The sequence below is a fragment of the Aethalodelphis obliquidens genome, unplaced genomic scaffold, assembly GCF_003676395.1.
Source record: "Aethalodelphis obliquidens isolate GAN/ISIS:26980383/991018 unplaced genomic scaffold, ASM367639v1 scaffold31, whole genome shotgun sequence".
Lineage (NCBI taxonomy): Eukaryota > Metazoa > Chordata > Mammalia > Artiodactyla > Delphinidae > Aethalodelphis > Aethalodelphis obliquidens.
The window spans coordinates 8763818-8835086 of record NW_020837975.1 but is presented as its reverse complement, the minus strand read 5'-3'; the positions used below and the strand labels follow the sequence as shown (position 1 = coordinate 8835086).

Here is a 71269-nt window from a genome sequence, read left to right as displayed (position 1 = left end):
TTTTGATGAATGTTAGATATTGTTATTAGTGAATGGGGATTTTAAAATATATTTTTGAAAGCACAGCTCCGTTAATCATATTGACCCCTGGGGCTCCCCAGGCCAGAATCAACAGGTTTCTGGAACATCAGAAGAGGAACAGATACAAATTTGTACAACAAAGGCATTGCTGTCCTTCAGTTAACAAGTTTCCCTTTGTTGGTGGTGATGGGGGCCTCCTTGTAAGGCAATAATCTTGAAAGACAGGCTATGGGGAGAAAGAAATGATTTTATAAATGTTTTAAGCTCCCACTCCCTTAAGTGAGCTTGGAGGACTTGACCATTAAGGAGGTTACTGTAAGCCAGGCTACAGAGAACTCAGTATATGGCACAGAGCAGTATTTCTCTAACTTCCCGGGAGAGAACTAAACTCAGATTCCTGGGTCACACCCCAAATTACTTGATGAGACTGTCCAGGATGGGAGCCTCTGAAGGAACATTTTAAGCCAGTGCCCAGCTACTCTTGTCCGGGAAGTTTAGGAAATCCTGGCAGAGAGGGTATGCCCGCCCCTCAAGCCCTGGTGCATTGTGAGAAGGAGAAGGAGAGGGATGGGGGGGGCAGTAGGTTGCGAGACTGAGAACTGACCCTTCCCTAAGGTACATAGGGGGAGGGAAGGGAGAAATGGTCCTTTTAATGAGGTGACTGAATATTTATCTGTTAGATGCAGTTGAAATGGAAGCAGACCAAGATGCCTAATTGGCAAGTTGTCCCCTCCCTTCTCAGTTCCCACTCCCTGAGGTGTGGATTCATGAGACAGATTAAATCAGTCTCAGGAAATGGGAAAAAAAAATAATGTCTTCTTTGTACATCTGAGTGTCCTGTCATCAAAATGTCACACCATTGTTGTGATGAATTAGGAGATTAGGATTGACATATATACACTAACATGTATAAAATGGATAACTAATAAGAACCTGCTGTATAAAAAAGTAAATAAAATAAAATTCACAAAAAGAAAAAAGAGACACAGGCTGAAAAGCCTTGGGAAAAAACAACAGCAAAAAACAAAAAGAAAGGGGGCCAAGAAGGAAGGTTCTGATGGCCCTTTGGCTACCAGCAAAGCAGTCCCTGCAGAACAGTCAGGTCTCCCAGTGGGGCCTGAGAATGGGATAGAACTTTCCAAAAAGGAACTGATCCGCAGGAAGTGAGAAGAGTTCATTCAGAAGCATGGGAGGGGTATGGAGAAGTCTGGAAAGTCCAGTAAGTCAGATGCTCCCAAGGAGAAGGGCAAAAAAGTGCCCCGGATGTGGGCACTGGGTGGCACTGCTAACAGGGAAGTCCTGGACTATTGCACTCTCACCACCAGTGGAGCCCCTGAGGGGCCCCGCCCGAGGACATCAGCTTGATTCGAGGGACTGGGTCTGGGAGGCAGCTTCAGGATCTAGACTGCAGCAGCTCAGATGACGAAGGGGCTGCTCAAAACTCCACCAAACCTAGTGCTACCAAGGGGACTCTGGGTGGCATGTTTGGGATGCTGAAGGGCCTTGAGGGTTAGAAGAGCTTGAGTCGTGAAGACATGGAATCTCTGCTGGACAAGATGCATGACCATCTCATCGCTAAGAACATGGCAGCAGACATTGCAGTGCAACTCTGAATCTGTGGCCAACAAGCTGGAAGGTAAGGTGATGGGGGCATTCAGCACGGTGACTTCCACTGTAAAGCAAGCTCTCTAAGAGTCCCTGGTGCAGATTCTACAGCCACAGTGCCTTGTAGACATGCTCCAGGATATCATGGATGCCCAGCATCATCAGTGCCCTTATGTGGTCACTTTCTGTGGTGTCAACAGCATGGGGAAGTCTACTAATCTTGCCAAGATTTCCTTCTGGCTGTTTAAAAAAAAAAAAAAAAGTCACACCATTGTTATCAAGAATTCTTCATCCAGGAGTCTCTCCAGCTCTGAAACCTTATGGGTCTAGGGTCATTCAGGAGCTAAGCCTGGTTAGGGCCGCTTTGGGTCCAGGAAGCTGCCCTTTGCCTTCAGGGCAAGAACCAGAGAACACTCTTCTAGGCTGGCTGGGAAACGGTTTGGGGGCAAGAGGCTGGAGATTAAATCTTCCCAAAGGAACCACATAGCCACCAAATTAAAGGATAAGCCCACCCAGATGGTTTTGAGAGCATGCTTCCCTGGCCTTGGCATTCTGGGTTTCTCCAATGGTCACACTTCTCCTGGGCCAAGGGTTCATATCCCTGGGACTCTGCCCACTTTCTGTAAGGGATTTCCTTCTTTTTCTTTTTTCCTTTTTCTAGTCACTTCTCACACTGCCCTAGTATAGATGAAGAACCCTGAAATTCTAAACATCTAATGCTTTTGATTATTAATTGTGGAAATAATAATCATAATAAACTCAGATTTGAATCATCATTTATACTGTTTTTAAGTTTTAAAAAATTGTGGTAGAATACATATAAAATTTATCATTTTAACCATTTAAAGTATGCACCTCATTGGCATTTAGTACACTCACAATGTTTTGCAACCATTGCCACTATCTAGTTCCTGAACATTTCCTCACCTCAAAAGGAAACCCTGCACCCGTTGGTCACTCTCCGTTTATCCCTCCCCCCCAGCCACTGGCAACCATTAATCCGCTTTCTGTCTTTATGGATTTGCCTATTCTGGATATTTCATGGAAGTGGAATCGTACAATATGTGGCCTCTGGCTTCTTTCAGTTAGCAAAATGTTTTCAAGGTTTATCCATGTTGTCATGTATCAGTACTTCTTTCCTTTTAAAGATTAAATAGTATTCCATTGTATCGATGTACTACGTTTTGTTTATCCATTCATCAGCTGAAATCCTTTATACTTTTAAAGTGCTTTTTATATACACTGTGTCTGTCACCTGATCCTCACAGAAACTGTGGGAGGTAGTCAGGGCAGGTACTATTCATAATTATTATGATTCTCCCCATTTTACAGATGAAGAGATGAGGCTCATAAAGGTAGGATTACTTGTCCAAGGTCCCATAGCTGGTTAATAGCAGAACCAGAATCAGAAACCAGGTCTCTGAGTTTGAATGACCAAAACCTTTCTTGGGCAATTTGCCTTGTAATCACTAACAGTGTCCTTCCTCCAAGAAGATTATGAGTGGACACATGCTCACTATGGCAAGGCAGTTGAGGACCAGTGAGGGTTCAACCCTTGGACAGGCCTAATTTTGTCCAGTGGCAAAGTTGGTCACTGCCTACAAGGCCTGATCTTGCCAGGCTTCTGTTCAGACCTCCTTAAGGACTCTCCTTACATCTGTGCATGAAACATACTCACCTAGAAAGCTATACTCTCCCAGCACCAAACCTAGCAGTCAGGGCTTCATAAATGTTTGCCAACTGAGACATTTTAAGGGCCTAAGGGTTCTCTGATGCTTTGCTTTTTCTCCCCAGTAACTACTGTGTCACCAGTAGCAATCTCCCACTATCCAGAGCAACCCCTTGGGCCTTATTACTTGGAATGAATAACAAGCAACTAGGAACTCTAGCTCTTTAGTACAAATGAGCAGGATTTTGGGGAGTGGAATCCCACTCTGCAGCAGTGAGGGTGTTATTCCTGTAAAAATAACAAAACCAAATAAAGGAAGGTTTGAAAAACTGAACAACGCAACAAAAATGACCCATAATCTTACTGTTATTTTGAAGAATTACCTTCCATTAGATTTCCTTCCTTTCTACCTTCCTTCCTTCAATCCACCACAAATGTAATACAAAATATTGTAATATTTTAAACATTACCTAATATCTCGCACCCAGAGACAACCCTGTGAACATTTTGCGTATTTTCTTCCAGTCTTTTTCAATACCTTTTTTCATAATTGCGGTTATACAGAATGTTCCATTCTGTTAGTATATATGTATTTTCTGTTACAAGTTTTCTCTAATAAAAGCAATATATGTTTATTACAGAAATTTATGGAAAAAAATTTCAGAAACAGAAGGAAATAAAAATTACTTAGAATGTTCCTTCCACAGATGGAAATTTTAACATGCATTTTTTTACATAGCTGTAATCCTACTGAATACAGTTTTCTTTTCTTTTTTCCCACCTACCTTATTAGTATTTCCCCATGTTGCCTCATAGTCTTTATCATTAACTTTATTTTTATTTTATTTATTTATTTGTTAATGTTTACTTTTTATTTATTTATTTTATTTTTGGCTGCACCCCTTGGCATATGGGATCTTAGCTCCAGGGATCAAACCCCCACCCCCTGCATTGGAAGCGCGGAGTCTTAACAGCTGGACCGCCAGGGAAGTCCCTTATTTTTATTTTAATTTTTATTTATTTATTTTTTGCGGTACGCGGGCCTCTCACTGTTGTAGCCTCTCCCGTTGCGGAGCACAGCCTCCGGACGTGCAGGCTCAGTGGCCATGGCTCACGGGCCTAGCCGCTCCACGGCATGTGGGATCTTCCTGGACCGGGGCACGAACCCGTATACCCTGCATCAGCAGGCGGACTGTCAACCACTGCGCCACCAGGGAAGCCCTATTTTAACTTTTAATAGGTAACACATTTACATAGTACAATATTCAAAAAATTCGAAGGATACTATGGAAAGGTTTTTTCCCACCTGTTTCTCATTTGCCAATTTTTCCTTCCGCAGTACCCACTGTTACCTGTTCCTTGTGGACCCTCCTCCTGAAGCACCCTTCTATGCATATCTAAACAAATACATTATACTTAATTATATTCTTCCCTATCTTTTCATTTTTTACACAAAGAATAATGAACTATTCTCACCTTTTTAAACTCAAGAGTATATCTCAGAAGACTTCCTATTTATATTCAAACAGAGCTTCCTCATTCTTTTTTTTTTTTTTTTAACATTTTCATTGGAGTATAATTGCTCTACAATGGTGTATTAGCTTCTGCCCCATAACAAAGTGAATCAGTCACACGTATACATATATCCCCATATCTCTTCCCTCTTGCGTCTCCCTCCCTTTTTTTTTTTTTTTTTAACACCACACAGGATTCTGCTTTACGTAGTGTAGCATAATGTATTAAACTAGGCCCCATGGTGGAGAGGCAAGGTAGGGGTATGGGTATGGGTACAAACTACTATCTATAATATAAATAAGCTATTGTACAAGGATATATAGTAAAACACAGGGAATATAGCCAATATCTTATAATAACTATAGGTGGAATATAACCTTTAAAAATTGTGAGCCACTGTGTTGTACACTGGAAACTTATCACTGGAAACTTATATAATATTATACATCAACTATACCTCAATTTAAAAAAAAAAAAATTAGGGGACTTCCCTGGTGGCGCAGTGGTTAAGAATCCCCCTGTGCAGGGGACATGGGTTTGAGCCCTGGTCTGAGAAGATCCCACATGCCTCAGAACAGCTAAGCCCGTGCGCCACAGCTACTGAGCCTGTGCTCTAGAGCCTATGCTCCGCAACAAGAGAAGCCACTGCAATGAGAAGCCCGCGCACCGCAACTATAGAAAGCCCACAAGCAGCAACGAAGACCCAATGCAGCCATAAATAAATAAATTAATTTTTTAAAAAAATATTAGACCCCATCGATGAATATTCAAGTTATTTCCAATCTGTTGCAAACAATACTACAGTGACTAACATTGTACGTATATCATTTTTCATGTGTGAGCATCCATCTGTGGAATAAACTTCTAGAAGTGGAATTGCTGGGTCAAAAAGTGAATGCATTTATAATTGATAGATACGGCCAAATTGCATTCTGTTGGCTAGCAGCAGCAGCATATGATTTAACCCAGTGTCTAGCCTTAATTACTTTCTCCATCTTTTGTTAACCCTATAACAGAGTTAGAACCAGCCTCAGCCATAAACCAATTTCCGTTTTTGGCCACTCATATGTAATCTGTAATATATTGAAGGCCTACTGGATAACAGACATGTGCTGTGTGTTGAGAAACAAATATGCATAAGACAAGGTGCTGTCCTTGGAAGCTGGTCTTGGGAGCTAGTGGGGGCTGGGAGGGGAGCAAGGAGGAAGGGATATGTAAGAAGAGCCCACCAGGGCTCTGCCCACCAGGCCCTAAACTCCCGAGGAGGAGGAGCTGGGTCTGTTTTTGCTTTCCTTATCCCAGCACCCAGCAGAGCACAGGGTAGGTAGCTGGCATTCAGTATACACTGAGTAGATAAATGATTAAATAATTGAATGTCTGGTGTGGAGGAAAGGGGAAAAGGTTCTAGAGTGAGGCTATTGGTCAGGGCAGGCTTCACAGAGGAGAACAGCAGTTGAGGGCCTCTTTTTTGAGGATTAATTTCACCAAAGTGAAACTCTAGCCCAGAGAGGCTGTTTGTTGGCTTCCTGACTCATAAAGAACAGTTGGGCAAGGTCGGGGGTGACACTTAGGAATGATCTGGGGTCAGATTTGAGTGGGTGAAGTTTGGGGGTCCCTCTGATAAGCCCTGGACAATGGGTATCTTCAAAATAAGGCAAAGGGGCTCTTTTCATGCCTAGTGCAGTCATGGCTTATGGTCCCAAGAAGCACCTGAAGCGCGTAGCAGTTCCAAAGCATTGGATGCTGGATAAACTGACTGGTTGGTGTGTTTGCTCCTTGTCCATCTATTGGTCCCCACAAGCTGAGGGAATATCTCCCCCTAATCATTTTCCTAAGGAACAGACTTAAGTATGCCCTAACAGGAGATGAAGTAAAGAAGATCTGCATGCAGTGTTTCATTAAGATTGATGGCCAGGTGCACACTGATTATAACCTACCCTGCTGGTTTTATAGAAGTCATGAGCATTGACAAGACTGGAGAGAATTTTTGTCTCATCTATGACACCAAGGGTCGCTTTGCTGTTCATCATATTATACCTGAGGAGGCCAAGTATAAGTTGTGCAAAATGAGAAAGATCTTTGTGGGGACAAAAGGAATCACTTATCTGGTGACCCATGATGTTCGCACCATCTGCTACCCTGATTCCCTCATCAAGGTGAATGACACAATTCAAATTGATTTGGAGACTGGCAAGATTAATGATTTCATCAACTTTGACACTGGTAACCTGTTCATGGTGACTGGAGGTGCTAACGTGGGAAGAATTGGTCACCAACTAGAAGGGACATTCCTCGTTCTTTTGATGTAGTTCATGTGAAAGATGATAATGGCAACAGCTCTGCCACCCGGCTCTCCAACATTTTCATTACTGGCAAAGGCAACAAATCATGGATCTGTCTTCCCCATGGAAAAGGTATCCTCCTTACCATTGCTGAGGAGAGAGACAAGAGACTGGCGGCCAACAGAGCAGTGGATAAAATGATCTCTAGGTGACATGATTGGAAAAGTCTTTGTACTTAATTAAAGATAATACCACATTAGGGCTTCCCTGGTGGCGCAGTGGTTGAGAGCCCGCCTGCCAATGCAGGGGACACGGATTCGTGCCCCGGTCCGGCAAGATCCCACATGCCACGGAGCAGCTGGGCCCGTGAGCCATGGCCGCTGAGCCTGCGCGTCCGGAGCCTGTGCTCCGCAATGGGAGAGGCCGCAACAGTGAGATGCCCACGTACCGCAAAAAAAATAAAAAAGATAATACCACATTAAAAATAATAAGGCAGAGGGTCTCTGAGTTGAGACAAAGGAAGAAAAGGGAGAATGGCTAGTGAAGACTGCCAAGGAGAAGTTAGGTGCAGAGTGCAGCTGTTGTGGGGGAAAGGCCACTCCCCCAACCCTGTCCCAGACTTTGGTACACCCTGGTGGTATTATCTTTAATACCAGGTCACCAGCCTGCTGGTGCAGGCTGCAGAAAGGCTGCCCACCCCTGCCCCATCAACCAGATTCCAAACCCCAGAAACTGGTCTGATGGCTTGGAAACTCCGACTACATCCCCAGGAACACAAGTGCCCGATTCTCTCTTTGGGGAGCAAACAAGCATGGTTTTAGCTCCTCTAGTTCATTTCCTAGAATTTTAGAAAGAACAGTTAAAGATTTGACTCTTACAGAAAGTTAAATACCAGCCCATCCCCCACCAGCCCATTTGTTTTACAGGTGAGGGAGCTGAGACCCAGAGAGGTGAGGTGGACTACCTGAGGCCACTCAGAAGCAGCGCTAGGTCTAGAAACAGAGCTTCAACTCTGTATCCAGTGCTCTCTGCTCTGAACCAGGGGATGGAGGTCAGGATGGTGACCTAGATGTGGCTCTGGGGCCAGAGAGGGGAGACAAATGCAGGAGCTGGAGGCAGGGTAAGAGCCAGGGTAGGGGTAGGGGTCAGCTACCTACACCTGTTCCAGTTGCTGGGTTATAAACCCTCTAGGAATTCCAGATATTCCACTCATGTCTAAGTTCCCTCCTTGGAAGCAGGTTTGCCAACATGGGTTTCAGAAAGGCCTCGGCCCAGATAAGATAGATGTGTCATGGAGAGAAGCAATCTGGATAAGGGAGGGGGTGCTGGACCACCAGGTTCAGGGGACCATCTTGGGAAAAGCTGTCCCAACCCTGCATTCCCAGGGGCCCAGGATGGCTTCTAGCAGTGACTCAGGGCTTGCAGGCAATATTCCTGGGAACCCAGCCAGAGCAGAGGGGTGGTAACAGGCCCAGATCCTCTCTCATTCCTGGATAAAGGGTGAGAGGCTACTCCTTCTCCTGGACTCTTGGGACATTGACTGCTCTTGGGAAGCTGATTTGAGAATATACCAGAACTTGATTTTCTCTGCATAAAATCCTTAGGGGGGTCTCACTTTGGGATTTAGCCTCTGAAATACCTTTCTGGATACCCTTTCAACCCTGGCCCACCCCCAACCAGGGATTCCTGAGGGGTGAGGGGCAAGTGCATTCCCTTCTCCTGCTGTGGAAGAGGAAAGAAACAATTTACCTATTAGAGTAGACAGAGCTGAATGAAATGATGAAATAACAAAATGATGAAATAAAAAAAAAAAACTATCTCTTACATCAGTGAGTGAGTATCTTCAGGTTCCTTGGCTCCTGGTAATCCTCACAGCATCCCTATGAGAGGTTTTATAAGTCCCCTTTTACAGATGGGGAAACTGAGGCCCAGTGAAGTTATGTTACTTTTTCTAGGACACAGAGAGGAAAGTACCCAAGGGCAGGGCTCCATGGCTACTGGCCTAGACAAAGTGACTCCTCCCATTCAGGTCCTTGCCCCTACACCACCCCAGGCCTCCCCTGAACAGCTCATTGGCTTTTCAATGATAAACTCACTCAAAGAGAAACTGAACAATACTGGTAGCGGGCGTGTTTTTTCAGATTTGGGGGATTGTAACTCATATTAAGAAATGCATTTAATACCACAATGCAGTAACCAGACATAATTCACAGCACTTAGAATAGTTGGTAATTATTTTTTGTTTATTTACAAATATGTAAAAACAAATGGAAGTTTCATAAAATAACGCTTCCCCTTTCTGCCTGAGATGCACTCAAGCATTTTCTGTTCTCTGCTATTCTGTGTCATTATTTTTGAAAAGTGCTCATGTGACTCACTAAATTGACTCCATGACCTGCAGTTTGAAAAGCGCCTTTATGGATGGCAGCTGGGTCCCCCCCACCCTTGTCCGCAGGTGGGAAGCAGACAGTGAGGAAGGAGGTCCGACTGTGTACACTTTGTGCCTGGCATTGAACTGTGCCCTTTGGGGACACAGGAAAAGGTACACGCACCTGGATCTCACCCTTCAGTCATTTATAAGCAGAGGAACAAGACTTCCCACACATAAGACAAAGCTGACACAAATTAAAGGCAGAAAGAATCGGTGCCTCTTAAGGACTATATTAGGGCTGCTGTAACAAAATACCACAGACAGGGTGGCCTGAACAAATTTACTTCATCACACTTCTGGGGGCTGGAATTCTAAGATTAAGGTGACAGAAGGCTTGATTTCTCCTGAGACCTCTGTCCTTGGCTTGCAGATGGCTGTCTTCTTGCTGCCTCTTCACATGGTCCTCCCTCTGTACACACACACCCCTGGTGTCTATGTATCCTAATCTCTTCCTATGAGGACACCAGATAGATTGGATTCTAAGGTACTGGGGGATAGGGCTTCAACATATGAATTTGGGAGGGAACAGTTGAGTCCATAACAAGAATCTATGTGCAGAGCACTAGCTCATGCATCTTTACCCCAGGCTGGGCCCTGTGGGCCTTATTCCTGTTTTGAACACAAGGAAGCTGGTGTTGGGAGAGTTTGGTAATGGCTTGTAGTCCTCCAGTTGACAAGTAATGGCACAGCATTTGAGTTCATGTTCCACCCTCTCACATATTGTAGACTTTTGGATTTCATGGGAGACGATGGAGCTGGGCTGAGTTTTAAAAGGCCATCCTGCAGGCAGATGGGAGATGAGTGAGGGCAGAGGAGAGGGAGGAGGCAGTGCTTAGGCAGGACCTCATAGCTTTGTCCAGGTGGATGGAAGAGAAGATAGCTTTACAGACAAGGACAGTGAGAACTGGAAGGTCCTCCTGAGAATTCAGTCCACCCTTCCCATTTCATTGGTGAGGAAACTGGGGCCGGGAAAGGAAAGAGTGATTCAGTGCTTCCACATTGTGTATCTGTGTGTGAAAGTCTTGTCTCCTCCCTCTACTCAAGGCCAAACAACATTGTCAGCTTCTCTGTGCTCTGCGTAGGGCCCAGTATGCCGTTCAGAATAGAGATTCAGATGTTTACTCTAGACATGAGACCCTGGGAAGGAAAGGGACAGTGGGTATGGGGGCGTCTCAGTTTTATGCCTCTTGACCCCAATGGTGGTGTGTAAAGGTGTACACTACACCTCAGGAAAAAGCAAGCAATTGCTAATCACACTCTTAGAGCATGAGGATGTAGATTATATATACACACACACATACACACACCTGCTCCCCACAACATACACACTTTTTACCCCCTTTTTTTTTTTGCGGTACGCGGGCCTCTCACTGTTGTGGCCTCTCCCGTTGCGGAGCGTAGGCTCAGCGGGCCATCGCTCACGGGCCCAGCCGCTCCGCGGCATGTGGGATCTTGCCAGACTGGGGCACGAACCCGTGTCCCCTGCATCGGCAGGCGGACTCTCAACCACTGTGCCACCAGGGAAGCCCCCCCTTTTTAAACTTTTCATGAGAAACACCCTTCAGCCAATTTGGAGTCAGCACCAGAGGGTCTTTTCTCTCTCCAGACTCCTCTTTCCTCTTCTCCCTGCAACCACTAGAATTCTCCATGTTCTCTCATACATCTTCAAGTGAGGTTTTTGCTATAGACAAGCCTCTCTTTCTTTGACCACATCTCAAAGTGTCTGTTATTTTTCTAAAATATTTGCCCAGTGTTGGACTGGTAAATGTTGAACAACCAGCTCTCCAGGGGAAAAAGAGATACATCAATAATTTCAAAAGAGTCAATTGTAGTATTGGGTTGGCCAGAAAGTTCATTCGGGTTTTTCCATAACACCTTACTAGGAAGGGATGAATTTTGAATATATATTACTTTTGTTTTTAATATAATTTATTTAATTATGTGTTTATATCATGCATTTACAACAGAGGTGAAAATTGGTTCTTGGCAGGGGATGAAAAAGTCTTACTCTTCTTATGTAAATATAAAGCACAAATATACATCCAGTGCATAAACAGACATACAATATATCTGTGATATTAAAATTTCACAGGGAGGGTGGTAGGAGATTAGGGGGAAAATGTCTAAAAAGTTTCCTTAGGAGGCAGTAATGAACAAAAGGCCGAGAGACACTGATTCATACAGTTTAATTTTTAGTGATGGCTCCGTTTAACAACCAGCTCACAAAATTCCTGAATATTTAGCAATTGGCTCTGGCAAGCCTGTATGAGCTGGTTCCAGTACACCCCCCAGCCCTGGTGTGAGGCTGGTGGGAACAAAGTAGAGAAGGGAAAAAGAACCCCCCTCTGCCACCCAAGCAGTGCAGCAGGCTGGTAGGAAAGGTGGCATGCAAGGGGTATTAAGATAAAGAGTCTTTGGACCCCCATAAATCAGTGGGGGCTGCCCCTCTATCAGCCACTGAATCTCTACCCACGACCTTGGGTCTTGGCCCATGTCATCCCATCAGACGGTTCCCCTGTCTTCCAGTAGTCCCAGGGCCTAGGCAACATGGCAGATGGGTGGTGGCATCCTGCAGGGCCCCCCAACCCAACAGGATACAACAGGGATTTGTGCACACACCCTCACCCTTGCCCCTGAAGGGAGCTTCAGAGAATTCACACTTTGTTTAGTGCCTCTTGTTGGGTGGTTCTGATAAAAGGCATACCTCAGGCAGGCGTGGGGAGGGGGGCGGGAGGGTCAGGAAGGGAGGGGCTTGTTTTCCCATTGGGAATCAGAGAGGCCCATTCAGTGTTCCTCCTCATCAGATGTTCCTAGTGATGAGGATGACACAGCCCTCAGTGCTTGATTAAGGTTGGGCCCCTGGAAACTTGGAAGGCTTTGGGTAGCTTTCAGAGCTGCCTAGGGTGGGGTTGGAGAGCTGGGGACCTCAGGCATGCAGATCCCAACAGATTCCAGCATGGGGCCCCCGGTTGGTCCTTCACCCTTGCTGTGTCAGTGGCAGAATGGGGATGGAGGGTGCCCTCCTTGAAGCATTGACTATGGTTGCTCTAATTGCTTCAAGGGAACCCGTCCAGAGACAGCCAAAGGCACTTTGTTTTCTGTAAACAAGGCAGAGAGGAGACACTGAGAAACCTGGGAAGAGGAAGTTCCCTTTCTTCCCTCTAGTCTGTCTCTCCCCCTTTCCTGACCCATTAGGAAGCTAGGGTCTTACCCACTTATCCCAGAGGCTCTCTGAATCGTCACAAAATCTCCACATAGTTCCTTAGAATCTCATTCTCTAAAGGCCCAGCTGCCTCCCAAAAGGGTCAAGCCTAGAAGCCACCCCAAACAGCAACTTTCCTTTACAGCTTTGCCTTTCCCTGCCCTGTAAAATAGGCTTAATCATTGCCTTCTCACTGGGTCAAGGAGTAGGAGTTAATTGGTATGAGTTGAGTGCTCTAAGACTCCCAGTCGAGGCTCTGGTGATCATCGCCCTTTTGTGCCTCCAGCTGCTCTGAGCCTTCTTTTTACAAAGGTCATTTATATGGTGTACTCCTCCACTAGTTCTCCAAAGACTCACTGGGGACTTGCCCCACTCCCTATCTGACAAGACTGTTCCTATCAGTCACTATACCAGCTTCCAGCTTTGGGGCTTTTTTAGTCCTCCCTTAGGAGGCCCCTGAGGCCAGCCCTATCACTTGGAGCTGAGGGAGGCTGGGATCTACACTAGCAGAGGATGGCCAGCCTGCAGTATGATCCAGGAAGAGTTAGCCATAGGGCTCCAAACAGGTGGGCTACATGCCTGAGAGGGCTGGCCAAGGTCAGCTGGCCAAAGATCAGGGGCAGGAATTCCAGTTCTCATGCTTACCACTTCCTACCAACCCCAGAGCCTTTGCACATACTATTCCCTCTGCCTGGAACTCTTTTGTTTTCTTCATTTGATTAACTCCCACTCATCTGCCCCAGCCCAACCATTACTTCCTCCGGGAGTCAGCTTTCTCTCATTTTCTACGTTTATGACAAATCTCTGTGATTACAGTTTTCATAGCAAAGGGATCCTGTTTATTGGACCTAACTTTTTCGGGTGTTAAAATTTGATTAACCTCTGTGTCTCCATTTTAGGCTTCCCAAGAGTAGGTAGAATGTCTGTTCCTGCTCCATTGCACCCCTGTCTAAAGATTTATTGAATGGACGGATGAAATGAGTTTACCACCTCTGTGAGGCCGTCACCACATGACATTCTCTACCTTGTGCTGCAATTAACTGTTTATATGTCTGTCTCTCTAGGACTTGAGGTAATGAGGTGACTTGGTGAAGAATGTGTGTTGTGGAGCCACACTGATTGGGTTCATATTCAGGCTCTGCCGCTTACTAGCTAAATAACCTCAGGCAAGTTACTAAATGTCTCTGTGCCTTGGTTTCCCCATCTGTAAAATGAGGGTAATAGTACACGAGTTAATGCGTGTGAGATGCTTAGAGCAGGGTCAGGCAGGTAAGTGTACTCCAATGAATGTGGGTGCTGTTACTGTATCTGCCACCCAGACCCTGGGGCCTGGGGCATAACAGGTGTTCAGTAAAGGCTTATTGATTGAACCAGCAACGTTTGGGATTGGTCCTAAAAAAAAGAAAACTGAGAGATGGGAGGGAGTGAACCTGAGGTGAGTATGGAGGGTCTCCAAGGGTGGAGAGAAGTTAGACAATTGGAAATCCAGCTGCCCCAACATTCCCCTACCTAGCAATGCTTTTTCCCCCCAGATGGCCGCAGTTCATTTCAGCTGATTCCAGTTTGCATTTTTTTCCCAATATTCACAGAACCAACCTAATGGTTTCCCCTCAGGGACACCAGCACCACCAGCTGGCACCCCTTCTCCAAAGCTCTGGATTTCAGCTGCAAGGCCAGCCGTCCTCCAAGCTTCTAAGTTTTAACGACTGCAGCCTTTTCCCTTTGTTTCTCCAGCCCTAGGGAAGCCCTACTGCTTCCTGTGGTTGTGACCCACTGATACTTTGATATTCTCTCTTTGTCTTTTCAATTCTTCAAGTACTTAATAATTCTTTATATTAGATTCTCTCTGTTGAAGTGACTGGTGTGGTTTCTGGCTCCTGGCTGGACCCTGACTGCTACTTATCAGATACTCGAACCTGAGGCCCAAAGTGATACAGGTAGAAGCAAGAGCCAGCACCCCACACCCTTTCTTTGCCTGAACTCTAATGGGAAACAGCTGCTTCAGCCCCTTTTCAGCAATCCTGTGGACTAGAGAGGGATGTGCTGCTTGCAGGGATATCTAATCAGCCCTGGAAAAACTGGGCCAACAGCTAAACCACACAAACAAAAGAGCTGCAGCTCCACACAGAACTGCCTGCTTGGGAAAATGCCAAGACAAACAGGGTGCTCTGGGCCCTACCAGGGCTGCAGGCTTCCTGGGCCCGCATGGATGCATCTCAAGGAGAGGCTAAGCCCCCAGAGTCTCTCATTCCTGGACACCAAGTCTTCCTTCAGTCCTTCCAGGATTCCCTGGTATAGGCTGCCCTGTTCTTCTACTTTAGAACCTTCTGGTAAACTGTGGAGCATTCCAGGGCTTACCTCCCTGGTGCATGTCAAAGGCAGTGAAATACACATGACGAGTTTCTAAAAATACTGATGCCTGAGCCCCACCTCAGGGCTGGTCAGAGATTCTGGTCTGGCCCAGCATTGGTATTTATTAAAGCGCTCAAGTGATTCCATGGTGCAGTCAGGATTAAAATCCACTGAGTTAAAAGAATGTATTAGGACAGCAATTCTCAAATTTGAGCATGCATCAGAATTACTTGGAGGGCATGTTAAACCATAGACTGCCAAGCCTCATCCCAGTTTTCCAATTCAGTAGTTCTGGGGCAGGACCCAAGAATGTGCATTTCTTCTAAGTTCCTGGCTGATGCTTCTGGTCTGGGGACCACATTTTGAGAACCCCTTACTTATGAAGTCTGAAGGCCCAGGTTCAAATATCAGCTCTGCCAGATGCAGTTGACTATCCACCTAAGAGGGTTTTGTGAGGACTAAAAGACATAACTTGGACAAAGGGCCCCACACAGTACGTGCTTATGATAATTAGTAGGCAAGGCTACAGAAATCTTTTTTTTTGGGGGGGGCGGGGGGTAGTGCATCATGTGGCTTGCAGGTTCTTGCTTCCCCAAGCAGGGATTGAACCTGGGCCCACAGCAGTGAAAGTGCTAAGTCCTAACCACTGAACCTCCAGAGAACTCCCAGCAAGGCTACAGAAATCTTGATTTATAATATAGCATGTGACATTGAACCATCATTTTAATCAGAGCCTCAACTTTACCCATCTGTAAAATGGGGATAATGATACTCTGGCTCAGCCCGCTTTACAAGTTGAAGAAGGATCAGAGGAGTTCCTTGATGTGAAAGTGTTTTGGATACTATAAAGCCTAGTAGAGTTTTATTAGAAAGGGGTCAGGCAGGCACAGCCCCATCCTGGAGCCATTGGTAGGGTTCCCTGCTCACCAAGGACATCTGAAACAGCAGCTTCACATGCTGGTGAGAGAGGAATTCCAGTGAATCTCTACATGCTTTCCTGCTACCCTCAGTTTATTCAAACATCTAAGGGGAAGAGTTAGGGGGCTGTTTGCTGCCATCCCCCAACTCAGCAGTATTTCTGCAAAGAAAAGGAATGTGGTGGAAGAGAGCAAAGTTGTGCAAAGATTCCCTCCCCAGGCCTTACCACACAGTGGCCATCAGGTGCCCTTCCTTCTTGATCCTTTCTCTCCCTTTCCCATCTGCCCACCTAGGCACCTCCGCCCACCTGGCTCCATGGAGGGGAGATGGGCAAAAGCTGCCCTCCCAGGAAAACTGTTCTGCTCAGGGTAGGAGCTTGTCCACTTGGTTCCATCTCTTCAGTTCAACTCTCAGGTACATATTGTATGTCTGCTAGTACAAGGCTAACAGGTTAGTTAATATTAATGCTTTCTGCATTTAAAAAAATACATATTTTGGAGGAATGGCCTCAAGGGGCTGAGTTGAAAAGAGCTAGGAGCCCTTGACAGTGAGGACATGAGAAGCAAGTCATCCCCCACATTGCTGGTAGGGCGGGGCAGTAGGCTTGACTTTACTCAGGGGCCGTTTGGCAGAACAGATCAAAAGCCTGAAAATGTGCATTATCTGACTTGGGAATTCAGGTCTAGGAATCCATTCCAAGGAGATATCACAAAATTAACAGTTTTTTGAGTCTTGGCTCTAATGGTGGGTGACCTTGAGCAAGTTATAGCTTCATTCCTAGAATGGGACTTAATGGAGGCAACCCACCAGACAGGGTTGAGGAAAAAATGAGACAATACCTCAAATGCAGTAAGTGCTCACTAATATTAGTACCTTGGTTGGGGGTCCCTCAGATGTAGACCCCCAGATAAGAATTTGGGAGGTGAGCCCAGGAAGCACATAGGGCCATGAGACAGGGAGAGAAGGAAGCCCATGCAGGACACATTTATCAAGCTCTAAACAGAATGAGCTGTCTGCTTGGGAATATCTCTGAAGTAGAGTCAGGAAGGTGAGGGATATCTGGATGTCTCTAGTCCTTTAAGTCTTGCTTTTAAAATGCTCAGGACTGTTTCCACAATTCTTGTACATGAGGGAAAAATAAAGCACTCTCTGGTTTAAGCCACTTATTTTGCTTTTCTGTTACACACAGCTGAGTTTAATCCTTATCTGAAGCTGGAGGCCTGTGGCTGTCCCATCAGGAAGTTTTCCAGGGGACCCACTGTGGAGGCCCCATAACACAAGCAAATGCTGTGATACTAACATCACATTAGGGAAATGATCTCACCAAGGGTCTCTACTCACCCTACCCACCCTCTTGGAGCCTAATTATGTAGTGAAAAAAGTTCTCCTAGGTAGGAGTTCATCACTTTTACCCAAATCCCTGGGGTGTCTGGCACCTCCTGCCTGCTCAGAGGTGCCATGGTACCTCCCCAAACATGTGCTCCATGCACCCAACCCTTCCTACACTCTTCTTCACAACTTATCTCTTCCATGTGCCCTTCTCCTTGGTCTCTGCTCTGTTAGGCAACAGCTAGCACATCTGACAAGTGAATTGGTGTTACTGGGTTAATGTGTCACTGTCCCAAGTAGCAAATGTGCATTTTTGACAGGGGCCAGGAGGAGACAAGGCCCTATGCCCAGAGCTGAATGACATGAAGATCACCAGAAAAACAAGAGGCCACCCTGCTGCTGGTCTCACTTCCTGTGTTCCACTCCCGTTTCCTCCTTCATCCCAACCCTTCCCCTCCTTTGGCACAGCTGACCATGGCCGCAGCTCCTACCTCAGCCATTGCCAGGTCCCCACCCTCTACCGCCATTTGGCCTGAGCTACCATACTGAAAGCGAAAGGAGGAGTTGGAACAGAAAGAAAAATAATAAAACCACAGAAAGAGAAGAAACAGCTGGCAGAATACTGGAAAAATTCCCAGGCGGGAATCCCCAGCTGTCAAGGTCTATGCCTGGCTGAGGATATTCTTAAAGGGCAATCTTGAAATTTGTTGTTAACATTGTTGCCAACTCACAAGAGTACCTGACCCCTGGACCCCACCCTGCCCCAGAGGGGATATATGCATGAAGTTGGAGTTGTGTATGGAGGGTCAGAGCAGAGGGAGGGAGGGAGGGGGAGGGGAGGGCTTAGGGACACACAGTGGGGGCATTGTGCCTGAGGATCCAGGCTCTTCTGGGAGTCCAGGGGACAGGACTTTCCCTGAGACAGAACCCAGCAAGGAGAAGGCTTGGCAAAACCGTGTAGCCAAGAGGGCGTGCGTGCAGGTGCAGGGAGGGGGACTCTAGGAGGCTGCACTGGCAGCAGCTGAGTGGTGGCAGCCAAAATAAAGTTGGCTGCTCTTACCTAAACCGGAGTGAAATTTTATATCCGTTCAGGAAACATGGCTGAAAACTGGAAAAGGTTGAAACAGGGATCTGGCTTGTGCTTCTGCAAGTCTGGAGCAGGCATGGCAGTGGTTGGCAGGCAGGGAGGCAAAGGCAGTGGTATCACCCACACAAAAGCAGGGCTCCAGCCATGCACAGAGACCTGCAGGCTGGCCACCAAGAGGGGCTGGCATTGGGATTTCTGATGAAGAAATGTGAAGGGACCTGCAGGGCAGGGGTGGAGATGAGGGGACAGGGGATGGGGGAGAATGGGAGTGGGTCTGCGACTTAACCTGAACCCTGGGTTTGAGGATTAGCTGATGGAGTTTGGAGAGAAGGACCAAGACTGGACATTGCGTACATCATCACATCTTCTGGCCAAGTCTGGGAGACCCTTAGAGCCCCTTTGTTTTGGGCTCAGGACTTGACCCACCAGAAAGGCCCCCTCACCCCTCATGATTTGCAGTTAATGATAATACAAAGAATAATCCACAGTAAACTGGTAGTCAGTCCTCTTTGCTGAGGGCAGAATAATTTCTACCAAGTTCATTAATTCCAGACAAACTATGACCTAAGGAATGTCCCAGACCTTATCTACTGATTCTTCTCTGTCTTCACTCCTTTCCCCCTACTCAGTGAGGCCAGAGGGATTCACTGCCCCCTGAACCCCCAAATCCTTACAGCCACATGCCTCTCCAGTTGACTGCACACAATGCCCCCAGATCCCTACTCTCCCTGCCCACCATTCACACCATCCAGACCAGACCATGTTACCTGGCAACCTGACCTCTCACCCTTTCTCACTGAGGTTAGTGGAGTAGTGGAATGTCTCAGTGAGAGCATGGGCTCTGAGTTTGAATTCTGCCTCCACCACTCAGTGCCAACACTTCCTCATCTGTGGACTAGAGATAATAACCATACCTATGTTATGTGGATGTTTTAAGGATTAAATGAGTAAATAAAGTACTTAAGACAGTGCTAGGTATGTAGTAAGCTCTCAATAAATGTGAGCTATTATTATTTATATTGTTGCTATTCACTACGCTGTCCATAGAGGAGGGATTTTTGTTTTGTCACCAACTTCATCCGGGTGACTCGAACAGTGTCTAGCACATAGTAGACGCTTAATGAATGTGTGTTAATTTATTGTTGTAAATTCTCTGTTCTAACCTAACTCTTCCCTGTAACACACTTTATACATTTGTACCTCAATGCCTTTGCTCATGCCATTCCTGCTTCTTCAAGGGCCTTACCCCATCCAGTGTAATTCCTCCTACTACTTTGAATTTCCAGCTCCAGCTTCCCCTCCCCTCAGAGGCCTTCCCCGGACTCAGAACCTGCACAAAACAAGCACTCAGTAAAGCCTCAGTGGTTTGTGGCTGGTGTTTTTTAACGCTTTGGCTCCAAAACAGAGTTTCCTTGCTGACTTGGCACTTAATGTTCACCACCTCCTGGGGTGGCCCCTAAGAAGTGGAGACCCCCAGCTACTATATATGTCCTTTATCTTGTGGCTTTGACATTCAGAGTGCTTCCCAAGTGAAGCCACCTGAATAACTAGACATAACTAGACACGTGGTCTCTAAACCAGTTTCTGGGCTTCCTAATTGGTGAGTTGAGAGACACGGCATCTGTTTGCCCAAGAAATACGAGCCAGGCAGCTCTACGTCAGTAGGCCACTTTACGCCCTGCACGGGGCAACAGCTGCCTGTAACTTGGCTGTCTGTGCACTAAAAAAAGAAATTCCATGGTGACCAGTTGACTCAAGCCAGCTCCCAATGTGAGGCGGTAGTTTCAAAGTAATCCCTGGTGACACCAAATGCTCTCCACCCAGTCCTTAATAAGAAGGAAAAACAAGGGCAAAACTTGAGCGCGAGTTTGCGTGAGTCAATATTCTAAACTGCCTGGAGTGTGCGGTGTCAGCTGGAGTTGGATCTAGAAGGTTGTAGGCCTAACAGCCTCTTCCAGGCAAGCTTGTCCCCTGCAAACTCCCCCCTTCCCCAGAGACAGGGCACTGCCACTTCCTGAAGGACCACAGCACCATCAGGAAGATCCTTTTCAGAAGGCCGAGGGTGGGCGGAGAACAGGAGATTGACCTTACTAGTGGCATTTATGGACCAGGCTGTCCATGGGCCTCCTTGAATAGCATAATTTCATGTTTTCTCCACAACCAGCAGGCACACACTCATCACACATTAGGCCTTCTTCTCATACATTACATACATAGCTCTCTTTTAATCCTCACACACAGCCAGGAAGGCAGGCCCAATTATTTCTGCCATTTTACAGGTGGTGAACCTGAAGCCCAGGAAGGTTAACTGTTCTACCTGCACCATTTGAAAATGGCCAGGCTGGTTGGAACCTGGGCCCAGAGTCCATTGTCTGAGTCTAGAACTAAGCGAAGTTTAGTATGTGCCCTTCCCATCCCAAGAGAGCACCACCACCGCCTCTCCAATACCATTGCCATGCTTCCTGCCTTCCAGTCACTACTATCTGTGTGAACTTTGTGCTCTGCCCTTATTGACCCAGAAGTGCTTCCTGATAAAGAGGGCATCACCAGTTTTATAGTTTCCTCCTAGCCTCTCTGGCAACACCTGAGCCTGCTGCTTCCCTCTTCCCCCACCCCCAGACTCATAGTCACACACTCACACTCAATGTACAGTCACACACTCAGCATTACACTAGTCACACACACACACCAGACATACTCAATCATACACGTTCACCTATAGACACACATACAGACAGAGTCACTCACCACTGTGGTGGTTCATGGGTGAGGACTACTTTCTAGAAAATCATGCCTGCCTCTCCTTAATGCCCTTTCCCAGCCACTGGAGTTACAGGCTTCTGCCTCATTTCATGTTTAATAAATGAGCCACTCTCGCTCTTTAAGGACCATGGTCCCCCCTCTTCCTGTGCTCACAGGCAAACCTGGATATCCTCTGTATGGAGTTGAGAACCAGCTTTCTTCACCATGCTGCCACCTTGTGACCCGAGCCCAGAACTGTGGGCTCTGTGCTCAGGGGATACCCGCTTCCCTGGGAGGTTCCAGTCGCCAGGTGGGCTGTTAGGGGAGGTCTGCATCCAACTGTCCCATCTACAGTGGGCAAGCTGAGTAAATGAAGATGCCCTCTTCCTTCACCTGATCTTCCCAGGCACAGTCCGTTGGCATGGGAGATGGGTGGGTGTGCCACTTGGACCAGTGTGTGGTAGGCTTGAGCTCACAGACATACGTGTAACTGGCTCTCCCCTTGACCTGACTCACTCCACTCAGGGACACTTCCAGGCCTCTGCCTTTGGTGAGGCAGCCCAGGATGTGTGCCCGCTTTTCCTCCTTGAGCCCAGAGCCAATATGTTTCAGGCAAAGTGATTTCATCTCGTGTCTTATTTTACTCAGTTTTATTTTTGGCCCTCCAGTGCAGTGGGATGAGTCAATCCTACTCCCCAGATGATGGCTCACAGTCATCACTAATCCTGGCTTGTCCCCTCTTGTTTTATGTATTCCCCTTTACCGTGTAGGTCACTCCCAATCCCCTGCTGCGTAGGCAGCCATTCTAGTATATCCTTTTATTTGTATGTATTCTAAGTGCAGGGTTTTGTAGGTATGTGTTATCACACAGCATTGCCTAGTGCCTTATTCTTTCATTACCATTTTCCTAACAGTGTTATTTAAAGTGTTTGGGAAAGGATTAATGGATACAATGTGTCCGAGAGTGGAAGTGCCTTAAGTGTTCACTGAGTCTCTCTGCATTAGTGATTATGGAAGTGACTGCACTTTTTCACTGAGTTGTGTTTCCTAGAACATAACCTCAGGATTGTGGACCATGGGTGCCCCGACTAGGCGAGGCTGCCCAGAGGCCTGGATCCTCACCTCAGTTCTGCCACAGACTTACCAAGACATCCTGCAGGTTTTTCACCCTCTGACCCATGGATTCCTTATCTGCTAAACAGTCCTTAAACTAAGGCCCTTCTAAGGGCCCATCTACCTTGAATAGTCTTTGACACTCAGAAAGGTGTTGTCTAGGATTCACCAGCCCTAGAATTCATTTATTCATCTAATGGACTGTCTAGGTTCCAATTCCAGCTTCCCCACTTGCTGCTGTGTAATACTGGGCAAGTTACTTAACTGTGCCTCTTTTTTAACCTGAAGACAGTAATAACACCTAGTCTCTGAGGGTTGCTGTGAAGACTAAATAAGTTAATGCCGGTGAACAGTGCTGGGCACCTACGAAGCTTTCATTAAAGATTGTTGTTTTTTTCCATTTAAATCCTATAATAGCCCCATGTTCCTGTTTTACAGATGACAAGACCAAGGCCCAAGGAGCCAAGTAATGTGCACAGGCTTGTAATACAGTATTGCTGGAAGCCAACAGAAGCTAAATCCAGGTCTCCAGACTCTGAATGCTGTGCTCTTCCCACCAGAGACAGCCATAGGACTTCGAGCCCCATTGTGCAACCTGGAAATGTTATGCAAAACCTTCTTGATGCTGCTCTGAATGACGAAAGGTGACCCAGTGGCCATTGCACAGACAACTTCTGGCCCTGGCAGTGTTCATTTCTCATTGGCATCCTTCTCCTTTACACCCACTGGCCTTCTCTGAGAAAGAACTTGCTTCCTCCAGGGGTTTCGTGGGTATCCATGCAGCCTCTGAATCAATGTGAATCCCAATGCCAGCCCTGCTAATAGCACATACACACAGCTGAGATGTGCTGGAAGAGCTTGGGCCTAAGGAGTCAGGCCTTGGGTTCTAGTCCTGGCTGTGGCATTTCCTTACTCTGAGGTAAGTTATTTACCTTCTCTAAGCTTCAGTTTCCACATCTGTGCAATGGGAATAGTAACTATTAACAGAGTTGTTTGAGGACTAAGTTTTCAGAGACTATTCAGATCTTAGTCAAATATTAACACTTGCCTGACCGCTGTAGAACAAAAAGGCTGTTAAAAAGTCTGATGCCGCCTTGGATGAATTGTCAGCCGCTGTATGCATTTAACATTTTTCCTTTCCCCTCCAGGAAATAGACTGTCTGGACCTGCCATCCTTATAGAAAACCTTATTCTTTTTCTGGTCTTGGCAAGTCCTAGTGAGTGCTGGAAAAGACCTTGCAGGCCATTTGGTCCCAGTGTAGCAAACTTGTATCTGATCAAGGGGTGCCTCTGCCTGAAACAGTGGATGAGGCTGAGTCAGAATTCAGCTGGAAGGACACTGTGGGCCATTTTCAGGGAACTAAGATCCCATGTGCCACAGGCAACTATGCCTGCACGCCACAACTACTGAGCTTGCACACCTCAACTAGGGAGCCTACGGGCTGCAAATTACAGAGCCCACGTGCTCTGGAACCCGAGCGCCACAACTACAGAGCCCACGTGCCCTGGAACCTGCACACCACAACTAAGAGAAAACCCACACACCACAACTAGAGAGAAGCCTGTGGGCCACAACTGGAGAGAAGCTTGCAGGCTGCAACGAAGATTCCTCATGCCGCAACTAAGACCTGATGCAGCCAAAAATAAATAAAAAATTTAAAATATATATATATTTATTTTTCGCTGCATCGGGTCTCCATTGCTGCATGCGGGCTTTCTTAGGTTGCATCGAGCAGGGGTTACTCTTCGTTGTGGTGCACAGGCTTCTCATTGCGGTGGCTTCTCTTGTTGCAGAGCACGGGCTCTAGGCACACGGGCTTCAGTAGTTGTGGCTCGTGGGCTCTAGAGTGCAGGCTCAGTAGTTGTGGCACACGGGCTTAGTTGTTCCGCGGCATGTGGGATCTTCCCGGACCAGGAAGTCCCAAAAATAAATCTTAAAAATAAAGTGAGGGAAAAGCCCAGAAGGACAGTACTTACGTGCTTGCAAGACTAAGGACAGTGCCAACCCAGTATCCCTGGGAAAGCAAAACTGAGGCACCTAAAAACCCTACTTAGGGCTTCCCTGGTGGCGCAGTGGTTAAGACTGCCAACACAGGGGACACGGGTTCAAGCCCTGGTCCGGGAAGATCCCACATGCCGCGGAGCAACTAATCCCATGCACCACAACTACTGAGCCTGCACTCTAGAGCCCACGAGCCACAACTACTGAGCCCACATGCTGCAACTACTGAGGCCCGTGTGCCTAGAGCCCATGCTCCACAACAAGAGAAGCCACCGCAACAAGAAGCTGGAGCACCACAACGAAGAGTAGCCCCCGCTCACCACAACCAGTGAAAGCCCATGCGCAGCAACAAAGACCCAACGCAGACAAAATAAGTAAATAAATTAATAATAATAAAAAAAAACCTACTTAGGTGAGTTGTTTACTCACAGCCTGCCCACTCCCAGGACTGGGCAGGCTGCAAAATAGGAATTTATCTTCAGTGGGGAATGGTTTTGAGTACCTCAAGTCATCATGAGGGAAATACGATATCATGGGCACAGGCTCCCTGCACACATGGGGGTTCAGGAGCAGGTGTCTGAGACTCACCTGTGGACACCTCAGTGCACGGCACCTCTGAGGCCCCTCCTGGTCCTGAAACGAGTGCTGGGCTCGGACTCACAGGCTGTGGGTTTCAAACCTGACTTAACCTTCCTACTGTCTTCGTGACCTTGGGAAAGGCACTTCTTCTTTCTGGATTCAGTTTCCTCATTTGCAAAGTGGGGCCATGATATCACCTCTCTAACACTCCCTAAACACAAATGAGGACACTTCCCATTCCGAGCACACAGAATAAAGAAAACAGGATAGAAAAAAACTTAGGAAAACCAGAAACTATTGGGTCCCTTTCTTCCTTTTTTGTTTATGTATTCTCTCTTTTTTCTACCACATCATGGATTACCTTTGAATTAAAAATGAGTAATTAAAGGGGATGGAGTAGAGCTCATGTGAAAAACGCTGAGCTTGGCAACTTTTGGGACTTCCTTTGTGCCAGGCAGAGTTGTTGAAGCTTTACACGTGTTACCTCAGGTTTTGTCCCAACAAGCCTGGAAGGGAAGCAGTGTAGCTCCCACTTCTTAGATGTGGGTACTGAGTTCCCAGAGAAGTCAAAGGCTTCACTGTCACGAGAGGCCACGGTGACGTGCCAGGAGCGGTTATACAAATGCACAACGATTTGATCAAGGTCATCCCTTCAACTCTGGAAGAAAGCAGAACCTTCTCCCTCTCCTGCAACGTGACCATAGAGCCTCGAAGAAGAGCCTTTCCCAGCAGAGCGATACTCTACGAACCTGCTTCTGGGGCACCTGTTCTGAGTCAAGGTCAGGTTAATTTATTATTAAATAACAGCCTGTGTCTAGCCAAAGGTTTCAGTGTCTGAACCTACTTTTAAAACATTTGTTTCTGTATAAAAACATTGCTTGCTCATGGTATTCTCTTCAGTAGCAACAGAATGCATTCTGTAAACAAAAATGCTAATATACTGTGATTAAAAATACCTCCTAGGGCTTCCCTGGTGACGCAGTGGTTGAGAGTCCACCTGCCGATGCAGGGGACGTGGGTTCGTGCCCCGGTCTGGGAAGATCCCACATGCCGCAGAGCGGCTGGGCCCGTGAGCCATGGCCGCTGAGCCTGTGCGAGCGGAGCCTGTGGTCCGCAATGGGAGAGGCCACAACAGTGAGAGGCCCGCGTACCACAAAAAAAAAGAAAAAATCTCCTAATAATGACTTAATATGCTTCTCTGAAAAAAAGAGCAAATTAAATTTTTAAATGTCTTGCCATTTGTAAGCAAATTGCATCTTTCAAAAGGCAAATGCTGATAAATGGTATTTTTGAAATCCTGGTGGTAGGTAGCCCACCTGTTCTCCCATGCTCCAGAGGCACCATCTGCTGCCAATGTGTCTGCGCCCTGGTAACACAGCACCCCACCCCATCATGCCGCCCCACCCTGATACTGAAACTGACGTTGATGGGGCAATGCTCTGAGCTGCCCAGGGGGATGGGACAGACAAGTCCCATTGTGGCCTGGAAAACCCTCCTTAAAAGAGCCAACACCATTCCCAAGCTCACAGGTGTCTGCCTGTTGCTCAAGAGTCCCAGTCTGGCCACAGTGAGGGAAGTGATGAAAATGAGCAGAGGATCAGGAGACAGCCTTCACGGCTGGCACAGGCACAAACCACTGCATGAATCAGACCTGCACTGACTCCTGGAGCCAGGTACTGTTTGCCCTCCGTCTGAGGCTTTATCTGCCAGGGAGATGGGCAAGCAGCCAAGGGCCCTCTCAGGTGAGGGGTTGTACAGCCAGGCTGTGGCATGCTGCCACACCAGATGTCGACTGGTCTCTCAGAAGGAGCACTGGGCTGGGACTCAGGAGGCTGAGTGCCCAGAGATGGCCCTAGCTGGGCCCCATGAGTCTGAGCAACTCACTCCCCTGTCCCTTCACCTCAGGCTCTTTGTCTGCAGAGTAAAGACGAGGGCAGCATAAGGAATTCTCACATGGTGCTACAGGAGTCTCACAGACATTTGTTTGTTTAAAATATATACATGTGTATCTAATGATTTTTCAAAGTATTTTTTTAAACATTAAACCCGTTCAACCATATGGCTATTAATATACTGAAGTGAATCTGTGTTTCTAGGTGGTTTTGGGGTAGACCTTCCTATCCTGTCACTTATGGGATTGCAAAATGAGGTGTTTTAAAATGTTACCTATTATATTCACTTCTCTGTACAACCAAAACAGGAAAAACTGGGTTCTGAGGTCAATCTAATACCGCATTCATCAAAACAACATTATTTTTCCTATCTTTATAAGTGAATATTATCTACTAGAACTTATACTTTTTATAACAATATCATTTAAATTGTTTTATATATTTTATAGTTATTATATATAAGATTTCATTCCAAAAAGATTTGGCTAGTTTTCAAGTTTGAAAATCACCAATCTCTGATGAACTCTAAGTTCCCCTCTAGCTCTGACTTTCTACCAATCTCCAATTCTAAACCCTGAATAAATTCATGGGGTCTTAAAGTTGTCAGTCCATGTAAAATCTTGAAGTTTCATGCCTTTGCTTTTATGCATGTGGTTTCTTTCTTTATATAACCAGCTTTCTATGCCAATCCCATTCTTCAACACTTAGCTCAAGTGCAACCTCTTCTACGCAGAACACTTAACATGGGTCTTGGACCTAAGCCTTGGTTTCTTCATCTGCAAAATGAGAAACTGCCCTCAAATGGTGAGTTTTAAGTGAGCTGGTGGTATATATATGTAAAACATTTAGTAAAATGCTGGCATGAGTTCAAGGAATGCTAATTATTATCACTATTGTCTTTATTACTATCTTTATTGTTACTATCATAGTGGAAAAAAAAGACTTTGGAGTCAGTGGAGATGCAATTCTACTAAACAGGTATGTGACCTCAGGCAAAGAATTTGGCTTAGTATTCTCAACAGGGCAGTACTGCCTCCTAGTGGGTGCCTGGGGAACTGATTTTTTTTTTTTTTTATGGTGGTCACACTGGCCAGGGAGCTAACTGACTTTAGGGGAAGGGGACAGAGGTACTCGATGTCTGGTACACAAAGAATTACCCATGCCCACGGGTCTGAACCAACTACAGGTAGAAAATATTAAAAGCACCTGCATAAAGCCATTAAAGAAAGAATGATTAAATGGAATAAAGCCACTGTCTAGAAGTAATTGAGTACTTTACCCTGTGCATTTGCACTAAATTTTTTTCTAATTGTCATTCCCCTTCTATCAAAGGATATATACTATTTAATACTTAAACTGTGTTTAAGTGCCAGGAACTGTTTTAAGCACATTTCATGTATTAATTCACTTAAACCTTCATAACAACCCCATGGGATAGGTACTTTTTAATTTACTCCCCTCCCCCTGCCCCATGTTGTGAGGTTTGGTTTTTTTGTTTGTTTGGTTTGGTTTTTTGGCCTTGCAGCATGAGGGATCTTAGTTCCCCCGACCAGGGATCCAACCGTGCACCCTTCAGTGGAAGTGTGGAGTCTTTTTTTTTTTTTTTTTTTACTTTAATTTGCATTTATTTTTTGCAGCATTTATTCCCAGGCCATAAGTTTTTGTTTCTTCAATTTCTTCTGGGGTATCTTTTTCTTCTGGGCAACCTCCTCTTCTGATTTAGGAACAATCTGTTATTTTTCAGTAAGGATCATCTCAATGTGGCAGGGAGAGCTCATGTATGGGTTGATCCGACCATGAGCTCTGTAAGTCCTGTGCCGCATCTTGGGGGCTTTGTTCACCTGGATATGCTCAATGACCAGAGAATCTACATCTAAGCCCTACAGTTCAGCATTACTCTCTGCATTTTTGAGCATGTGCAGTAAAAATTAAGCACTCTTTTTGGGCCACCAACCCTGCGTCCAGCCCCACTGTTTGGCCTGGGCACACCTACCAGCTCCACCATTGTAACAACGGAATGGCACACATTGCTTCTTTAAGGTAACATCCTTCAGATACTTGGTGGCTTTTCGGATATGCATACCCTCAATGGCCTGGGCTGTTTCACGAGTGTTCTTAAAGTGAACACGAAGATTTGAACCTCTCGACTTGCATGATTTTGTGGGGTTTTCTGGGTCAAGTGAATAGCGAACCATTTTTAGAGGTCACCTCAGGCTGCTGACCGGAAAAGAAGTGTGGAGTCTTAACCACTGGACCACCAGGAAAGTCCCGTTGTGAGTTTATTTTTTGACATTATAGTTTTAAGGCCCAGCTCATTTGTGAGAATACTGTACTTTCTCATTTCTCCAATTCAGCAGTCTATTTGTCTTGGCATGTTATCCCTACTTCAGTTAAGCTTATTTCTCCCTCTCTCCTATCATTCAAATAAGTCTGATCTATCATCACTTCCTGACTGTAGTTTGTTTTTTTTTGCGGTACGCAGGTCTCTCACTGTTGTGGCCTCTCCCACTGCGGAGCACAGGCTCCGGACGCGCAGGCTCAGTGTCCATGGCTCATGGGCCCAGCGCAGGCTCAGCGTCCATGGCTCATGGGCCCAGCCGCTCCGCGGCATGCAGGATCCTCCCGGACCGGGGCACGAACCCGTGTCCCCTGCATCGGCAGGCGGACTCTCAACCACTGCGCCACCAGGGAAGCCCCCCTGACTGTAGTTTTTATTCTGATGTCTATATGTGCCTTCACTCTTAATTTTCTTATAGGGCAAGTATGGAATAGCTTCAAGTGGGTTCAAGCATCTGACTTCTTATGTCTTCTAGCAGTCATGCCTAACATACAGAAATACATAATATTTTATAAACTGCTTTCCTTTTTTATATTAAAGGCTTCATCTTGTTTGTTTTTAAATAGTGTAGAAAATGGGTTTCACTTCAGATTAGTGAAGGATCATTTCAAAGTTTTTTTTTTACAGAAAGGGGGCCCCAGTCTGATATGGTTGAGACCACTCTCCCTGTCTGAGCTTCTTGAGTAAATGAGAGAGAACCCCAACATCACAGAGTTGATGAGAAAAAGCACCATACGTGTGCTCAGCGCACGGTAATTCAATTTCAGCTCCCTTTCTGGTCTACATTTTCTCTCCCACACCTTGCTCAAGGGATAACCCCAGCACCAGCAACCAGCTTGATAAATGAAGGAACAAAGCATTTTCTGGTGAAAGCAATCTCATCCAGCGGCTAGGTGACACCAAGGCAAGCACCCAGGGAATGCTAGGAGTTTTCAATCCGGCTTCACAGCCTCTATACAGAACAGAACCAGAGCTGCCTTCCCCAGCAGGGAAAGAACAGGGATGTGCCTTGCTCCATATACGGGGAGGCCTGGGAGAACTGGCATAGGGAGGAGACAGACCCACAGGACTACTGTGGGATCAGAAACAGGTCTTAATCCTGACTGCTCCTTAGAATCACCTGGGGAACTTTTAAAGCATTCCGATACCAAGCTCCCAGCCCAGACAAACTAAATCATAACCTCTGGGGGCTGGGCCCAGGTATTAGTTTTCAAAAGTTCCCCCACATGATTCCAGCAAAGAGTGGAAAATACCAGACATAAACAAAGAGTGACCAGTTTAATGCCCTCTGAGGTGTTTTTGTTATCCCCAACTTTACAAATAAGAAATTAAGATGTGACTTGTCCCAGACACACAGCCAGAAGATGGAAATTTGAATACAGGCTGGGCTAATGTGAAAACCCATTTTTAAAGAGCCATCTAGCGGTTTTAATCCTTCATCTTATCCTTCCCACCTGCCTATCCCTGTGACTTCAGAAACCCCTTTCTTGAAATCTGCCCAGACCCCTTTTACCACAAATGTCCCTCTTGACCTTGGACCCCTCAAATCCATGCCCCTTCAACTCAAACTGGACAGTGGACTCAAAAGTGGGTAAGGACCAGGGTCAGTGGAAACACTCTTCGTATGCACTGGGGAATGCAAGAATGCACTGGGGGCGCTCTTGCTTGCCCAGCACCAAAATGGGTCAGTTTTGCTTAAAAGCCATTCCTTGAGTGCTTACTGCATACCAGTGTTAGCCTGCCACATAACAGCTAATGCTTACTGAGCAGTGTCACTCTGTGTTGAGTGCCATATATGCATCACATCACTGTGTTCTCAAGATATTTTCAGGAGGTAATTATTTTCTATTATTACCCATTTTATGGATGAGAAAAATGGAAGTGTCAAAAATTATGCAGCTGGTCATTGAGCTATAAGTGAGGAAGCCAGGATTCAAACCCTGGCTACTGGCTTCAAAGCCTGAAGGCCTTAACATTATACTCCTCCCTGAACTAGCACTTCATTAGCTGTTGGGGCAATCCTTGTTCCAGCTCTGCCATGGTGCCCCTGCGTGACCTTGGGCAAATCCACCTTCTCATCTCTAAACATAGAACTGGGACTATGGACTCTAAGGCCACTTCCAGTTAAGTGGTCTTGCAACTTGGGTTACACCATTACAGCTCAATCACTCCTGGGCTGTGACCTTGGACAACTTGTCCAGCCTTCTCTATACTAGGATGAGTACATTCACCTTATTACTGATATACCCTTTTAAATTATTTTCTTCTTGTCACCTGCTGTCAAGTCCAAAAAGTTGGCCCTGGTTCAGGAACCAATCTTGGATGATGCACTTAAAAAAACCCTTCTTTCCATTCACCTCTATGAGAATCCAAATCATTTGAGGAAAGGAATGGAGTGTTCTTCCAGGTCAATAGGCTGCAGCTGCTGAAGGCAATTCAATACCTTTAATCACCAGGTCCACTGTCAAAATCTAATTGATCACTTGAATGTACCTGCTTAACCAGTATTTTCTTCCTCCAGCAACTAAGAAATGCTGCATTAACTTCAACCACCCACTTTTGAAACCAGAGAAGGTGTGTTCATCTCTGCAACAGCCTTGTCTGGCCATGGAATTCTGGGGTGTTCTAAGACTCCATTAAAAAAAAAAAAAAAAAAGAAAAAAAAGTGTGCACTTTTCTCTATAAAGTTGAAAAAATTAAAAGGCCCCAAATGTAAGTTTGATGTTTACCGGTCCTCATATAAAATGCAATACTCACCAACGTTCCCACATTCCTATAAGGGTGATGTCAAGACCAGGAGACCGGAGTTGCCATAGCAACTAGTCATAGCTTTGAAGCATGCCCATGACACAAGGTTAATAGTGAACATGGACAGACAGAATCAATGTCAACCCATCCACATTAGCACAGCTTTGTCATCCTTGACAGTGACATTTTAGTCATTAAATTAAGCATTAGTCATTAAATTAAGCCAGGTAGGCCTTTGGCAAGAAATACCTTGACTGCCTAACAGTTGTGGTACTTGCCCAGATGACATGTACATAAACCTCAGATGTGCATGCTTCAAATGTGTAATAAGGATAAAGCTAAGATTAGCATTTTAGCTGTATAAATACTTGCTCATTACAGTATGCCTAACTTTCTAGAAAACAAATTTAACAAGTTACCTCTAGAAAGGAGGTAAGTCTTCTCCAGTGTCTGTACAATTTACTTTTACCATAAACATGACAGTCACTAAGTGGCATCTTATGATTGGGTTGTAAAATAAAAATGCAGTGAGCAGAAAACAAGGGCTGTGGAGCCAAGTATGATCTCAGTGCTGAATACACTACAGATCTTCCTCAACTTATGATGGGGTTACATCTTGATAAACCAGTCATAAATTGAAAATACAAGTCAAAACCACATTTAATTAATACATCTAACCTACCAACATCACAGTTTAATCTAGCCTACCTTAAACGTGTTCAGAACACTTACATTAGCCTACAGTTGGGCAAAATCATCTAACATAAAGTACTGAATCTCTTATGTAACTCACTGAATACAGAAAGCGAAAAACAAAATTGGGTGTATGAGTCCAGAATGCTTTTTAAGTGTATTTGTCGTTTATTCTCGTGATCACATAGCTGACTGGGAGCCACTGCTTGGCTTGCTGCCCCTGCACCAAGAGTATACTGCCGGGGCTTCCCTGGTGGCGCAGTGGCTGAGTCCGCCTGCCGATGCAGGGGACGCGGGTTCGTGCCCCGGTCGGGGAGGATCCCACATGCCGCGGAGCGGCTGGTCCCTTGAGCCTCGGCCGCTGTGCCTGTGCGTCCGTACCGCAAAAAAAAAAAAAGTATACTGCCAAACATCACTAGCCAAGGAGATCAAAATTCATAGTTTAAGCCTATTGCTTTTTCACCACCGTAGTCAAAAAAAATCACCTCGAATCGTCAATAAGTCCAAGAGTGTTCGTACTTGCTTGGTAGGATGAGGAATTATGTATGAGGAGCTTTTCTGCCCTCTGTTTAACAGGGATACTCACCTCCCAAGTGATTAAGCATTACGTAAGAAAAAGGATAGTGTTTGGCAGAGCTGCACTCAAAAACAAAACTTCCTTTCCTGGAGGATATAGCTGGCCAGAGTGAGTAGGCATGGTGGGGCAGAGATGGGGCAAAAAAAATTGTTTTTAAACTTCCTGACTACTCCACCAGTTTTCACCTGAGCTTCCAGCACCTGAAAAGGAAGTTACTTTCTTAGCCCTCTCCGAACTATCAGTGTTCACCTACTCTGTTTACAAAGTGGGCAACTTCTACTTCCAACCTCACTTCTGGAAGCCACTTTCATTTCAAACGGACTGCTATACATTGCCAACTGAAAACCAACCAGGATTGCCAGTTCAGTGAATTTCCTGTCCCCATTAAACCCCAGACAGCTGGGACACATGAGCCAGCCTTTTCATTAGGGCAGTAACACTCCCAACTTCTTGGCCTTCCTGCCAGTGCTAAAGCTGGACAAATTATCCCACACTGCTTGTAATGGCAATAGGGCTGAAGGAAAGTCAAAAAATCATTAAACTGGAATTGGTGTAAATTCATGGTTTTAGAATCCTTTCACTTTTACCGCCAAGCAGTTATGTACTCCTGCCCTCTTCTACTTTATCATTAAGGTACTCACACTCACTTCTTCACTTCATTCTTCACATAGCCTTTAACTGCGAGCTCTGCCTTTAGTACACAGCCCTTACCATCTGACTCAATTCACTCGTTTTCCACTTCTAGGTAAGGGGCTTTACAAAGCACTCTCAAGATTATTTGCCACCTCAAGATCCAAGAGCCTTTCTCTTAGGGTATTTAAAAGCCCTACAACCAACACCTCTTAACTTATCCTAATCTAAAACAGGGGTGAACTTACATTTAGTTCAAGGTCTCAACATCCTAATATTGAACACAAGTCAAATATTACCGGTTTTGAGATACTGAGCTGGTATTATGCCCTATCACTGTACCCCATTCCCCATTAAATGCCTGTGTCATAGACTACCATGTGGGGAAGGTGTGACACGAAAAGGATTAAATAACAAATCAACATTCCAATTTGTATTTATTTGCAAAGCACTCTTATTGAAGCTTAACATGGATTTTATCTAAACTAAAAATAAATTCTCATTATAAAAAATTCTGGTGGCAGAGAGCCAGCTGGATTGAGTTAAAAGTACTAGCTGCCTAAGTTTAAAAGGATTTAGAAATTGTTTCCTGCGGGAGTTATTCTCTCAAAAATAACTTTCAGCTCTCAAAACTTGATATACTGATGATGATATACTGAGCATTTCCATTCCTCTTTCCAAATGTTCAATACAAACAGCCACCTCCACCCCCCTCCAAGGCAGCATTCATTAAGCAGTTTTTCAGCAACTTTCCCTCTTGGCTCTGATTTGAGGTTTTGGGACTTAACAAAAAAATGACCTCTAGGGCTTCCCTGGTGGCGCAGTGGTTGAGAGTCCACCTGCCGATGCAGGGGACACGGGTTCGTGCCCCAGTACGGGAAGATCCCACATGCCGCGGAGCGGCTGGGCCCGTGAGCCATGGCCGCCGAGCCTGCGCGTCCGGAGCCTGTGCTCCGCAACGGGAGAGGCCACAACAGTGAGAGGCCTGCGTACCACAAAAAAAAAAAATGACCTCTAAAGAATGCTAAGTTGCCCCCAAATGAAATCTGAATGAGTTATGTACTGAAGAAAAAATGCCAATTCACAAGTGAATAGGACTTCAAAAAGAGGGGAAAAGTCACCTACAGACTACTTTTCTGGAAGGTGTAATTTTGCTCTGGAAATAAAGGAAATATTCTCCATCTCAGGACCTCGCCAAATGAGACTATCAAGGAAGCTAAGTATCAATGTTTCCAGAGATTTTCACTTCAAGACCAAGTACATACATGTACTAACAGCTAAGGCACTAAGTGGCCAGATTCTAAGACTTTAGTAAAATAATCATATAATACAATGTTTTATGTATGTTAGAGAAGAACCAAGGAAAAACTAAGGATGAGAAGTAATGTTCTACACATGTATTTCATGTATTAGTCTGGGAAACATTTTGGCTGTTGTCACATCTTCCATCCAGGTAGTTAGAGGAAGAACTGGGATACAAAATGATGAGAATACCATATTATGAATTTCTGCAATTCCAATAAGCAAAAATTTGTACAACAAAATTAAGCAGTTATACCAGGTTTATCAAGACAAATTTTCAATATCTCTTTCAAATTTTCTATCTTCTCTAAAGTGTGCTGTATACAGCTGAATTTGTTTGAAGTATCCAACGAATTTAATAAAGTAAGATGAAGAGAACTTGTGTGGACATATAAAATTGAATTCAACACTATCAGAATGTTTTGATAAAAATATACTCCAACCCAGTTTTTCTTCAGCTATTTTAATTATAAAAATCTTCCATATTCTCAAAAAAAAAAAAAAAGGAAAACCAGAAGGCAACAGTCTAGTACAAAAATATACAACTGGAAGACATTACCACCAACCAGGTCTGACAACTAAATCATGTTGGGGATTCTGAAAATAAAAGCACACTAATACAAAGTACTAAACCAGTGGTTCCTATATAACCAGGGATGGAAAAATGAGTCAGTAGGCCTGGAAAAGTCCATTCCTGATAAAGAAGCACTGTAAGAATATAAACTATAACTCTACAATAAAAGCAACCAGGACTTTCCATCCAGACATGGGTGAGTCTTAAAAGGTGGTGATGCCATCTACTGATCACATGATCTTTTAAGGAACTGTAAAAAGCCATAGAAACAGTAGATAAAAGGTATCTACATCTCATAAAAATAAAATTTCTCTGGCTAATTTATCTTTGTCTTTACCTTTCTGCTTAAGACATGGTGGTCAGAAATAACCCACAATGAACTGAGAACCACAGAATATTAACTATTCTTGAAAGCATAAAAACCAACTATAATCCTTAGATATGTTCCTTAAATTATCACCAAGTATTAATAGTGACCTCTAGTGAACACCTGTAATCATTACACCACAAGTCAAACTTTCTGTGACTACTTTCAGTATCATATTCAACTGAGAATGCAAGACAAAACTGGCCAACGGGACTTGTTAATTTCAGAAATTACAGTAGAGAACGTTTTAATAGCCAGAATGTAAGGTTTTAACGATTTCTATCTTCCATATTTTTAAACAAGCCATAAAATTGTGCTAGGGTTTCTGGTTAAAGTGATTGCAAATTTGGACCCTAAGGATAAATCCTAGAGGTTAATTTTAATATCAGGTCTGTATTAGCCACTTTATAGCTACAATCCACTATCCTTTTTACAGAAACCCTTCCAATTTAAGACTCTGCAAGTTGTATACTGCCAAAAATGCCCATGTAGATTTATAAGAGCAGTGTAATATTGATGTACCGAATTACTTCCATGAATTCTTAGCTATCTTGCCTTGCTTGACCCCAACAAAGGTTTTAAGCTATGAAATGCCAGAAGACAAAGGCCCAAAGCCCGAGCTCCCAGTAAATCAATAGCCAGTCTTAAAAGTATCTTCTGTAACGAGGCTCATACTTAACTCCACTGACACCAATTCTCCCCCTCTGACACCCAGGACTCTCCCTCCCTTGATATGTGCATGAAGGGTGAAGAAGGACCACTGGAAATAATTTGTTTAGGATCTGCATCTTATAAAACATCCTTATAGATTAATATAATGACTTATCTTTCATATTAATGTCAGTACAGCATAATCCAAAACTATCTTTAAACAGCACATTTAGGAAACTAAGCCAAAAGACTGTTGCATTATGATTTAATCTAATTGCACAAAAATTTGAAATTACAACTCCTCTAGATTTCTAAGAGGAAGGTTATGCATGCCTCCATATTCAATTCTGCACTGTTACATTTGAACCATATAGTGAATTTCACATCATGATGGATCAATTTAGAATCCCCATGCAACACCTCAAATTATATAAAATGGAAGCAATTTTTAAAAGCTTTGTGGAACGTATTCATGCTAATTTTTTTTTTTAAACCAGCAACTTTGGATTATAATGTATCAGGTGGATATATTTTAAAACGTTGGTCACTGAATATCAAGGACTTTGAACTGGCTTCTACTCCTAAAAATGTATCATCGCTTAGGTGGACAACCAAAAATTTCCTTCACTTCAAAAGCCTCAAATTGTGTTTCTTACAGAATAAGATTTGTGTAACCAACTGCCTTCTATGGGACAAGAAATATGGTAATAGTGGGTTCAACTATTACACAATTATGTTAATATTTTATTTTCAAAAGCACTTTACAAGAAAATGTAAGTATGGCTTCCAATAGGAATGTTATACCTGGACTTGATTGGTACCAAGCTCAGATTTTAGTTTTGCAAGGAAAAACAGGCTTTCAGGTTAAACAACAATTTGTAACCAAAACTTTAATCCCAAGGATTCTCACAAAACATATTACAAATGACAGCATGAAAAAAAAAATCTTGCACAGTAACTCAAAGTTCAGCTCTACAATGTACCCTTAAACTGGCAGGACATAGGTATCTTGAATAGTCTCAAATTTCCAAATAATATTACAAAGAGCTAGGTATCCATATACAGCAATCACAGAAGGTAAACTAACTTTCTTGAAACTTCTTAGATTCTAAACCCACTGGACAACCTCTTGTCCGGTGTGAAGACTAGTGGAATTTTTAAACCTCTAATCTAGTTTAAGGGTGCAGCTTTAATTTTTACCTGCTAGCTTGTGTTCACAGCAGCTTTTAAAGACCGCTTAACTACAGCTGCATACCATATCCCAGCTACAGAGTCTTTTCAATTTTTGCCAGTTTTGTTTCCGTAATATTAAACATCACACTTTAGCTGGGCAGGAGTTAGAGGTTTATTATCAGTCTGTGCAAGACTAAAAATTCAAAGCAAATTCAATTTTGCTTAAGGGAACATTGTAAAGTAACAATTCTTGATATTACATGCCTCATATGATCCATTTCAAACCATAGAGAATTACATCTTTATGTGTCACTGTTCCAAGAGACAAACAAATGTGAACAGCTAAAACATTTTAAAAATGCACCAAGCTTATGAAGTCTCAAACAAAACTTGAATTTTCTGTACATACTCCTGTCAAATGAAGTTATTTCCTGTACACCACTCCTCTTGCAAACTGGTCTTCTATTTCCTTTCATTTGACCTAGATCGGCTGATAAACAGAAAAACAGAAGTTACACCTGTAACTCCGTTACACTCTGACAAAACATCAAAAGATTTTTATGGGAAAAAGTTGTAAAATTTTTATCCAAGTGGCTTAAAAGAAGACCTATTTCTACTTTTAATACGTTATGTATGCAAAGTCTTAAATGGCTCAGGTCATTAAAGATCTTACCTACGAGACCTAGAGAAAGATCGGGACGGCTTGTGATTTCTCTCCCGGGACAGTGATCTCTCTCTTCTCCTATCTCTAGAAAGGGACCTGAAGTCAGAGGGAAAAGAAAAACAGTGCCATTCAGGATTATACACAACAAATACTTGTAAGAGAAGTTTCTGAAAGCTAAAAGCTATGCCAGTTGATTCATTACTGAAGTCAAGGTCTATCACCATTAACCAAGTCATTTGGGAAACAGCTTAGGAATAGCACAGACACTCCCACTTCTGAGAATGTGGCCCCCAAAAAAGGTTATTCACCTGCTCCGGCTGCGGGAGAAGCTTCTCCGTCTTGGAGATCTAGAAGCAGAAAACAGGGAAATTAGGCCAATTGTCAATTAGCATTTATGGCGTGAGGCATTTCCCAACTTTTCAATCTCACTGTTGGGCCCAGTGAATGTGCCGAAGAACTGGCACCCATCGTCCAAAAAATAAAAAAAAAATTTTTTTTAAAAAAGAAAAGAAAAAAAAGGCACAGAAGGATTAAGGAACCAAAAGCTCAAGTGAAAAGCAGGTATTCCAACCATGGATTCACTTTAACAAAGAATGCTTCACAGCAGATCTGTCCAATGCAAAACTTCATGTCAAACTAACTTCACTACCCAAACACCACACCAAAATGTAGTCCCACAAGTAGTTCCAAAAACAGTACCATAAACCAGTATTTGGAACCCATGCAAACCTGCAAGTCCATGACAAGACTTAGGTACCAGGTGGATAGTGTAATTTTGTGAAAACGCGCTAGGTGTAAATACTGATGCCATTAAGTGCTATATTAGAACTGCATTTGTGATCATCACATTTAAGAGTGTGTTTAGGCTTATCAAAATTACCTTAGCTTGGCCCACTTCACCCCCATAATTTAAAAATTTTGAAAACTGTTAGTAAAACCATTTAAAGGTGATAGGATTCAACAAATTTTTGCTAGAAAGGAAAGCTAAATCTGTTAGAGTTATTAAAATTTTTAGTTTGGCATCTCACACATGCAAATAAGTTTCACTTGAAGGTCTAGTTACATTATGAGTTCCCTATCACCCTTAAAAGTTTTATTCAAGCAATATATATATGTACGTTACCATTCAATTATGCACAGCCAGCCTTTGATCCAGAAAAAAAATTACTTTAAGCCGCTTACTCCTTATTTTAACCAGCAGTAAACTGTATAAGCAGGAAAAACTTACTAGTTTTTGGGTTTCAACAAGCTAGAAATGGTGAGGTGAGGCTGCCGGACTGACGGCCAGGAAGAATTTGCTGAAAAGGTTTTGCCAGATGTTGCGTTGGATTTAGTTGGTTGGCGAAGGGGGTGTTGTGGATTTTTCCTGCTTTTTTGTTAGCCGAAGGCTGCTGCTGTAGTTGTTGTGAAGACATTTGGTAAATAAACAGCTGAGCTGATTGGCCAGGAATGTGTGGGCGGTCGAGGTGGCTGCTGCCGATTTGGTTAAGGTTGGAGAGAAGGCTGAGAGAAAACAGCATGCTCGGGAACCAAAGGGCGGTGCAACCTGACGACTGGCCATGCCTGGGTCATGTGAAACGACACCAGCCAAGCTGAATGGGGCGCGCTGGTCACATGACGCTGAAAGGGCTAGTTGACTGGCTAATGCAGACTCAGAGGGTGGTGAGAAGAGACATGATGGTGACTCTGTAACGGGGTTCATTTTTATTAATAGATGGACCAAAAAGCACAAAAAAAAAATGAAAAACAAGCCATCAGTACAACCATCTATTAGCTAACAAATACTCTTTATTATGATGGGCAACAGTGTGTTTTGTTTTTCAAAACAGCAAAAGGGGCAAGATTTTGAACTCCTATCTCCTAGGACTTCACTCACCTGTAAGAGGTAAATTCAGTCCTACAGAAACTATTTGGAGGTTTGAGGAGATGTGGAGTTAGCATCCAGACAATACTGCCTGGTCCAAGAATGATGCCATTTTCAATTATAAAAAAAACTGCATTCTCTCCTATTTGGGTTTGAAGAACAGATGACTGGGATTACTTTAGCCCCCTTTATTGGTCAGTGACTTAAGTTAGTTTCAGAATGATTTCTACTTTACCAGTTGTAACATTAAAACAGCTGCCTGCTTGATAAATATTACAATCGTGCTAATAGAAAACACATTTTTGTGAAGAGCTAGAGTTGAATGTAATGTTTGTCATTATGGAGTCAAGAAATGGAAAAAGGCCTAAACTGAAGTATAAGGGAAGACTTGGAAAGATGCAACTAGAAGATGAACTAGAAGATAGATCCAAGATAGAAGTTACTGACTACCAACATGAACAATGACCTAAAGACAAGCCAACACTCAGCACAACTCACATATCCCAAACTACACCCAGCAAATGTTTCATAAAAACCTGATTCCTCACAATTTAAAACCCACCAACAAACTTTAAGAGAAATACCTGCTCCTATTAGCTACTCCATTACACCAATACCTCTAAACACGCTCTCTCTAAGTACCTGCGGCGAGGTGGAGGACTCCTCCTCCGATAATCATCTCGAGGGCGACGACCCCAAGAAGGAGGTGGGCCACGATTTCGACTTCTCTTTTCACCATTCGACAGTTCCACTCTTACTCGGCAGCCACATAGTGTTCTAGGAGGAGAAGAAACGTTAAATTTAAAGCAGCCCAACTGTCCTTCTAGGAGATTAAAGCAAGGGAAAAAAACCCCCACTCCTATAACTAGCTTCTTTGCAAAAAATACATCTTAATGTCTGCAGAATCCTTAATACCAAAGCAAGTTTTAGTTCCCTTATTTTTTCTAGTAAAGGAAACCAACTTCCTTACATTTTATTGCCGTTAGTCTGATCACTGGACTCAATGTTAACAGGTGCAATTTAAGTGTGAAAACGCCTGGATTCATCCTCCCAGAACTAGTTCATCTGTACATCCTGTTTCGACTTCTTCCTTTGAGGCTGCAACAACTGTTTACCAATCTTACTCTGTGTATCCGTTGGTCTCCTCTCCTCCCCAACCCCCCCGCCCCCCGCCAGGTAAGTAGCAGTAAGTTAAGACAGAAGCATTCTGGCCATTTTACATCTCCCTCTCCCCTCAATCATCACACACAATACTTGACACATAAGACTACTGAGAACAGGAGGAAAAAAAAAGGGCAGTTATTTCCCACCTTTTCACTGGTCCACAACCATTATGTTTAGATAATTCACCATATGTGGACAGTGACTGGCAAGAGGTGGGGCCCTGGAAAAATGTTTCTGTAACCTGCTTAGAATAATGACCTTTTTTACAGCTTTACAGCCAACTCTCAGACCCTTTAATTTTTGGATCTTAAGGATTATTTTCCTTGTTTTCATGAAATCCAACGGTTTTCAAATGCCAGGAAGCAGAAGGGCAACACCTGTTCACTGTTAAGACTCAGGTGTTGCTTATCAGCCAGCTAACAGACCATTGTAAATGCAAAGGGAAATAGCTGTATGAGCCACAGTTCCTAAACAAAATTATTTCCAACATGTAAAAGATAATAGTACAATAAACCCACGTAACCATCATCCACCTACAATCAGTTTGTGGCCATAAGAGAAATGTCTGATTCCACAATTATTTTAGAAACAATTCAAAGGTGACAACACAGTTGATGCTTTGTGGTGCATTTAGATTAAAATGTTTCAACCATATGCAGCTATCCACCCACCAAGAACTGACAGTTAAAATTATTTTCTTCAATGGCCAACTGAATAAAAAGAAACTTTTCCTAGGTATCTACACTAAAACTGTTCACTCCTTTGATTGTCAGAAAAGGTTTATGTAAATCTCCAGTAACATCAATTTCAGATAGCCAAGAAGCCATCTACAAGCCACGTATCCTAGAGATTTTAAATATTAAAACACGATCAACATTATTTATCATTAGTATAAATTAATCAATAAATTACCTCCCATCTAGCTCTCGGACAGCATCGGCTGCATCTCGAGGATCTTCAAATTCAACAAAAGCGAAGCCAGGAGGGTTTCTAGCAACCCACACACTTCGGAGTGGTCCATAATAGCCAAAAGCTCGTTCCAATTCAGTCTTGTTACCATTGTTTCCAAGATTACCTACATAAACTTTACAGTCCAACGGACAGGAATCACGATGCATTTCTGTAAAAAAAACAAAAAAAACCCCCCAAAATATCATAATCCACACAGTGAAAAACAGATCCTTAAGAAAGAATTCAAAAATACTAAAACCCCCCAACACTAAAAGCACTACCCTTTAAACAGTTACCGATAACTGCATGGAAGCCAGCACAGATTGCCTAAGAAAAAAAAAAAGCCTCCTTGAAGAGTGAGGGGAAACAACACACTGGAGGAGCATTTACCACAAAGCGGAAACTGAGTTAAGGACTTTACCTATTTCAAATTAATCTTAAAAAACTAAACAGAAAACACCTAGAAAAGTAGGACAACCTACTCAAAAGCAAATACAACTCGCTGAAGACAAACCACTAGAAACGTGATACTAATGTGCCTTCACAGGCCAGAAGTTAACCAGCTTCATTCCTCAAGCAGCAAGACAAACTTGTTATTAAAAGATGTACCTCATTCTATTCTCAACACCCAAAAAGTGTTAACCCAAATGTCCAGCAACAGGTAAGTGGATAAGCAAAATATATTATCCATACAATGGAGTACTATTCAGGAATGAAGTACCCATAAATGCTACAAACGTGGATGAAACTTGAAAGCATGCTAAGTTACAGATACCAGACACACAAGTGCACATATTACGATTCTGTACATGTGTAATATCCAAAATGAGTAAATCCAGAAGTAGATCAGTAGCTACCAGGGGCTGGTGGAGGAAAAGGGGACAGGGCAAAAGGGAAGTGGCTGCTTATGTGTACGGGTCACCTTAGGGGGTATAAAACGGGTTAGAACTAGAGAGATGGTAGCTGCATAACATTGCGAATGTACTTAATAACCTCTGAATTGTGCACTTTAAAATGAATCTTACGTTAATTCACCTCAGGGGAAAAAAGTTGTTATACAAGAATTTAGGCACTTAGGGGGCTTTGATAAATCTTAAGTACTTACGAAGTCGTCTCAGCAATGAATCTAATCAACTTATAGGCCAGTATCAACTGCATAAAAGAGCAGCCAGTCCAAGAACTCAGCTCAAGAGCCACTTTCTTCTCTCTCTGGGCTTATCCAATTAAACAAGCCAGTCCAGACACATCCTATTTGTGTGACCCCACCCTGCACCCAGGAGAGTTATGAGTCCAAACCATTGCCGGGAAATGGGTTCTTTTCCTTTTTCCAAAAACTTTACCGTGACCAGTTACAGGCCTACGTATTAATGCAAAGAGCTACAAGAACAAAACAGCTCAAGGAAGAGCGGTTTAAAAAAATAAAAGTGATTGGGTTCAGACTATAACAAGTTAAAAGAACATAAAAATGAAGATGAGTACAGAAATCATTTACTAGGGATGGATCGAAAGGCCCAATCTTGATTACTGACTTGAGGAAAAAAATCATGAGCAGCTACCTAAGAAAACGCGGGGCCTAAAAAAAAAAAAAGGCGCCATAAATTGAAAAGCCGCGGCCCGGAGTACGACGGACTACCGAGTCCTCCTTCGCCTCAACTCTCGGGCAATCTCACTTTCCGGTTCACGCCCCCAGTGAAGAGTTAAAAACACCTCCACTTTGAGACCTGGATATATCCTCCGAGGGGCCGGGGGCCCCCGCCACCGCCCCGTGCTGAACGTCACAAAATGGCGGCAGCGTCTCTTTGTCTCAATCTGGCGCCGCCATTGGGCCTGGCCCCACTTCGGTCCCGTTAAGGCCCATTTCCCACCTCATTCCTTTAGTCGCTGGTCACTTACCGAGACCTCGGGTTAGAAACGCGTAGGCTCAAATCCACACACCCCCAGCTGGGTCTTCCTGGTCCCCTCGCGCCTGGCACCGACAGATGCTCTCCCACACCCGTCGTCCACGAAATGGCGGACCACCGCCGTCTCCTCGCCCTTATTTATAGGCCATGCTGTAGTCACATGACTGGACGGGCTCGCCCAATGAGGGGCGGAGGAGGCTGTGACGTAATGGCTACAAACTCAGCGAGAACAGCGTTGCTGGGAGCGCGCTCTGGTTGTACCGCCTTGTCTGTGGAGGGTAGCAGCGTCGGGCTCAGGTTGTCTCAGGCCCGGAGCTTCCCTCGGGTGTAATTCCCCAGCTGCTGACCTCCGAGTTATTCTCAGTCCCCTGTCCCTCACATCCAAATAGGCTGGAGTTTAATAACACCTCCGCCGTCACTCCCAAACACTGATAGAGCGTTTTGCTCCTAATAAGTTTAAAGTATTAGATGAATTCACTGATTACTTCATTCTCGTGAGCGGTGAGGCTGGAACTAAGATCGTCACGTTTACAAACGTGCTTCGAAATTGCTCCCAAGGTCAAGGAGCTGTTTGTGAGCGAGCTGTCACCAGATTGTGCCCACCGGGGTCCCACACTTAGGGAAAAGCCCAAACCTGGAAAGTCCGCCGAACTCTGGCTGGTTTCCCATCCCTCACCCAAACTGCAGGATTTGGCGGAGACGATGGGGCATCATCCTGGACTCCTGAAATGTTTAATAGAAACGCAAACGCAAATGAGACCGGTCAGGCCATGCGGAAACTGTCACCTTTAGCAAGTAGAAGTACAAGGAAGTTCCTGAAGAAGATTGAATTTAAATTCAGCCCCCCAACCCCGCACCGAGGGCAGGGGTGGGGTCCCTGGGTCACTCACACCTTCCTCTGTTTCCCACTTCACCTAAAAAAAACCGAGCCACAAGATTAACTGTTGGGAGAGAAATACCGCGATGGTGTCATAAAAATCACCAAAATCTCCTTCGCCGGAACAGTGAGTTCAGTTTTGCTGGTGTTCCCTACCCTCTTTCTGTGAAGTCTGACTTATTGCTAAAACTTATTTAAATCTGCTCTCAAGAGAAACGATAACTTGTATTTTTCCACCATTAGCTGAAAGATATACCAATTATTTACTTGTTTTGTTTCTCCCAGATATTCTCTTATTGTGCCTGTAAACGATTTATCCATAGTGGGGGAAAAATACAAAGATTTAATGCCTCTGAGCCTTAGTTTTCACACCTGTAAAATGGGGATTTCATACTCCCAAGGAAAGAGGGGGAATGGGAACTGCAGTTGTTGAGCCAGGCTCTGAGCTGGCCTTACCCTGGGGTGTTTCCCAGGTGAGGGATTCTAGCAAAACCTTTCTGTTTCTCTTCTTACTTTTCTTTCCTGTAATTGTTTTTCTCTTCTGGCTCACTTATATTTGCTTTGATTTGCTCCCCTCCTGCTCTGTAAGTTTTTCTCCTCTTTTTATTTCCTTCTATCAAAGCGAAGCCTTTTTGAAGTCAGACAGTCCTAGATTTGGACCACAGTACTGCTGTTACTTACTGCTAAAGTGTCTGGAGAAGAGTCCCTTACCCTCTCTCAAGATTACTTTCTTCTTTGTAAAATGGGATAATTACATCAATGCAGGGTTGTTATGTGCTGTCTACCCTCACAGGAACTTCAACTTTGGTCTATTGCGATCACACCTGCATCCCCAGGGCCTGGAAACAAGCCTGACACACAGCAGGTGATCAAAACTTATTTGTTTAATTATTTAATTAATTAAAAGAAATTATGTAAATAAGCTGGCACAATATTTGCTCAAAAAAATTCTGTGTTCTTTTCACATCTCATTCTTTAGTATCCCAAAGTATCCCATTCTTTTCCACCATTTTTCCTGTTTTTGTTGTTGTTTGTGCATATAATGCTAGTCTAGCATGCATCTTTCAATGGAGCACTCTTTTTTTTTTAACTCATTATATTTTATTTTTGGCTGTGTCGCATCTTTGTTGCTGTACGGGGGCTTTCTCTAGTTGCAGCGAGCAGGGGCTACTCTTTGTTGCTGTGCGTGGGCTTCGCATTGTGGTGGCTTCTCTTGTTGCAGAGCACGGGCTCTAGGTGCGTGGGCTTCAGTAGTTGCAGTGTGTGGGCTCAGTAGTTGTGGCACATGGGCTCAGTAGTTGTGGCTCTTGGGCTCTAGGGCGCAGGCTCAGTAGTCGTGGTGCACAGGCTTAGTTGCTCTGCGGCATGTGGGATCTTCCCAGACCAGGGATCGAACCCTGCATTGGCAGGCGGTTTCTTAACCACTGTGCCACCAGGGCAGTCCTCAATGGAGCACTCTTAATCCCTCCAACTGTATTCTCAAATACGTTTTGAACCTCCTCTGGCCATCCACACACACTTTCTATCTTCTAGTAACTGCAGCCAAGTAACTATCCATTTAAATTATGGAATATTTTAATGTTCCTTTAAATTTATTCGACCATCAACCACTCTTGTCTAGACCCTAGAACCATAGGAAGCTTCAACGGGACATAGCAGAATTTCTTAGACAAAGAATGGGGATCATATGTGGTAGTAAACAAACATCCTTTGATTTTCTCTGAGGAACTACCATTCTCACAGTAGACCACGTTATTGATTTAGGTGTGGTTGGGTCCTACACCCCACTTTTTTAGGGATAGAGACATGAGCATCCCTAGTTAAATCATCCTGGTTCTTAGTGGCCCGCCCCACCCCCATTAGTTCAGGAATGGATGACTAATCCAATCAGACCTGTCAGCTAATGGGACTTGTAACTTTAGAAATTTCAGTAATTTTAGAATTTTAAATAGCCACAATCTAAGTGTAGAATGTAAGATTTTAACAATTTTTATTTTCCATATTTTTTACAAGCCATAAAATTGTGCTAGGGCTTCTGGTTAAAGTGATTGCAAATTTGAACTCTAAGGATAACTTCCTGGGGCTAACTTTTTATCATCAGGTTCTGTATTAGCTGCATTATAGCCATAATCTATTATCTTTTTTACAGAAACCCTGCCAATTTAAGACTCTGTAAGTTGTACACTGCCAAAAATGTCCATATAAATTTATAAGAGCAGCAGTAATTATTGATGTACAGTATTAATTCCATGAACCAGTAGCTATCTTGCCAGCACTGCTGCTAGGCCAGCCAGAGAGAGGTGTGTTCCTTTCCTCCGACTAGTGGGGTCCTGAACCTGCCAGCCATCCTCCTTCTAGTAGGGAGGAAGCAGCCTGCAGTGGACCCAACCTAAAGAGAGGGAGAGCTGACAGATGGGGAATAACGAGCTCTAAAACTCTTGTTTAAGAAGCCCTGACCCAATTCCACTTTTGAGATTCCCAGTTGTTTGAACATACATGTCCCCTACCTCTTCCTCTGATTTGCCTAAGCCACTTTGAGTTGGTTTTTTTTCCTGTCACTTATGAACAGAAGGATTCCAAATACAGAACTTACTCTGACATCTCACTACCTCAAGTCAAGAACCATGGCTCTAAGTTATTGTCCATTTCTAAAATTCACCTGTTACCAATTTGTTAAGTGCTTTTTCTTTTTTTCTTTTTTTAAAAAATTTATTTATTTTATTTAGTTATTTTTGGCTGCGTTGGGTCTTTGTTGCTGTGTGCGGGCTTTCCTAGTTGTGGTGAGCAGGGGCTACTCTTCATTGTGGTGCGTGGGCTTCTCATTGCAGTGGCTTCTCTTGTTACGGAGTATGGGCTCTAGGCATCCAGGCTTCAGTAGTTGTGGTGCATGGGCTCAGTAGTTGTGGCTCGCGGGCTCTAGAGCGCAGGCTCAGTAGTTGTGGTGCACGGGCTTAGTTGCTCCGCGGCATGTGGGATCTTCTCGGACCAGGGATTGAACCCGTGTCCCCTGCAATGGCAGGCGGATTCTTAACCACTGTGCCACCGGGGAAGCCCCTAAGTGCTTCTTCTTAATTAAAAAAAAATTGAAGTATAGTTGATTTACAGTGTGGTGTTACTTTCAGGTGTACCATACAGTGATTCGGTTATATATATATAGGTATGTAGGTATACATATATTCTTTTCCAGATTCTTTTTTTTTTCCTTGTCTGCGTTGGTCTTAGCTGTGGCTTGCGGGTTTTCTCTCTCTAGTTCTGGCACGCGGGCTCCAGGGCGAGTGGGCTCTATAATTGTGGTGCAGGGGCTCCAGAGAGCGTGGGCTCTGTAGTTTGCTGCACGTGGGCTCTCTAGTTGAGGCACATGAGCTCAGTAGCTGTGTCACGCGGGCTTAGTTGCCCTGCAGCATATGGGATCTTATTTCCCTGACCAGGGCTCAAACCCAAGTCCCCTTCATTGGAAGGTGGATACTTAACTACTGGACCACCAGGGAAGTCCCCCCAGATTCTTTTTCTTTATAGTTTATTTAAAAATATTGAGTATAAGGAATTCCCTGGTGGTCCAGTGGTTAGGACTTGGCACTTTCACAGCCATGGCCTGGGTTCAATCCCTGGTCAGGGATCTCCGGCAAGCTGTGTGGCGCAGCCAAAAAATAAAATTAAAAATTCTAGGACTTCCCTGGCAATCCAGTGGTTAACACTCCTCCCTTCCAGGGCTTCCCTGCTGGCGCAGTGGTTGAGAATCCACCTGCCAATGCAGGGGACATGGGTTCGATCCCTGGTGCAGGAAGATGCCACATACTGCGGAGCAACTAAGCCCGTGAGCCACAACTACTGAGCCTGCACGCCGCAACTACTGAAGCCCATGCACCTAGAGCTCATGCTCTGCAACAGGAGAAGCCACCACAATGAGAAGCCCGCGCACTGCAATGAAGAATAGCCCCCCCTCACTGCAACTAGAGAAAGCTCATGCGCAACAACGAAGACCCAATGCAGCCAAAACAATAAATAAATTAAAAAAAAAAAAAACTCCTCCCTTCCACTGCAGGGGGTGTGGGTTCCATCCCTCGTTGGGAAACTAAGATCCCACATGGTGTGCGGTATGGCCAAAAACAAAAAAATCTAGGACTTCCCTGGTGGTGCAGTGGTTAAGAATCTGCCTGCCCATGCAGGAGACACAGGTCCCAGCCCTGGTCTGGGAAGATCCCACATGCCATGGAGCAGCTAAGCCCGTGTGCCATAACTACTGAGCCCACACGCCTCAACTACTGAAGCCCACACGCCTAGAGCCCGTGCTCTGCAACAAGAGAAGCCACCGCAATGAGAAGCCCACGCACCGCAGTTAAGAGTAGCCCCTGCTCGCCACAACTAGAGACAGCCCACGCAGCAAGGAAGACCCAATGCAGCCGAAAATAAATAAATGAATAAATAAATAAATAAAAATTTAAAAAAAAACATAATATTGAGTATAGTTCCCTGTGCTATACAGTAGGTTAAGTGCTTTTTAAATTTTTTAATTTTTGGCTTTGCCGTGCAGCTTGCGGGATCCTAGTTCACGTGATCAGGGATGGAACCCCTGACCTCAGCAGTGAAAGTGCAAAGTCCTAACCACTGGACTGCCAAGGAATTCCCAGATTTGTTTTTTGTTTTTTTTTTTTTTTTGCAATACGTGGGCCTTTCACTGTTGTGGCCTCTCCCGTCGCGGAGCACAGGCTGCAGACGCGCAGGCTTAGCAGCCATGGCTCACGGACCTAGCCGCTCCGCAGCATGTGGGATCTTCTCGGACCGGGGCATGAACCCGTGTCCCCTGCTTCGGCATGCGGACTCTCAACCACTGCCCCACCAGGAAAGCCCCGAGATTTGTATTTTTTTCTTTTTTCTTTTTTTTTTTTTTGGACACACTGCATAGCATGCAGCATGTGGGATCTTAGTTCCCCAACCGGGAATCAAACCCAGGCCCCCTGCAGTGGAAGCGTAGTGTCTTAACCACTGGACTGCCAGGGAAGTCCTGAGTGCTTTTTTTTTTAAGAAAAAAGAATTACTGATGGCCAGGCATTGACATCTATGTATAAGAATTAAAACATTCAGTATTGTGATTGACTTCCAGTATCCATGAAGGAAAATCTAATAAAAGTGTAGACCTATAGTTTCTTAACTACTTGGTTCAGTCAGTGTCCTCGTAGGAAGCAGATGACATACTCAACAAACGGTTAACTGAAGAGGTAATTATTTATAGAATTATGGGCAGGGTTAAGGAAACCCACAGAGGAGGGAGGAACTCCCAGGGGCAGCTCTTAGGCTGAGTGGGTCATGGAAGGGAGCAGGGTTACCAGAACCAGACAAATGCTGTAGCTATGAAGAGAGGCCATAATGACCTTAGGTAGAGGAACCGTGGCAGCCCAGTTCGGGCAGGGGTTGGGGGTGACCAGAGATGAAACAACTGGACTACTTTCTCTTCCTATAGTCCCATCTTTTGATGGTGCCTTCTATTGCCCAAAGCTATCTGGAAAACTGAGGGCAAGAGAGCTGGGTGATGCAAGCCCAAGTCAGCCTCCCAGGGCACAGAGGAAGGCAAAGACTGGGAATTGATCTAGGGTTGTATTGTCCAATACAACCACCACTAGGCTCATGTGGTTATTTGAGTCCAAATTGAGATGTATTGTAAATGTAAAATACATGCTGGATTTCAAACACTTGGTATTAAAAAAGAATGTAATGTTTATATTGATTACATGTCGAAATTAATTTTTATGTACTGGGTTAAATAAACTATATTATTACAATTAAATTCATCTGTTAGGACTCTGCGCTGTCACTGCCAAGGGCCTGGGTTCAATCCCAGGTTGGGGAAATAAAATCCCACAAGCCAAGTGGTGCAGCCGAAAAAAAAAAAAGATATATAAAGAAACAGATGAATTTTTTTTTTTTTTTTTGTGGTAGGCGGGCCTCTCACTGTTGTGTCCTCTCCCGTGCGGAGCACAGGCTCCGGACGCGCAGGCTCAGCGGCCATGGCTCACGGGCCTAGCCACTCCACGGCATGTGGGATCTTCCCGGACCCGGGCACGAACCTGTGTCCTCTGCATCGACCGGCAGGCGGACTCTCAACCACTGCACCACCAGGGAAGCCCTCTTTGTACTTTTTGACTGTGGCTACTAGAGCACTTAAAATTACATGTGTGGCTCACATATCTGTTGGACAGTGTTGATCTACAGGGACAAATGGAAAATAACCTCACACAATTCCAACAAATAATCATTTAAAAACTCGTTTTAATTCTATATCCGGGACAACTATGTGAAAATAGTGTTTCTGCAAATCACATAGTTTAAAGTTTTTGTTTTTGTTTTTAATTTATTTATTTTTTAAAATTTATTTTATTTTTGGCTGTGTTGGGTCTTCGTTGCTGCATGCGGGCTTTCTCTAGTTGCGGCGAGCAGGGGCTACTCTTCGTTGCAGTGCGCGGGCTTCTCATTGCAATGGCTTCTCTTGTTGTGGAGCACAGGCTCTAGGTGCATAGGCTTCAGCAGTTGTGGCTTGCGGGCTCTAGAGCACAGGCTCAGTAGTTGTGGCTTACGGGCTTAGTTGCTCTGCAGCATGTGGGATCTTCCCAGACCAGGGCTGGAACCTGTGTCCCCTGCATTGGCAAGTGGATTCTTAACCTCTGTGCCACCAGGGAAGCCCTTAAAGTTTTTTTTTTTAAGCCTAATTGCCTTGATCCTTTGAGGTGCCACCTTTTAGGTATTTTTATATTATTCCCTGAAACAGTTTTTTAGATCATATCACATATTTAACAATCATTCATTCAGTCAAGAAGTATTTGTTAGGTGCCTTCTATTGTCCAAACACTGAGATGGATTTGGAGGAAAAAGTAGTAAGCCAAAACAGAGTCTCAGGCTACCATCATGGGGCTAAGTTCCAACATAGAGGGGAATTAGAAAAAAGAATCTCACAAGTGGTTGTGAAATTATTTATGTAGAAAATGGTCTGAAAAGGGAAATGTTGTCTTAAGAACATGTCATAGGAAAGATTGGCCTGATTAGGTAAACCAAAGAAGGCTTCCTGGAGGAAGTGATGATTTAGCAGAAGCCGGAGATATCTGGCAAAGTTTGTGAGAGCAGTGAGAGAATGTTCCTGGAAGAGGGTACAGAATATGTAAAGTTCCTGTAGTAAGTTAGAGGAATTAAAAAAAAAATACGCCAGTGTGGTTGAAGCACAAAGTGAGGAATAATTTTGAAATTTCATTAATATGTAAAATGTCCATGTTATACGTCTATTTATTCGTATATCAACAAGTGTTTACAAAGTGCCTACTAAGTGCTTTCAGTGAAGCAAAGCTGAATCAATCACTTTCATTCAGTCAATAAACATTAATTGAGTACTTATTATATTTCTCTCTGGAAGGCTCAGAGAGCTGCTATAATGGTATGTTAGAAGTATGTGCACTCAGGAGATTTTCCCCCCCTCCAAAAGTTAACATTCATCACTTCTGAGAGGTGGAATATTGGGGGAATATCTAACAGTGGTTAGGAATCTTTAGGAGGTATACTTATGAGTAAGAGGTGTACTTATGTGTGATTTCTTTTCTTTTCTTTTCCTTTCTTTTCTTTTCTTTTTTTAGCTGTGCTGAGCAGTTTGCGGGATCTTAGTTCTCCAACCAGGGATCAAACCAGTGCACCCTGCACTGGAAGCACGGAGTCCTAATCACTGGACCACCAGGGAATTCCCTCCCTGGACTTTTTATTTTCTGAGTAGTGTTCTTGTGCCTGGAAAGGAATAATGATTGATTCTAGTGTTTTGATTAATATTAAATTTATCAAAGTTTCAAATTCTGAAATCCAATTCTTTCTGTAAGGTTAAGGTAAATTTCCAATCATTGTTATTTTATTTTCTAAGAACCTAATTTTTTAAATAAGATCAATAATTCCGGGCTTCCCTGTTGGCGCAGTGGTTAAGAATCCGCCTGCCAATGCAGGGGACATGGGTTCGAGCCTGGGTCCGGGAAGATCCCACATGCCGTGGAGCAAGCAACTAAGCCCGTGCGCCACAACTACTGAAGCCCGCGTGCCTAGAACCCATGCTCTGCAAGAGAAGCCACCGCAATAAGAAGCCTGGGAACCACAACGAAGAGTAGCCCCCCACTTGCCACAACTAGAGAAAGCCCGCAGCACAGCAACGAAGACCCAACACAGCCAAAAGTAATAAATAAATTAAAAATAAATTTCTAAAAATAATAATTCCCACTGTCCTTAGATAAATCTTTAATAGAATCAGAAGTTAAGCAGAATTTCCCTAAACAATTAACTTTATTTACACACTTGACTGATTTCATTCCTTTAAATGTATCAAGCAACATTTGTACATTCAGTACATTTAATTCTCTGAAATATTTCAAAGGTGTATCATAGCAGACTTAAAATTGTAACAAGAAAGATATCCCCTATTCATGGATTAGAAGACTTAATATCGTTAAGATATGCAGTAGTACACAAAGCAATCTACAGATTCAGTGCAATCCCTACCAAAATTCCAAGAGACTTTATGCAGAAGTGGAAAAGCCAAAATTAATATTGAGAAATAAGAAAAAATTTGGAGGACTCACACTTCCCAATTTCAAAACTTACTACAAAGTTATAGTAATCAATACATTGTGGTACTAGCATAAGGATAGACGTATAGACGATTGGAATAGAATTGAGAGTCCAGAAATAAACTCAGACATCTATAATCAATTGATTTTTGACAAGGGCCACAGGCCAAGACTTTTCAATGGGGAAAGAATAGTCTCTTCAAAACAAATGGTGTTGTGACAACTGATATCCACATGAAAAACAAAGTGAAGTTGAACCCCTACCTGATACCATATACAAAAATTAACTGCAAATGCATCAACCACCGAAGTATTAGATCTAAAACCATAAAACTCTTACAGTGAAACATAGGCGCAAATCTTCATGACCTTGGATTTGACAATGGATTCCTAGATATGGCACCAAAAGCACGAGCAACAAAAGAAAAAATAAAGTTGAACCTTATCAAAATTAAAAATGTTTGTGCAATAAAGAGCATTAAGAGAGTGCTCTTTAAGAAAGTGAAAAGGCAACTGTTGTGTGAAAAATAATTTGTCTGGTCTTTGTCCCAGGTTCCTGGCACTGAGCTTCTAAAACCCTTGGAATTTCCTGAGCAACCACATGATTAGAGGGTTGGGACTTTGAGCCAGCCCAATCTCTGGAGAGAGGAGAGGAGCTGGAGATTGAATTCAATCATGGAGCCATTGATTTAATCAATCTAGCCTATGCAGTGACACTCGCATTAAACACCATGGACTGAAGCTCAGTGGAGCTTCCTGGTTGGTGAAAACATTGATATGCTGGAGGGGTGATGCACCCTGATTCTATGAGGAGAAGGCACAGAAGTACTGTGTCGGGGACCCTCCCATACCGTGCCCAGTGCATCTGTCTATTTGGCTGTTCCTGATCTGTATCCTTTATGATAAAAATGGAACAGCAGGTATAGTGGTTTCTTGAGTTCTGTGAGTCATTCTGGTGAATATCAAACCTACGGGGATTGTGGGAACTCCTACATTTGTAGCTCTGTGTTCAAAAGTGCAGGTGGGGTTTCCCTGGTGGTGCAGTGGTTGAGAGTCTGCCTGCCAATGCAGGAGACACGGGTTCGAGCCCTGGTCTCAGAGGATTCCACATGCCACGGAGCAACTAGGCCCTGTGCGCCACAACTACTGATCCTGCGCCCTAGAGCACACGAGCCCCAACTACTGATCCTACGTGCTGCAACTACTGAAGCCCACATGCCTAGAGCCCATGCTCCGCAACAAAAGAAGCCACTGCAATGAGAAGACCGTGCACCACAATGAAGAGTAGTCCCCGCCTGCCTCGACTAGAGAAAGCCTGCATGCAGCAAGACCCAATGCAGCCAGAAATAAATAATAAATAAATTTATTTTTTAAAAAGTGGTCCACATCAAAAAAACTTAAAAAAAGGTCAAAAAAAAAAAAGGAAAAGAAAAGGAGAGAATCCACAAGAGGAGAGCAAGACGAGAAAGAAAAAGAATAATTATGCTGTTAATGATATCAAAATAGTGTAGCATTTTATAGAACATTTACAGAACATTTATATTCATGTAACTTGGAAGAGACAGGCTGGCTCCCAGCTTCTTCCTAAACCTCTTCTCAGCCACAAGATCCCTTCCTGTCACAATCCTGAAGCCAGCCTGACACATAAAAGATGATAAATGTTCATCAAAAATGAGTGTAAAGCTCTCATTCCCAGCCCTCCTCACACTTGCCCAGAGGCTCTGCTGCAATCTTTCCAGCCTTGATCTTAGAGCAAAGGGAGGTTGGAAGGTAGGGAACCCCAGAATTGCACCCCCTGCTCCTGGTCTCTTTTCAGCCTTCCCTAGCATGTCTTTTACTTTATTTTATTTTGTTTTTCATTTTTAAAAAAATATTTATTTATTTATTATTTGGTTGCATTGGGTCTTAGTTGCAGCATGGGGGCTCCTTAGTTGCAGCTTGCAGGCTCCTGAGTTGTGGCTCACCAGCTTCTTAATTGTGGCATGCGAACTCTTAGTTACGGCATGCATGTGGCTCTAGTTCCCTGACCAGGGATCGAACCTGGTCCCCCTGCATTGGGAGCGCGGAGTCTTAACCACTGCGCCACCAGGGAAGTCCCTTACTTTATTTTATTTTTATTATTTTTATTTTTATTGAAGTATAGTTGATATACATTCCCTAGGATGTCTAGATTGCTGCTGATTGCTTGCCACATATTTCAGAATTTAAATTACAAATATACCCAGATAAAGCTTTATTCTCCAGATAAAATTCTGTAGCTTGCTTCATGAGCTTTCATTGGTTGTTTTTGTTTTAAACTTTAAGGGGCAGGGCCAGCAAATGAGGTTATAATGTGTTCATTTATGAACTATAACCTGTTCATTTCAGGTTATAGTTTATGGCTCTATTCAGGTTATACGTCCTTTCATTCACCATGCTGTGTCCTGGGAAAGTTTAGTCCTCTTAAAGTGTGTTACAGAATCAAAAAGGTTGGGAAACACTGAATCAGCAAAGAGGAATTATGTGTGTAAGGAAACTGAGAAGGCTGGTGGCCACATAGTGGGCTTTAAGAGGATTCACAACTATTCTTAACATTCTCCCTGCACAACCACCACCAAATAACCCCCACAGAAACCCACGCAGGTGACAGAACAGTGCAGGTATGATTTATTTTTCAAATATATAAGTATTATACGTGTGTGCATATGCCCTATATACATACACACGCACACACGTGCGCACGTGCGCGCGCACACACACACACACACACACACACACACACACACACATATAGACTCAGAGAAATAGTAGGAAAGCTTATATACCAGAATAATAGCATTTACCTCTAGGTGGTAAGATGAAGATTTCTCTTTTTTTGGCTATTTATTTCTCTGTATGGTCTAATATTTTATAATTACATTTAATGAAAATTAATGAAAGTTCTTTTTACTGAAGAGCCAAAATAACTTGGGTTTAAAACTTTCATTTTAAATTGGTCCATAATTACTTTCCAATACTCATCAGTTGATTATCTAATTTCTCCTAGTCTGGGGATATGTCACATGACAACTGAAGTTTGTGAGTTAGCTGAGAGCATGTGAGTAATTCTATTTCCCTGGCACCGCCCACTCCCCCACCAAATACCTTTCTCCACATGCAGCAGCAGCTCCCCCGACAGCACACACAATAATTTTCACTCTGTAGTTTTCTCTGGAATTTACCGGATTTATAAAATGTAATTGTAGCATTTAGATTTTTTTTTTTTTTGGCCGCACCGTGTGGCATGAGGGTTGTGCCCTGACCAGGGATCAAACCCGCACCCCCTGCAGTGGAAGCGTGAGTCTTAACCACTGGACTGCCAGGGAATTTCCCTATTGTACCATTTATTTATTAGAAATTTTAAAATTTTATTTATTTATTTTTGCCTGCATTGGGTCTTCATTGCTGCACGTGGGCTTTCTCTGGTTGCAGCGAGCGGGGGCTACTCTTTGTTGCGGCAGGTGGGCTTTACCATTGCGGTGGCTTCTCCTGTTGCTGAGCATGGGCTCTATGCGTGCAGGCTTCGGTAGTTGCTGCACGCTGGCTCAGTAATTATGGCTCATGGGCTCTAGAGCACAGGCTCAGTAGTTGTGGCGCACGGGCTTAGTTGCTCCGTGGCATGTGGGATCTTCCCAGACCAGGGATCGAACCTGTGTCCCCTGCATTGGCAGGTGGATGCTTAACCACTGCGCCACCAGGGAAGCCCTATTATAGCATTTAAAGTAAGTGGAAACTGAGATACAGAGAGGTTTAGTAAGTTGCCCGAGGTCACACAGCTTGTAAGGGATGGAGATGGGATTCAAACCCCAAGTCTGGCTCTGAAGCCTGGTGATAACTTGAGTGGAAAGCAGTAATGCTCAGAAATTTTAGCCATTTGGAAAGACTGCCTTTGATGTCTCTGGGTGTGTGTGTTTTTTTTTCAGCTCCCCACATTCCTCCGGGAACCCTAAGGAACAAAGTGTCACATGAACAGTGGTCCTTCCTCGCTGCACCCGGCCTCCTGAGTCAGCTCAGTTCCTGAGCCTCCTTTTCTGATTTCAGCTCCACCCTCTTCCCCCCTCGGTGGCGCCTGAACTTCCATGCCTGCCCCAGTGTATTACCTTATTTGGTTCTCGGGCCCACAAAGAAGTCGGGAAAAGGATCCAGGCCAGAATAAAAGTATTGCTTGTGCAGCTAGTGGGTGAGAAATCTTTATTTTAGTGACCCTGGCTTGTGCTCTGAAAGTCACAAATACAGGGAAGCAAGTTTAGTCTCAAAAACAACCACAAAAAGCAACTGAAGAGGGCAGAGTGGAGGTGCCAATGTCACAATTTCTAATGTGTGCTTTTTTTTTTTTTTTTTTTGCCACACTGCACAGCTTGTGGGATCTTAGTTCCCTGACCAGGGATTGAACTTGGGCCACAGCAGTGGAAGCGCCGAGTCCTAACCACTGGACCGCCAGGGAATTCCCCATTTAATATGTGCTTAATTCTGTGATTAGAAAGAGATTTGTCTTTATTCAGCTCCTTCATGGCTGGCTTTCTTTCTTTCCTCTTTGTTGTGTTTCTAGAGTTTATACACCAATGCAAGGAAACTCAAGCCCAGAAAGTATAAAAAATTTTAGGTAGCTGGTACCATAGTTATCATAGTTTAGCATATGCTTATATGTTGCATGAATAACATTTTAAACCCGGTTCAGAGAGTCTCTCTCTCTCTCTCTCCCTCTCTCTCTCTCTCTCTCTCTCATCTAATTTTTGAAACTCTCTGAGGTAGATGTTCTTATTATATCTGTTTTATGTTTTCTTTTTTTTTTCTTGGCCGCACCACATGGCTTGAGGGATCTCAGTTCCCTGACCAGGGATTGAATCCGGCCCAAGGCAGTGAAAGCATCGAGTCCTAACCACTGGACTGCCAGGGAATTCCTATTATTATCTCCATTTTATAGATTAAAAAACTGAGTCACAAGAATTTAAGTCACTTGCCCAAAAGGTCCTAGAGTTCAGAATTACCAAGCAAGGCTTGCCCCCGCAGTCAGGATACTAACCATAGGCCCATTCTACTTCTGAGGCACCCCAGGGATCTGGAGGCCTTTATTTTACTTGACCTATTATATTTCAGCCTGTTAAGCCCTTACTCTTGCATTTCTGTCTCCTCCCAGTTTTGCAAGTTCCCAGCTCTCTGGCTCCTCCTTCTCAGTGCCCTTCAGAGTGCTTCTTTCTCCACTGCCTACTAATGCAGGGAGCCCTTAGAATTCCTTCCTGGTCTCTTCCTGGCTCCCTGTATGTGTCTGTCCATGAGGAACCTCCTCTACTTTCAGGACTTAAGTTCTTTGCTTTATCTTTGGTGGGGTGATTATTCCTTCATGCCTGAACCATACATCCAATACACATGCTTCCTTCTTTTATCCCTAATGTACTTCAGACCTCCAATTCACTATCTTCCCATCCTGTGCCCCACATCTGACTCTCACTGCTTCCCGGCCACTCTTGATTGACCGTGAGTCGCACAGCCTTCATTCCGGCCTGGCCTACCGCCTAGTCATCTTGTCTTTCCTTTCCAGAAACAAGCTGTGTACCTCTGCATTCAGCCTCCTTTGCCTGGTATGCCCTAGTTTGGGTTTTTCAAACTTTTGATCCCAAGAGTAAGAAATACATGTGACCTCACAACCCAGTACCCACGAGTGCATGACCCCAAGGGTAGGCAGCATCTAGGCTGTCTCAACAGTGGTTGACAACACCATGTTCGTGTTCAAGTTAGAGTATAGGTGCCAGGTCACACCAGTGAGAATTCCAATCCATTTTGTGTCCACACCCAGGGCAGTTATTCAAAATATTTAACCATAGTTCAGCCTGGACCCTAGCTAATCAAAACAGTCATGGGAGGGTTATGAGAGAAGAGACTGGGTGCCAAGGTGGGAAGAAGACAGGCACTGGGGTATGGGTGGGGAGTTCACAGAGCAGCGGCTATTTATGGAAGAACACAGATGTATTTGAACATTTTAGCAACTGCTACCTCTGTTCCAGAGCCTTCCAGCTGAACGTCAATCACTCCATCTACCCCTTAACTTCTGTGTCCCTTACTGACTCCACCATCTAAACCCACTTTCAGGTTCCTGGCTTTTCTGCCACTTGCTACTTTCTGCCCCATCCTTGCTCGGAAAAGAGCCCAGGAGGTCAGCCCTAATTAATTCTAATTTCTGAAAGAAAAGCAGCCTGCTCAGACAGAAGTCAGTGAAGGGTATTTCCTGGCAAAGGAAAGTATTCCAGGCCTGTTGCGCCACAGTGTTCAGCTTCTGTCTCACGCCAGCAGGTGCTGGGAAGGGCAGCACAACAGCCTGTGAGACACTCAGGGTAATGACCCTGCTGTCAGGGAAGGAGTTAATGGCGGAGAGATGAGATGTTTCTCAGTAAATCTGAGCACGTTACTAGGAAGCAGGCGCCCAGTACAGGCATACTGTGACGAGTCTTCAAAGTACCTTGGCAACCAAGACTTTTATTTTAGAAGCAAACTCTTATCAGGATTTTTGATTGTTGGCTGAGATTGAGACCTTAAGCAATTTCCTTAAGCTCTTTTGAGTCTCATAGTCATATCTTTCATATTGCAAAATAGGAAAACAAGAATGACCTACTTGAATCAAAAAGGTATGTAAAAAAAAAAAAGGTATGTAAGGATTAAAATAACTCTTTGTTTTGAAAACTGGCAATTAAAGGGAAGGAATTAAACATTTAACCTCCTTTCTAATGGGCACTATATTTAGGGTAACTACATAATCTCAGTTTATGAGAGAAAGGTCTGTTTTACTAAAGAATGCCAGCTAATCAATGCAGAAATGATAAATCAGCATTTTGTAAGCTCTAATGAATTTGGTTCAAGCAAATATTGTGAACTGCTGTTAAAATCATTAGGTAATCCCCCCATTAGAATGGTTAAAATTAAAAAGCCTGTCCATACTAAATGTTGGTGAGGATATGAAGTAATTGGAATGCTGGTGGGAATGTAAAATGTACAACCTCTTTGGAAAACAGTTTAGAGATTTCTTTAAAAGTTAAACAGGGACTTCCCTGGTGGCGCAGTGGTTAAGAATTGGCCTGCCAATGCAGGGGACAGGGGTTCGAGCCCTGGTCGGGGAAGATCCCACATGCTGCAGAGCAACTAAGCCCGTGCACCACAACTACCGAGCCTGCAAGCCACAACTACTGAGCCCACGCACCGCAACTACTGAAGCCCGTGCTCTCTATAGCCCATGCTCTGCAACAAGAGAAGCCACCGCAATGAGAGGCCCACACACCACAAGGAAGAGTGGCCCCTGCTTGCCTCACCTAGAGAAAGCCCGCACACAGCAAGGAAGACCCAACGCAGCCAAAAAATAATTAATTTAAAAAAAAATTAAACATATACCCACCATATGACTCAGCCATTTCACTCCAGGATAGTTACCTAAGAGAAGTGAAAGCATACGTCCATACAAAGACTTATACATGAATGTTCACAGCAGCTTTGTAGTAGACCAAAAAGGCTCTTTGAAGAGAGCCTTTCAGCCATCCCATCAGCCATCTCAACAAAAGAAAAAAATAGAGATGAAATTATCCAGGAAAGGTAAGAGGAAGAGCCTCTTGTCTACTGGAGTGAATTCCCATGACATGCACAGGAGGCCCACAAGACTCTTGAGAATTTTATACTAGCAGAAACATTGACAGCTTGAACTGAAAGGGACAAAAAGAAGATAAAATGAAAGAAGTTGTACCCCCAAAATTCTCCAGACAGGAAGCAGGCTTATAAAACTACTTAGCTGTAAACATGTGCACCTTTCAGGAAAAAGGAAGGATGGCTCAGAGGATGGCGCTTCAGATCCAGATGACAGAACTGAGAGGCATAGAGAATTATTCCCAGGCCTTGAAGCCTTGTATACTTCTTTTTTTGTTTTTAATTAATTTATTTTTTTGGCTGTGTTGGGTCTTCGTTGCTGTGTGCGGGCTTTCTCTAATTGCAGCGAGCAGGGGCTACTCTTCGTTGTGCTGTGGGCTTCTCATTGTGGTGGCTTCTCTTGTTGCGGAGCACAGGCTCTAGGTATGTGGGCTTCAGTAGTTGCAGCACACGGGCTCAGTGGTTGTGGCTCACGGGCTCTAGAGCACAGGCTCAGCAGTTGTGGCGCACGGGCTTAGCTGCTCTGCAGCATGTGGGATCTTCCCGGACCAGGGCTTGAACCAGTGTCCCCTGCATTGGCAGGCGGATTCTCAACCACTGCATCACCAGAGAAGCCCGCCTCGTATACTTCTAATTGCTTTGCTTGTATTCACTCAGGTTTTCAAACCTTTTGGGTGGTGACTCACCATAAGAAATACATTTTACAAAGCAATGCAGCACACTCATACATACACGATGGAAGCCAAAGATTTCAGAAAATCTTTACCTACCCTGACTGTGTGCAATGCATTCTGATATCTTCTGTTAGATTGTATTCTGATTCTATTTCATTTTTTTAAAAAAATGCAGTTAACCCATTAAGTTGATTTCATGACCAACTGATGAGTCTTGACCTGCAGTTTGAAAAACCCTTTTAACTTGTTTAATATATGTACAGACACACACACAAACTCCTATGAGGTAGAAACTGTTATTGTACCCATTTTTCAGAAGAGGAAATTCTGGCACAGAGAGGTTAAATAACTTGCCTAAGCACACACAGGTAGGGATAAAGTGGGAGAACCAGGATTCTAACCCAGGGAGCCAGCTTCAAAGACAGTCCTTTGAACTACTCTCTTACAAGTCCTCTCTTATCCCACCTGCCACATGGTGGTAAGTGAGTATCTGCTGATAGATGTCTCTGATTCTCCAAAGGAGTGATTCAAGTGGTATTTGAACAGAGTGCTCTATTAAGATTATTGGAGTGTTCAAGGTTATGGCAGATTTAGGGAGCAGAAGTTATATTTTCTGACTCATATTTCATAATCAACAATAGTTCTCTGTGAAGAGCGTAGACTTCCAAGTCAGATAATTCTGAGTTCACATACTGGCTCCACACCAGGGACAGATCCAGTCTTTGTGGGAACTGAAGCTTTATGCAATTTTGAAATCTCTTCCTAAGGAGAAGAATAGAGCTCATGTATTCAGAATTAAGTGCCGCGCCTTGAAAGGGGCCCATGTAAGAGAGGGCCCTGTGGCTTAAGCTTCCTTAGCTTTCTGCTTATTTGTCTCTGTCTGCCCTTTATTAGCCCTTTATTTCTTTTCTTTTTTACAAAATTTTTAAAAATTTATTTAGTTTTTGGCTGCATTGGGTCTTCATTGCTGTGCGCGGACTTTCTCTAGTTGCGGTAAACGGGGGCTACTCTTCATTGTGGTGTGGTGGCTTCTCGTGTAGCGGAGCATGGGCTCTAGGTGCGCGGGCTTCAGTAGTTGTGGCTCGCAGGCTCTAGAGCACAGGTTCAGTAGTTGTGGCGCATGGGCTTAGTTGCTCTGCAGCATGTGGGATCTTCCCGGACCAGGGCTCGAACCTGTGTCCCCTGAACTGACAGGCAGATTCTTAATCACTGCGCCACCAGGAAAGTCCCTAGCCCTTTCTTTCTGACACTCGGTTTTCTAATCTCTGAAATAGGTGTAGCAGTTCCTATTTCTCATGGATGCCAGACGATCAGCTGAAAGGACCTAGCTGAAGAGCCTAGTACAATGTTCACTAATTAGGTACTCAATAAGTAATTGTTAATGCAATAATAATAATTAAAAAATAGAATACTTCAATTAGAAAACAGTTTTTAAGCAAGGTTTTGAAATAAAAACACGATATGGAGAAAAAGTATTTTGTCAGTGCATTTACACCTCAGCTCTGTAACTCAGCTCTCCCTGGAGTCCAATTATTTTGGTTTCTCCAAAGCCCTCTCTCCAAAGAGAAGTATAAGTGAGAATAAGAAAGCAGAGTATTCAAAAACAAAGGCAGATATAGAGAGCGTATCATGGGAGAAAGTCAGCTGCAGGGGCCCCCAAAGGCCAGATTTCCACTGTGTGGATGTCAATAAGAAGAAAAAATATTGAACTGTTTAAGATCTTTCTCAATAAACCAAAAAGGGGCATTCAAGGTGCATTTTGGCGTTGAGAGAGGAGGCAGCTGGACAAACTCCATCCTGGTAGAGTCAAGTTTTAGTCACCTGTATTCAGACATTTTATGCTTGTTGTTCTGCTGTGTCCTGAGGGATTATCAAAAAGCAAGAGGCCTCTGGAGTCGGCTTCCTGCCCCTTGGAGAACCAACAGTATTTGCAGAAACGCATGAGGTCACTTTGCCTTCCAGTTACATCTTATATTCTCCTCTCAGAGTTTGAGATTCTAAAAAAAGGAGGTATGTTAATATAGAGTGACATGAAAATATAACAGGAGTCTTTCTCAAACGTGTGGCTTCTCTTGGTTATCTGTGGGTTTTTTGTTTCGGGTGACTGTTGTGTCATTTAGGTAAAAAATAATAAGTGGGAATGTGTGGGAAGAGAAGGGTCAAAAGACGGTAAGAAGTAATTAGATTAATTCGATAATTAAGGGGAGATACGTGGGTGATTATTAAGTTTCTTGCTAGCTACATTTAGGCATAAGCACATGTTTTATTTTTCTTAATATTTACAAATGACTCATACCCTTTGTAATTCAGCAATCACAGACTCTTCCCATTTTTCCCCAGAAATTCCTCTGTGTAAAGCTGAAGATGAAACAGCCCTTCTTTTTCTACTCACTGGCAAAACGATTTCTTTCCTTCTGCCATATCTATTTATCTACTAAGGGCATCAGGTACTTCTGGATTTATCTATTGCCTCCAAACCCCTATTTCCCTCTATTCTGATCCACAGTACTATGTCAGGAGGCTACTTTGGAATATTAACTGGTGGCTTTTGTCCACAGGATTTTCTTTTCTCCATGGCCTTCACCCCCATTCGGTGAACTAAATTTTTGTTGTCTCAACTCAGGGAAGGGTGGACCCATCTGAAAGAGGAGTCTTTTTCTGGCTTTGGGAAGCAGAAAGGACTCATGTACAGAGACAACACTGAAGGTCTGCAAGAGTCTACTGGACCTCTAGATGAGATCAATGTTCCCAGACTTGAGGAAGAGTGTGGCTGGGGAGCTTGTACATTCCACACAAGGCCCGGTGCTGTGCCCCCGTAACTGGACCAGGCCTTCTGGGGTGGAGTTAGGAACCAGGATGATAGGAGTGCCCTGATAACTGTTTTTGTGTCTTCGATGGTTGCTAGGGAAAATTTCATACAAAGAGGCTGTGTGACCACTATCAGGCCACCCTCAGAGACTGCTGCTTTAATCATTCCTAATGATCACTTTGGACAAAGTCTGGAAAAACATAGGGAAAAAAATTTAAATATGTGAGGAGGATGAAGGGAAGCATTCAGATCCCTTTAAACTAGCATTCATGAGGACTGTGACCTCTTGGTACATTTCAGCTTGGCCAGCATAACAGGTGATATTCAGGAGCAGAAAGCCACTCTCCCCCGTGTCCTGTCACCACCAGAGTCCCTGGAAATTAGATATGACTCAGAGGAGTGTAGGGTGTAGGGGTGTAGAGTGACCCTACACATCTAATTGTAATCTGTGATAATGGCTAGTCAGGCAAAGCACAGGAAGCTGTGTGGACTGGTCTGTGCAGAGAGGGAAGGGCACCCTGAGCTGAGACCCGAAGGGTGAGATAGAGGTAACTAGGTGTTTGTGAAGGTAGAAAGAAAATACAGTCCCTGGGCTGGCAATTACCCAGTGAGCTACCCAGAACCACTTATGAAACAGTATCGTGAGGCAAAGAGCAAGGAAAGGAGAAGGGACTGCTCAATAGCAGCAGATGCTGCAGAAAAGTCAAAGCAACATGAGGACCGTTGGATTAAAGAATATGGAAGACATTGTGTAGACTTTGTCAAGAATAGTTTCAGCAGATTGTGGGGAGAAAAAAAAATTGCAGGAGGCTGAGATGTGGGGGGGTGTAGAAATAAAGATGGTAGAAATAAACAGACAAATTTTCATGAAATTTGGCTGTGAAGGGAATGGTAAAGGGCAGTAGTAGGAGCTGGATAGGGAGTCAAAGGAAGAGGCTTTTAAAAGGTTGGGGAACCTTTGAACATGTGTAAACATTGATAGGAAGCAGCAAGTAGAGAGCAGGTAAAGAAGAGAGGATGGAGAGGGGGGACTCTCATTAGCAAAAGACCCCTGGGGAACTAGGAAGTGACACGAGCCAAAGCTCAGGTAGGAAACTGGCCTAAATAGGAGGAGAAAAGGCTGGAGAAATTGTAGATTTGGTGGCAGAGGTGAGGGAGCTGTCTAATGGCCTCTGTGAAGCGGGAGGAGATAGGATCTGCTAATTGGGGTGGGTCAGTGGATGGGAAGGGTTAGTAAAATCAAAGAATTGAAAAACATAGAAGAGATCTGAAACAGCTAGTAGAGTCGGTACAGATTCCCGTCGTGCCAGCAAAACCTTACATCCCAGTACCTTTATTTCTGTTTTGAGCTCTCATTCCTCTAGGTGGCAGAGGCTTCATCTCAGTCAGTTCAGGAAGAGATGACAGGGAGGCAGTTGGATTCATGGGTCTGCAGCTCAGAGAGGGATATGGGCTGATAACATCCATCTGGGGTTCATCAGAACACAGTGTTTGTCTCTGGAGTCCCAGGAGTCATTGACATGCCTCAGCGAGAAATAAGAGGACAAAGAGGCCAACTTGGGGGAAAGGCCCAGTAGAGGAAGAAGAATCAGCAAAGGAAACTCAGAAGGTAGGAAGAAAAGCAGGAGAATGTCATGTCACAGAACTAAGAGAAGTGAGTATTTGAAGTGAAATAAGAGGTCAACTAGGATTAGGATTATAAAATATTCATGGATGTCATGTCTTCTTTCTTTGAGTTGGGGCACAAAAAAAAAAAAAAAAACAGATAGAGGATATAATCATAATACTACTATTTATTGAGTATATAGTGCCTGATTCTGTCATTCAACCAACCAGTCATATATTAACTGAGTGAGTATGACTGTAGAGAAGTTTTCTTGTTATGAGGGCAGAGCTGGGGACTGCCCGGGCTAAAAGCTGCTAGTGGTCACCAGAGCCTCAGAGAATGAGGCAGGTGTCAAAAGCTCGGTGCTTAAATAAAAATGCTACATTAGTTTGTTCAGCTTCAGTAATGAGGAGCAGGTGGAGAGAGAGAGAAAGGAGCTTATTGTAAAAATTAGGAGAGGGAAAAACTTATTCTAAAAATTAGGAAGATTAAGCTTTGAGGGGAGTTCCCTGGCAGTCCAGTGGTTAGGACTCTGCGCTTCCACTGCAGTGGGGCCTGGGTTCAATTCCTGGTCAGGAAACTAAGATCCTGCAAGCCACGTGGCACGGCCAAAAAAAAAAAAAAAGAGAGATTAAGCTTTGAGGATCTTGAAGCAGTCTGAAATTCAACTTTAAGATTTAGGCGGTGAGGACTCTGCTCTTCACCATGTCTTCTCACAAGACTTTCAAGATCAAGCAATTCCTGGCTAAGAAACAAAAGCAGACTCGTCCCATTCCCCAGTGGATTCGGATGAAAACTGGTAATAAAATCAGATACAACTCCAAGAGGAGACGTTGGAGAAGAATCAAGCTGGCTCTATAAGGAATCGCACATGAGATGGCACGCATATTTATTCTGTATCAAGTCACTTGCTTCTTACCATATCACTCTGAAAACATCACTATCTGGATAGCTGGATGTGTTTTATTGGGAAAATGATTTTTCTCTTTGTTTCTATGTTTCTGCACTAGTAGGTTGGCTCAGAAAAAAATATGTGAGACCTTTTGTTGGAAAAAAAAAAGATTTAGGAGGTGAAAACTGTAAGCTTCTGTTTGGCACAAGTTCGTCCGTAGGCACTGATGCCTGCTGTTTGCACAGAAATGGAAGCACCCTGAGAGAATCTCGTTCCTATAACAGAGTGCAACTGAAAACAGGACTTTAGGGATTAAATCAGGTTATGAATGGACGAATAGAGTTCACTGTTAAAAAAGAATGACCCCTTTCATCATCATCATCATTATTATTATTATATTATTATTACAGGATCTTAGTCCCTCCACCAGGGATTGAACCCGGGCCCTGGCAATGAAAGTGCCAAGTCCTAACCACTGGACCGCCAGGGAATTCCCTAACGACCCCTTTTAGATTAATTTATTTTGGTATATCCATCACTGGATTATACAACCCTTAAAAAAAGAATGAGGCAGTTCTACTTGTCCTGATTTCCGAGATATCTTTTTCAGTGAAAAGTACAAAGTGCAAAGCCGTGCATTTGGAGTGCTCTTCTCAGAAAAGGACCTATACGGATATGTCTGCATATACAAAGAATACGGAAGAAAACAAGAAACTGGTGACAAAGGTGGCCCATGGGGAGGAGAGCTCAGTGTCCTGGGATCAAGGCAGAGAGTTTGCATTGCACACTCTTTTGAATGTTGTACCAAGTATTATTTATTTAATAAATATATGTAAATACATAAAAGATGCCTTTGGTGAATCATTATGCCAGGTTCGTTTGTAATACAAAGTCATTCCCTAATTTGCTTTGGAAATGTTGACATTTGTGTATTGGATTTTCTTAAAGCATGAAATACCAGAGTCTGCAAGCCACACCCTGAGTGCTCTAAATTTGAGGTCACCAACAAAACCAGCCATGCAAGTGTGACTTTCCAAAAGGCCAAACATTGTCAAGTGTGTGGGCTTCTCATTGCGGTGGCTTTTCTTGTTGTAGATCACGGGCTCTAGGTGCATGGGCTTCAGTAATTGTGGCACATGGGCTCAGTACTTGTGGCTCACAGGCTCTAGAGCACAGGCTCAGTAGTTGTGGCACACGGGCTTAGTGCGCCGAGGCATGTAGGATCTTCCCGGACCAGGGTTCCGACCCATGTCCCCTGCATTGGCAGGTGGATTCTTGACCACTGTGCCACCAGGGAAGCCCCAATCCTCTTTTTTCTAAATGAGGAGACTAAGGCTAAAGGGGAAGAGTTGTGCCTAACGAAGAGATAATGCCACTTTGTGTAAATAAGGGAGAAAAAATAGTCTCTCTATCCATATCTGCATGAAGATATGAAGAAAGGATACACAAAACACTAATACCAATGGCTAACTATATGGAGAGGGAAGGTGAGAAATGGGAGGGTGGGAGACAGGGGTAGGAATGAGATTTTTCACTTTGAACCTTTTATAATCCTTGAACTGTTTTTTTGAACAATAAAACCTATTTAAAAGAGAGGTGGACCATTGACATCTACATGACTTACAATTCGGTTTTCAAGGAAGACATTATGAGGCTATGGGCTCAGAAATAAATTAAGAATCTGGTGTTGAAACCACAGGTCAAATCCTGCTGCTTCAAATGCCCACGACAGTCGGAGTTATTTTGTCATACTGAGATTTGTTTGAGATAACATGGGCCATTAGCTGGCCTTAGATCTTGTTTTTGATTATAGACAGATTTGTCAAAATCATGCAGTAACAGCCCCTTGCTAGTTTGTGGATTCAGTCATATGAAGAGGCACCACAGAGCAGGACAAAGATCAATGGACAGGAAGACAGGTAAGCTGGTTCTAACCGAACTTTGCAATTTAATTCACCTGTGACGCCGGGCAACTTAATTCCTCAGGCCGGTTTTCACATCACAAAATGGAAGGATTAGACGAAGTGATCTCTAGGTTCTCTGATATGACTGGGGTCTGAAACAGTTGTTAGCAGTTTAGAACTAAAGGGGAATTTATGAGATCATTTTTCAAGGCCAGGAAATGGCTATGGACTGTTGGGTCACCTTTTGATCCTTTGACCTGAAGTTACAACAAGAACCATCAAGTGATCTTCTTGGCCCTTGTCTCCTACGACCGCGCGCACACACACACACACACACACTGATGATGACTAGATCTGTGTTCCTCAGAGCACTAGTTTAGGGAAGTGTTAATTAGTGCTCCATGAAACATCTCAGATGAATTTGGGGTATCCTGTACAATAAACGTTCCCAATGGAGAATCACAATGGTATTAATGGACCTAAGAAATCCTGCAGTAAAGAAACTCAAATAGGGAATTCCCTGGCGGTCCACGTGTTAGGTCTTGGCCTTTTTCACTGCCGTGGCTGGGTTCACTCCCTGGTTGGGGAACTGAGATCCTGCAAGTCGTGTGGCGCAGCCAAAAAAAAAAAAAAAAGTGAAAAAAGAAACACTTAATTTTACTTAACCTAGCGTTTTCCAAACTTATGCATATGGAACACTTTAGTGTGTCCTATTACCTTTACTTAGAACAAGTGGGATTCGCATACCTCTGTTTTTAGGGAATACATGAGATCAGCTATCATTTGGCAATTAGGACAGTTCTGGGGCTTCTGCAAACATGGGAAGATTGAACGCATTCCTAAGGGAGGCTGAGAGTCTTGTGATTCATGCAGCTCTCCACCCCACCAATTGAAAAAAAACCTTTCAACAGTGGGAGCCTCAGAAACTCCCTTGTTTTACAGGAAATTTCCCGTCTAAGCACAGTGAGGTCAGATTTATTTTTGCTTTGGGAAATTTGTTTCTGTCACTCTTTTTGTTCAGAAATTATAGTTCTCTTTCTCTCCTTGCTGCAAAAGGTTGGTTTAATTCCCTCCCTCCTAATGTTTTCACTCCCAAACAGGCAGGTAGGAAAAGTTTATGCATTATTTGGGTGCTGGACCTGCCCCACTTCACATCCTGCATTTGTTTTTGAGATTTTCCACCCTCAATTCCCAAAGAAACGTTGACTCATCATGACACACACACACACACACACACACAGAGTCACTTGGAAAAAATTAATTTAAAATCTGTATTTCTTAAGACTTCTCAATTATTTTGGCCTCATCATTAAGCATTTAGTTTAAAGAAAGACTCTAAGCAGGCAAAATCATATGATCAAAACTATCATTGTACTATGTGTTAGCATGTCTGTAAGTCTGAAATCAAGCAACAATATGAAAAGCTGCTTTTACATTTAGCACTTTCTTTGAGTTTTCAGGTTTGTGGCCTAAGCATTAAAAATGACCAGTCAGGTGGCTATTGCAGGGCCAGCTGATTATACTAATGCTTCCCTGAAGAATTGCAGCTGCAAATAAATTCCTTTTCTCCTGACCAGCCTTCATTATTGGCAGTTACCCCATAGTATATGCTGTCCCCTCGTGCTCTCCTGGGTCAGTGAGAAAGACATGGAGATGAGAAGGCAGCTGGATGGGGGTGGAGGAGGTACCCACTGACTCTCCCGCCCACTCCTTCTACCTTAGCACCAGTTCTTTGATGGGTTGTCTTAATTTACCTGGGAAATATTAACTGTTGCTATGGTTGAAATTTAAAAAGAGAAGGCCATGAAATTAAGTGGGAAGGAAACACCAAAGAGAAAAAAATGAACAAGATGGGAGACAGATTACTTACCATAATGGAGGGTGTGATGGTTAATTTTATGTGTCAATTTGTCTAGGTTATGATGCCCAGTTTGGTCAAACACTAGTC

General features: G+C 43.9%; 2 protein-coding genes, 2 long non-coding RNA genes and 2 pseudogenes across 4 annotated transcripts in view; 4 read left to right on the top strand and 2 right to left on the bottom strand.

Annotated features, from left to right (window-relative positions):
* LOC113631038 (uncharacterized) overlaps positions 1-23974 on the top strand; it is a 30612-nt gene extending 6638 nt beyond the window's left edge. The window contains exons 4-5 of the long non-coding RNA XR_003437168.1: positions 22705-23185; positions 23415-23974. This is a non-coding gene — a long non-coding RNA (uncharacterized LOC113631038). The remainder of the gene's footprint in view (positions 1-22704; positions 23186-23414) is intronic.
* LOC113631037 (40S ribosomal protein S4, X isoform-like) lies at positions 5521-7359 on the top strand (annotated as a pseudogene).
* Positions 23975-28342: 4368 nt separating the features above from the next.
* LOC113631035 (60S ribosomal protein L17 pseudogene) lies at positions 28343-29004 on the bottom strand (annotated as a pseudogene).
* Positions 29005-37345: 8341 nt separating this feature from the next.
* On the bottom strand, positions 37346-44465 carry SRSF3 (serine and arginine rich splicing factor 3). Its single transcript, XM_027127071.1, has 6 exons — positions 44329-44465; positions 42397-42604; positions 40963-41097; positions 38765-38803; positions 38466-38552; positions 37346-38282 (listed from the first exon to the last, which is right to left on the bottom strand). The coding sequence occupies exons 2-6, from the start codon at positions 42600-42602 to the stop codon at positions 38255-38257; spliced, it is 495 nt and encodes a 164-aa protein (XP_026982872.1). The 5' UTR covers positions 42603-42604; positions 44329-44465; the 3' UTR covers positions 37346-38254.
* A 141-nt stretch (positions 44466-44606) lies between these two features.
* Positions 44607-58336, top strand: LOC113631034 (uncharacterized). The gene is made up of 4 exons (XR_003437167.1): positions 44607-45340; positions 46007-46078; positions 56821-56871; positions 57737-58336. It is a non-coding gene; the product is annotated as an uncharacterized LOC113631034 (long non-coding RNA).
* Positions 58337-63603: 5267 nt separating this feature from the next.
* Positions 63604-67795, top strand: LOC113630880 (putative 60S ribosomal protein L39-like 5). Its single transcript, XM_027126799.1, has one exon. The coding sequence runs from the start codon at positions 67231-67233 to the stop codon at positions 67384-67386; it is 156 nt and encodes a 51-aa protein (XP_026982600.1). The 5' UTR covers positions 63604-67230; the 3' UTR covers positions 67387-67795.
* Positions 67796-71269: the final 3474 nt, after the last annotated feature.

Excerpts from the sequence above, each read along its gene's own strand:
- LOC113630880 (XM_027126799.1), top strand. The coding sequence starts at position 67,231 with ATGTCTTCTCACAAGACTTTCAAGATCAAGCAATTCCTGGCTAAGAAA.
- SRSF3 (XM_027127071.1), bottom strand. The coding sequence starts at position 42,602 with ATGCATCGTGATTCCTGTCCGTTGGACTGTAAAGTTTATGTAGGTAAT. Across the intron at positions 38,804-40,962 it reads AGTCCTCCACCTCGCCGCAG|ATCTCCAAGACGGAGAAGCT; the intron begins GTACTTAGAGAG and ends TTCTGCTTCTAG. Across the intron at positions 38,553-38,764 it reads TTCTCCCGCAGCCGGAGCAG|GTCCCTTTCTAGAGATAGGA; the intron begins GTGAATAACCTT and ends CTCTGACTTCAG.